The sequence below is a fragment of the Anastrepha obliqua genome, chromosome 6 (assembly GCF_027943255.1).
Source record: "Anastrepha obliqua isolate idAnaObli1 chromosome 6, idAnaObli1_1.0, whole genome shotgun sequence".
Lineage (NCBI taxonomy): Eukaryota > Metazoa > Arthropoda > Insecta > Diptera > Tephritidae > Anastrepha > Anastrepha obliqua.
Genome location: NC_072897.1, coordinates 71,798,624 through 71,863,340, shown reverse-complemented (window position 1 = coordinate 71,863,340; position 64,717 = coordinate 71,798,624). Strand labels below are relative to the sequence as shown.

At 35.3% G+C, this 64,717-nt stretch overlaps 2 protein-coding genes across 2 annotated transcripts; both read left to right on the top strand.

The window, feature by feature from the left end:
- The first annotated feature begins 31,172 nt into the window (after positions 1 to 31,172).
- On the top strand, positions 31,173 to 31,883 carry LOC129250704 (jerky protein homolog-like). The gene has a single exon (XM_054890307.1). It carries the CDS (start codon positions 31,173 to 31,175, stop codon positions 31,881 to 31,883), a length of 711 nt encoding a protein of 236 aa, XP_054746282.1.
- Positions 31,884 to 34,133: 2,250 nt separating this feature from the next.
- LOC129250703 (uncharacterized) lies at positions 34,134 to 63,949 on the top strand. The gene is made up of 2 exons (XM_054890306.1): positions 34,134 to 34,349; positions 61,979 to 63,949. The coding sequence occupies exons 1-2, from the start codon at positions 34,134 to 34,136 to the stop codon at positions 63,947 to 63,949; spliced, it is 2,187 nt and encodes a 728-aa protein (XP_054746281.1).
- Positions 63,950 to 64,717: the final 768 nt, after the last annotated feature.

Here is a 64,717-nt window from a genome sequence, read left to right as displayed (position 1 = left end):
CTTACATAGACTCCTTTCGTCAATGGATGGATCAAAATTTTCAAGATCTCTGCTCTGCTTGGTCTTCACTTATTTGCTGTGGTTTGGTTGATGTTTCCGGAGTGCTCACTGGTACTTGTTGAAATGGTTATTCTGCTGCTGTTATTTTGCTGCTGTTGTTTTGCTGCTGATGTTGCTGCTGTTGTTTTGCTGCTGATGTTGCTGCTGTTGTTTTGCTGCTGATGTTGCTGCTGTAGTTTTGCTGCTGATGTTGCCTTTGCGTTTGATAGCGATCAAGGAAACAAGCGACCTCTTCGATGACAGCGCGATTAGAGACTTTTGGATCGAGATATCTGTTGCTGCTGCTTCTTTCACTGCTATTTCATTTATAGTGCAGTTTTTAAATTTTTATGTGTAAATCCCTTCCTTCTTTAAAGATCCATTAATAAGCAACCACCGTAGCCGAATGGAGTGGTGCCATCCGTATCGCGACTGCGCCAGTTATGGTTTCTGCGCCAGTTACCGACTGCGCCAGTTATGGTTTCTGGCTATTTGAGAAACCTTGAGTTGCGGCCATAACCCCTTTTAAATCCTTCCTCTAATGAATAATTCTCTTGATGATGTTTAAAGAAACTTTTATTATAATTTTAGAGTACGGGAGTTCCTGCGACTTTTGCCAGTCGCCCTCGCGGTTCAGCCACAACTGGCTTTTCTTAAATCTTTAGGTCTTAAATATAGCCTCAGAATATACATATTTAGATTGTAAATATGTGTGTTTGTGATGCTACTCAGCACCATCCAAATAGTCTACATTTTGTTTAGACTTGCAGCATAGTTGCAATTGTTTTACTGTGTCCTCTTATTTCACTCAAGTATGTTTTGCATACTTGAGTGTTGACACCAGTATGTTTGTTATCTGCATACGTATGACTTCACGTCATTCGTATATGCAATGAACGGATTATACTTAAGCATATACATACATATGTATATTTATATTTCTAACTCTAAAGTGCTGAGTGGCATTCCTAAGGTTCATTTTACAATAATAAATTTCTATTGGAATATGATTGTTTTCTTTTTCATTAATACTCATTTTACAATCATAAATTTCTATTGGAATATGATTGTTTTCTTTTTTAGTAATACTCATTTTACAATCATAAATTCTATTAAAATATGGTTGTTTTCTTTTTTATAATTTTACTAGCGGACCCTCTGCCTGCTTCGCTAGGCATATCAAAATTATAAATGAATAATGAACACTCGATTTAGATTCACTCTATGTGTATTTATTCTTTTTTTACATAAAATTAATGTTAATTTTAAACTTAAACTAACGCAAACCCTTTTCGTAAACTACATTTTTTGTTTTGCCCTGAGTTGTGGTATAAATAAACAGAACTGATGGCTTTCCTACACGTGAACATGATACATATAATTGTCCGTGGGAGAAGCATGGATATTCTAAGCCAATTCCGTATAATTCCAGCGATTGTCCTTGTGCTTTGTATATTGTCATTGCAAATGCAAGACGTATTGGAAATTGCAATCTTTTGAAGTCAAAAGCTAAATCTGGTGGAATCGGCGGAATACGCGGAATCAATACGTCTTCACCTTTGAATTTTCCTTTTAAAATTGTTGCTTCAATAAGATTATTAATGACCTTTTTGCTTCTGCTAATCTGCTAAGTAAAATAATTGGTGCACCAACTTTAAATATGTAAGCGATGAGTCGGCAGTCCAGGTAAATCCAAGGAATTTACAAATTCTGTTGAATAATTTACAGCGTCATCTTGATTTATAACTGTATCAATTGATTTAAATGTTAGAATCTCACCAGGCATATCATTTAAAATATTCGCATTCAATTGACGAACATCCTTATTTTTCGCAGCCAGTATTGCTCTTTCAGCTAACCAATTGTGATTTTGATAATTTTGCGCAATATTTGGAAAAACACTTGAAACTAATTCTTGTTTCGTGTGTGCAAAATTACAAAAATTATCTGGCAAAGTGATTAAGCCAATAGCAGCATCAATAGGAATTTGTCCATTTCCTATCTTCAGAAGTTGTCTTGAAAATTCTTCAGCCGATGCATAATTTTGCAAATAAACTCGCAGATTTGTTTTCAAAGTCAAAGTTTTTACGTGCCTCCATAAATGGGATGTCTTTAAACATGCTTTTAATTCACCTGCTGGTGTTGAACGGGGAATTACTGGCAAAGTTTGACGAAAATCACCAGACAATAATATTAAAGCACCACCAAATATTTCTTGATTATTACGTAAATCTTTCAAAGTTCTATCCAATGCCTCCACTGATTTTTTATGTGCCATTGCACATTCATCCCACACATTTAATTTGCATTGTTGCAAAACTCTTCCCATTCCAGTAAGTAATATAATTTTCTTTTTTCTATTGTTCAAATTAAATTTCTAATTCTTTTGGCCGCATAAGTTGATTTCCAATAAGTTAAAACAAAATAATTGAAAAGTAATGAATTTAATCAAAAAAACATGAAAAACTTACAATGTGCATTACAATCGCTAACAACAACAACGAAACCACCGTTTTTTTATTTTCACTGATTATTAAAATTTTACGCACAATATATTTTATTTTTATAAATTTTTTCCCAAAAAAAAAAAAACAACAATGAAAAACACACTCATATTTGCTATTTTAGTTGTTAAATGAAAATGTGTTTCAGGTACTTTTTAATGTTGCAACTACTCTTTGACTTTGAAACTGCTTACACTCACAAAATAATCCAACTCTTTTAAACACACATACAAATATAATTATTTATTTTGGGTTTCCCACTCGTCAAAGCAGCACATAAGGTTGCATTATTTAATTATTACCTAATACAAACTTGTTCTCTTTTAACAATGATAATATTACTATGTGAAATCAAGTAAATATGCATTTTTGTATTATATCCTGAGCATTTGTCTTCAGCGCTATACCAATGCTCGAACACTTGGAGCATGAAATTTACAGAAGAATTGTAACAGAAATGCCTGAGAGCGCTATTTTAGTTATACCTGCTTTTAGGCATTTATCTCGTAAACGTACGTTTGCCCATATAAAATTGTCTACGTAAATGCATGAAAAAAGTGTTAGCATAACTTTTTCGAGTATATGTGTATACATGCAGGAGGATTTATTTTTTACATTTTGCTCGTCGGCTTTCGCGTTTTCTTTTCTTGGTTTTAGACTTTCATCACAGAAAAATTACGCAAACCCATGAACAAAGTTATACTAATAGAAACCTGATCTTAATACTCGAGCTACCATCAAATTAACACATTTTATTTTTGAAACAAAACATTTATGGCGACTGTCGATCCATATGATGGATTTCAAAAAATGTATGGATTCAACCGCTGAATAATTTCGTATATTTTAAATCCATCTAAACTTTTACATTTGAGCATTTATATACATATGTGTATTTAACATTTAATTTAAGTAAACGTTTCAATATTTGTCCAAAAACTTTGAGCTTCGAAAAATACAGGCTCATGGTTATTAATGGAATCAAATATATTTAACGAATTTTTATTTTATCTAAATCATAAAACGTTCAAATGAGGCTCAAAATATTTTTCCAGTTAAAAAAAAAGCAATGTGCTTTGATGCCGTGTCATGCATGCATAAAAAGGAAAGAAAAGAGAGGACAACTATTGCGTTACGAATAATACAGTCGCATACGGCACCCGACATCGAAACAATGTTATTCATGACTGTGTATATTCTATTCATTTGCGTGTATTCTCATTCCGTATACGTAATGTCCGCATAAGGGAAACACGCAAATATTGTATTTTTCACACTTACACAACGCACGCATACTTTTACCGATTTCTTTAAAACTTCACATAAACCATCTATGGACCAATACCAATGATCTGTGAAAATTTGATTGAAATCGGTGAATGCGTTTAGGCGTGAATCGGCGACTAACGAACACAAAAAAACGTCTCCATTTTTATATATAAGATGTGTGGGAGCGGGGCCATTCCACATAACTCGCGCATACATGCATATGTACATATATAAAAATATATAAATATATACAAACCTTCAACGAACGCAAAATGTATGCATATAAAAAACAACAACTGCGACCGTCTTCTTGTCCGTCAGTGAAAATATGGGATATGTAAGTTAACACAGTCAATATTCTCTGTTCATAAAAATGCAGAAACAGCAAAATCACATTTTGTGCGAACGAAAGTCATCGCGACAAAATGTGAAGAACCTTACTTATATTCTCTGTTCATAAAAATGCAGAAACAGCTAAATCACATTTTGTGCGAACGAAAGTGATCGTGAAGAACCTTACTTACCTGTGAAGAACCTTACTTACCTGTTCCATTTGCAATTTGATGATTAGCCAATATTTACTTACATGCAATATTTAGCGGAAGCAATCGCAACGGAATATTTTTTTTTTTTTTTTATTATTTGCCTTTTTAAATTACAATCTGTTAAATTTTAACAATAAGTAATTATTTTTAAAGTAGTATTGGAATTCTTTGTTCTCTAACCAATGCTAGATAAACATTCAATTTTGCTTCAGATTATGCTACATTATATTATTTTCTGTGTTATAATAATTATTATTATTATTATTTTTGTTTTTCTTTATTGTTTTGTTAAATTGTGAGTTCTGTTGGAGTTAATCGTTTTAATCTTCGTTTTCCCGCTTTCTCCGATTGTGGTAGTTTGCGCATTTGTTCATTTTGATGATTTGTTAGTCGTTTTATATGCTTGATGCTGTATTTTCTAATTGTGTCATCTATTGTGTCGATATTGAGGTCGTTGTGGATCACGTCGTTTGGTATATACCAGCCTGCTTTTGTTATTGTTCAAAGTATTTTAGCTTGCGTCCTTTGAATTATTTTGATATTGGTTTTTTTTGCTGTGCCCCAGATTTCAATGCCATATTTCCAAATGGGTGAGATTATAGATTTATATATCACTACTTTGTTGTTAAGGCTTAGTTTTGAATTTTTAGCCAACAGCCAATATAATTGTCTGAACTTGTTTTTGATTTCATTTCGTTTGTTTTGTATATGTCGTTTCCAATTTAGTTTTTCATCTATAGTTATGCCAAGGTACTTTGCACTAGGAAGGATTTTTATTTCATTGTTTTTTATTGTTAATTTATGTTTCTTAGGCTTTCTGTTTGTATATATTACTTGTACCGTTTTATCTTTGTTGACTTCTGTTCCCCAATTATCGAACCATGATACGGTGTTATTTATTGTTTGTTGAAGAATGTCAGTCGCGTTTTTTTCTATTTTATCCGATGCCATTAAAACCGTGTCATCCGCGAATGTGGCTATCATGCAATTTTTTGTGGTTGGAATCGGTATATCTGCTGTAAATATCAGGTACAATAGAGGCCCTAGGACACTACCTTGAGGTACACCTGCTGTCATTTGCATCATGCTTGAGCATTCGTCTTCGAACTTTATAAAAAAATGTCGGTTTTCCAGATAACTTTTGAGAATGGTGAAGTGATTCCGTGGTAATATTTGGCTGAGCTTATGTAGTAGTCCTTTATGCCAAACCCTGTCAAAAGCTTTTGCAATATCCAGGTAGACAGCTATGCAGAACCTTTTATTTTCCATATCATTTAATATTTTGTTTATAACTCTGTGGACTTGTTGCACAGTTGAATGCTGTCGTCTAAATCCAAATTGATGGCTTGGTATTATATTTTTTTCTATCAGAATTTTGTCTAATCTACCAAAGAGTATTTTTTCAAACACTTTTGAAAGAATGGGCAAGAGACTGATACCTGGTTTGGGGATTGCCGTTATTTGTGCAACTTTCCATAGGCGTGGGAAGCATTGTGTCCTTAATATGCTGTTGAATGTTTGTCGTATATATGTAATTGCTACATCAGGTAGTTCTTTTAGTATTTTACCATTTATTAGATCGAAGCCCGGTGCTTTTTTACTGTTCAGATTTTTCAAATGATATCTGATTTCTGCTGAGGTTGTCATTTTCATTCTCTTTTCTGGGTTACTCGTATTTACATTTTGTCCAATGTGCTGGTTGTCTTTTTCGTTTGAGAATATTGATTTAAAGTGTTCAGCTAGTGTGTTTGCCTTCTCTTTATTGGTCTTTGCCCAAGTTCCGTGATGTGTTTTGATGGGAGGTTTATGTGGAACTGCTTTGACTAAGTTTTTAGTTGCTTTCCATAGGGAATAATTGTTAACGGCCGTGGCCCCCAAGTTATGTATGTAATTCTCAAGCTTTTTATCCTGGTGTTGTTTTAATAATGTTTTTAATTCAGTTGTTGATTTGTTAAGTTTTGCCTTATCTTCGGGATGTTTAGTAATATAGTTTGCCACTTTTTACGGAGTTTCCTTTTTTGTTGAATTTTTTGTTTGATATATATTGGAATATACTCTTTTTGTTGAATTTTTATATTTGGTGTCGAAAGGGTGAGGGCTTTGATGATGGAATCGTTGAAAAAAGCTATTGCTGAGTCAATCTCGTTTTCCGTTTTTAATGAAATATTTATAGTCAATTGTGCTTCCACACTTTGTCGGAAATAATTCCAGTCTGTTTTATTATTATATAGTCCTCTAAAAGTTTGTTGGTGCAGAGATCCAAGAATTGTCATTAGAAGTGGGGAATGATCCGATGATAGCTCCAAACATGACTTAATGGTGATATGGGATTGTGGAATATTTTTAACAATACATAAGTCAATTAAATCTGGTTGTTTTCTGATATCTGTAGGCCATTTTTTTATTTTACTTAGTGCGACCATCTAGCTTCGATACCAGTATGGTTACAATGTTCATCATGGTGGCCATTTGTGTTATCAATTGTTTCATCATAGTTTTAAGTTCAGTTAAATCATCTATGGCGGCCGCCGTAGCCGAATGGGTTGGTGCGTGATCACCATTCGGAATTCACTGAGAGGTCGTTAGTTCGAATCTCGGTGAAAGCAAAATTAATAAAAACATTTTTCTAATAGCGGTCGCCCCTCGGCAGGCAATGGCAAACCTCCGAGTGTATTTCTGCCATGAAAAAGCTCCTCATAAAAATATCTGCCGTTCGGAGTCGGCTTGAAACTGTAGGTCCCTCCATTTGTGGAACAACACCAAGACGCACACCACAAATAGGAGGAGGAGCTCGGCCAAACACCTAACAGAAGTGTACGCGCCAATTATTATTATTATTAAATCATCTATACTTGATGTGGTACTATTAGGGTTGTTAAATTCGTTTGTTAATGTTTTCGTTGATGCTGCTTGTGCATAAGAAACGCCTGGTATAAGGGTTTGATTTGTATTAGTGCCGAGATTTTCCTGGTGATGTTCATTATTGCCTTGTTCTTGTGCGGCGTGAATTTCTTTTTTGCGTAGTGTCGGATATCTTTGTACTTGGAGTTTTTTGTAGATTTCGCAGCCTCTATAATTAGCAGTATGGTTTTCGCCACAATGAGCACATTTAATTTGGTCTGTTTCCGCGTTGTTCTTAATTTTACACATATTTGTCTTGTGTTTACCAGCACATTTAACGCAGACTGGATCTACCATGCAGTAGTTTTTTGTATGTCCGTATCTCTGACAGTTTGTACATTGAGGAATTGTTCTTTTTTGTCGTGGTAGCTCAAAACTAATTTTACAGTGGAGTAGATGAGTTATACTGTATATGTCTTTATTGTTTTCATTTAATTTTAGTTCAATTGAAAATAGTGACAGAGGTTGTTTTATTCCCGAAGCGTTTTTAATTTGTACGTTGTGAATATTTGTTGTTTCATGACCTAGTTCAAAAAGTTCATTTTTTATGTCTTCGATAGGAGTCGAGTGATGCATCTGTCGTAAAAATACTCTAAACCCTTGTTGCTCTTTTGGTCTAAATGTATAAAATTTTGTTTTTTTTTTTGTTTTAGTAAGTCTATTATTTTTATGTAATGTGTTGTTTCTTTCGGTTGGATTTTAATTTCGTTTCGGCTAAGAACTTTTATTTCAAATTTATTATTTGGCAGGGAATTCAATGCATTTGTTAGGGTACACACATTTTCTACATGTTGTACATATATTGGTGGCGGTTTTTGTGCACGCTGCGTACCTAGGTCTTTTTCTACTGGGTTGCTTTCTGGCTCATTGATATTTGGTCCGTTATCTACATCCAAGATATCGAACCTATTTGATGAAGCTGGGTTGCCTAACCAATACTCTTGTAGAGTTGTTTGTGTAGAGGTTTGCATTTTGTTCTTTTGTTTTTTGTTATTATTTGAAAGTTCGAGTTTGTTTGGTGATTGCTTATCTCGGTTTCTCTTTAACTGTGATTGCACAAAGTCTTTTTTTTTCATTTTGCATTTGCATTCTTGTATTGTGCGTTGTTGTTGATGACGATGCGATCAGTGTAGTTGGTGCGCTACATTCAGCACTGCGTGTTGCGGTTTGTAAGAGCGTTGATAGTGCGTGGGTTGGTTTAGCAGAAGTGGATGAAGTTGTTGTTGTTGTTGAGCTTAGAGCTGTTGCTGATGTAGTGATAATGGAGTAGTGAGTACCTGTTGCTGTCGTGCATGATTCTACTGCTATCTCTTGCGGATAGTTGTAGGGCGCCAAAGTAGTCTTTATTACCGGATTCTCCACGTGAGGGTGATTAGCCGTTAACGCTATTGGTGTTTTACATTGATCACTCCACGATAGCGGAATTGTTGATTCTCTTATTTTAGCCATAGTTTCTCTTGTTTCTATTTCTGTTTTATCAGAGTAAGTTGAGCACTGACTTGAATTTGTTGTTTGCGCGGTAGATAGCGGTATACTCCGTTCACGGGGTGGAGTGCGCTCTACTGGCATTCTAATTTTGTTTATATCGTTGTTTTTATTTTTTTTTTATATTGTTTATTTCACTTATGTTGTTGTGTTTTTGTTTTTAATAACAATACTAAGTTTTGTTTAGCACGTTAAAGCGTCTATTTCGCGAACTAAAGATTTTTTAAATTAAAGATTTACCACTTTAAGGAGGTTGCACTCGAGAGCGAGGTGTTAACACGTCCGAACATGATAAACATTTTTAATTTTTTTTTTTTTTAACGGAATATAAGCCGCCGCGACTTCTAACAACAACAATAATAATTATAAAATATTGAATTACACAAATAACAATTTAGCAAGTAAGCAATTTCATTGTAAATTGTAGCAAAATAAGAATTTAGTAAGTAAGCAAATTGTATTAGTAAGTAAGCAAATTGTATTAGCAAGTAAGCAATTTTATACTATATAAGACATTATCAAATAAAGCAAGCAGGTTCAGTTGAAACTTAAAATCATCTTTACGAGTCGTGGCCTGCAGTCGATAACTGGCGCCCAACATAAATTAAACCTTCAAAAAAGTGTGAAACGGATAAATCCTACAAGATTTTTATTTAAAAAACAAAAAAGGATACAACATTTTTTAGTTTATTGAGTGATTATTTAAGCTCTCAAAAAAAAGTGTGAAATAAAATCCTTAAACCACAAAAACTTTATTAAAAATCAGGATCAAATATCCTAGCTTTCAAAAAGTGTGAAACGGATAAATCCTACAAGATTTTTATTTAAAAAGGATACAAAATTTTCCTGGTTATTGAGTAATTAAGCTCTCAAAACAGCGTGAAATAAAATCCTTAAACCATAAAAACTTTATTAAAAATCAGGATCAAATACCGATGAGACCGCATTGAAGTACAACCGCCTGCAGCCGCCTACCACCTTGTAACGTGACACCACCTGTACCCAAGTAAGGAAATAAACCTCCAAAAAAGGAAAAATCAGGACGTCCAAGTGATGACCAAAGTAACACTGTTCCTCATATTATTGTAAGTTATTTATATATTAAGAAATTATCTTTATACAAAAAATCACAACTAAATTATTTTCAATTAAAAATAAAAAAAAATGGAAAGTATTGAAAATGCAATAACGCAGTTAACAGGCGCGCTCAATTTGCAAATCGAGCAGATGAGGGTTATGAGCAGTAGAATAGGTGAATTAGAAAATAGGATTAGTCCTCCTTCAACAAATAACCCCGTACCTATTGCGCCAGCAACAGAGGCGGAACTCAACGAAATGAGGAGGTTGCCAGACTGCGTGAAAGATTTGCAAATCTTTGACGGAAATCCGATTCAGTATATTTAATGGATCTCTAGTGTAGAATCTATTTTAAAAGATTACGAGGTAGTTAAAACCAGATCCATCTTTCGTGCTATAATGCAGCATATTAGGAATAAAATAAGAGGACCGGCGGATACGGCCCTAATCTCTTACAACATATTTAATGATGACTGGGAAAAAATTAAGACCTGCCTCTCCTTACACTACGCAGACAAGCGTGATCTCAGAACTCTAGAATACGAACTAACAACATTAAGCCAGAGAAATTCTAGTGTAGACCACTCTTACGCCAAGATTAACTACCAACTCTCACTTATAATAAATAAGATTAAGGCTCAGATACATTCAGAGGAAGCTATAAGCGCTCTGATAGATAGCTACAGGACTAGGGCACTCGATGTTTTCATTAGAGGAGTGCAAGGTGAGCTTTCGAGGATATTAATAATCCAAAAGCCGGAAACATTACCTGAAGCCTATGCTTCCTGCTTAGAAATTCAAAATATGAACTTAAGAAATCATTCGATTTACCCAAAAAGTTCCGGCAATGCGAACTACAAAAAAAAAAAACAATTATTCCGCAATACCAAATTCATCAAACGAATTGAACGTTCGAGAAAAGAATAAAATGTATAACTTTAAAAACCAAAATAACGCTAGGCAAACTCAACTACAAGGACCACCTCCACGGCCTACACAGCCAAAACCACCTGTCCCAATGGAGGTTGATCCATCATTGCATTATCAAAGGTAAATTATATAAACAGACCAAACAATGCACACGCTACGAGGTCACAGAATACCTCAAATATACCAAGGAAACAACCAAAACTGTATAATATTGAGTCAGAAAACGAAGAAATTGATGAACAAGAGAATGGCGAGGAAATAAATTATATGATAGGCGCCGATCAAGTCTTCCTTACATAAATTACCACATAAAAAAACAATGGAATTCTAAAATTCCTAATTGATACTGGAGCTAACAAAAATTTCATTTCCGATAAAATTACTGTAGGCTCCAAAAAGTTAGATAAGACCATTTACCTTGCAATCTGCAGCCGGACAGGTACTGATAACCCACAAAGTAAGTGGTCAATTTTTCAAAAATTTGGGCATTATGACTAAACTCGACTTTTTCGTATTGCCAAATTTAAAATCTTTCGATGGCATAATAGGGGACGACACCTTAAAAAATTTAGGAGCTATAATTGATAGGAAAAATAATACGCTACGATTAAATGATACCGAAATTAAATTACAAGAAAAAACGGGTAGGCAAGTAAATACCCTAACCACTGCTACTAATGATATAGAAACTATTAAACGAAAATACGCAGAAATTTTTGGTCCTGTTTCGGACAGCGGCACTATTGACACGAGTGTCCGCGCAGAAATTAAAACAACAACAGAGGAACCCGTTTACACAAAATCATACCCCTACCCAGCGAATCTTAGGGAAGAGGTGGATAAACAGATAAAAGAGTTGCTAAAGGACGGCATAATTAGGCCTTCAAAAAGTCCGTATAACTCTCCCTTGTGGGTAGTGCCGAAGAAGCCAGGGCCATCTGGGGGAAAAAGGTACAGGGTGGTTATAGATTTCAAACGCTTAAATGCAGTAACCATTCCTGACACATATCCCATACCGGATATAAATAACACATTAGCAAGTTTAGGCAAATCCAAGTACTTCACCACACTAGATTTAACATCTGGATTTCACCAGATCAAAATGAAGGAAAATGATATAAAGAAAACAGCGTTTTCAACGGCCAATGATAAATACGAGTTTACCAGGCTACCGTTTGGACTTAGAAACAAACAGAACATATAAAAAATTTAGAACTTTTGTTTGAATTACTTCAAAAATCAGGACTAAAAGTCAACTACGAAAAATCGAAATTCCTCAGGACACACGTAGAATTTTTAGGGCATGTTGTCACACAGGATGGAATCCTACCCGACCCTGAAAAAATTTCCTCCATAAAGAGGATATTGCCACCCAAAAACTTGAAGGAACTAAAAAGCTTCCTAGGTCTAGCTTCTTACTACAGAAGATTTATAAGGGATTTCGCGAAAGTTGCTAAACCCCTTACAAACCTAACAAGAGGTATTTACGCTCAAACAAAAGCAAATCAATCGAAAAGGGTTAGCATTTCACTAAACAAAGAAGCTATGAAATCTTTTAATGACTTAAAAGAGTTACTTGTGTCTTCGGAGATCCTTACATTTCCGGACTTCACCAAAGCCTTCATCCTAACAAAAGATGCTTCCAATGTAGCTATTGGAGCTGTCCTCTCTCAGGGCGAAATTGGCAAAGATAAGCCAATTACATACGTCTCCAGATCCCTTAATAAAACCGAGGAGAATTACTCAACGATTGAGAAGGAGATGTTCGCTATTATATGGGCACTCGACAAGCTTAGGACCTACCTTTACGGTGCTAAGGAAATAAAAATATTAACTGACCATCAACCCCTTACCTTCGCCTTAAGCAATAGCAATAACAATGCTAAACTAAAACGATGGAAGGCAAGAATAGAGGAATACAACTATAAATTATTATACAAACCTGGGAAAACTAACACGGTGGCCGATGCTCTATCGCGATTATCAACTGAAGTTAACGTTTTAACGTCTTCAGATAACAATTCCCAACATAGCGCAGAAGAGGACAATACAGATTTGATTCCTCATTGCGAGGCTCCTATTAATGTATTTAAGTCTCAGATAATCATTTCTGAAGGACAAGAACTAGAACATCATGAAGAGCCACACCTAAATTATCAAAGACACTACGTGTCAAAAAGAAGACTTAACAAGGAGGATATAAGAACAATATTAAAAAATAGCCTCAACCCAAATTTAGTCAATGGGGTCAAAATCCCAGAAAAACACATTCCTTTGTTGCAAGAAATCTTCAAGGAATACTTTTCAAAATTTAGAATTAGAATCACCCAGAGGATAGTGAGCGATGTCTCTAGTGATGAAGAGAAGTTCCGCATCATTAAAGAAGAACACAAAAGAGCTCATCGGAACGGGAGAGAAAATAAAGAACAAATACTGGAAAAATTTTATTTCCCTCAAATGGCCAAATTAATCAAAGATTACACAAAATCGTGTGAAATTTGCCATTGTAACAAATACGAACGCCGGCCTCCCAAACCCGAAATCCAAGCCACACCCATTCCACCATATCCCACTGAGATTCTCCATATAGATATTATTGAAATTGCAGGGGAAAAATATATAACCTGCTAAGATAAATTCTCCAAGTTTGTGAAATTTTTCCAAATAAAAAAAAATCTGTTCTACATATCCGAGACAAGTTGATAAAACTTCTTCACTTCTACTCTGTCCCGAAAACGTTGGTAATGGATAATGAGGGCAGTTTTATTAGCCCAATCACATTGAACTACTTGTAGGCCTTAGGAATAGAAATCTATTTGACCCCTCCTCAGAAAAACGAAGTAAATGGTGCGGTGGAACGCGTCCACTCTACCATAATCGAAATAGTTCGATGTCTTCAAGCCGAATACCCCGACTTTTCTGTTAATGAAATCATTAACATAGCTGTTGACAGATATAACAATACAATCCATTCGGCAACAAACAAGAAACCATCTGACGTCTTCCTTGGCAGGTTTAACAGAATAAATTATCAAGAACTGAAGGACTTCAAGGATATTTTTAATAACGACATCAAACACGAACTCGCCAGGAACCAAAAAAATATGCTAAATTGGCACAATAAAAAAAGAACTAAAATTAAAACATATGAACCAGGCGAAATCGTCCTCAAGAAAGATAAACAAATAAAAAAGAAAAACAAACCTATTTATAAAAAAGAAACCGTAGGGAAAGACAATAATATAACAATCACCACTACTAATAACAGAAAGATTCATAAATCTAATCTGAAAAATTGACAATTTTCGTTTACTAGGTTGAAACCATGGTTTACAAAAGCAATAGTGGACATATACGAATACAAAAGCCCATTGGTGACTATAAAACAGGACACAGGAAAAATATCAAACGGTTACTACAAAATCATACACGCCATCGACTTGGACGATTATGAATGTATTCTCAATGACATTAAACCCATTATACGCTAGCAGAACAAGTCCTCTAACTCCGCAACTCGACTACCAAATTTCACAAATCGATAACATTTTAGACCAGTTACGGACTAGAAACGTTAAAAAGAACAAACGATCAATCGACTGGGACGAAATCGTGGCTACAACGAATGACCTCACAGGAAATAGTAACAAGCAGTACACGATCAATTACTACTTAATTAAAACGACTAATAAAATACTGGATAATTACAATAGAATACTCGACGAAATCGACGCAAACGATACAGTTAGATTCGAACAATCCTTATATAATAAGCTAGGATTAATAAAATATGAAATCTCGCAAATAGTTTTAGCTACTCAACTTGCAAAAAAAGGTATAGGTTATTCTCATTTATTAAATAAAGCAGATATAGCCAATATAATTTCCCAAACCGAAACTCTACCTTTCAAAAATTAATTAGAAGCTCTCAGATACGCAGAACCGTCAATGATAGTCAAAGATTCGCTTCTCCAATCCGTCATATCCCTGCCACAAACCGAAGATATTTTGTATAACAAAATTCTTATCCGGTCGACAGTAAAAAATAACAAACAAATTTACCTTCAATTTAGTAATTTTTTTATTGCACAGGAAGGAAAATACGGCATTCGTGAAAAATGCATGATCATAGACGATATAACAATTTGCAACAGAAATCAATTAGAACCTTTGGATGAAAACCATTGTATTCCACAAATCCTTGCGGGAAAGCAACTTGCGACTATCAAGTTCGAAATGATCCTGTAATAGAATTAATCACAGATGGAACAGTCTCCATTTCTAACTTTATAGGAAATTTGACATACAATAATTTGACGCAGGTCTTAAACGGGACCTTTATCATAAATTTTTATAACTAAACTATTACTATAGGCGGTATAAATTATACAAATTGGCAAACCACGTCTCACCAAATCTTACCTCCTATACTCTTAAGCGACTAAAGCGATAAAAATAGATTTAGAATACCTTCACCAACTCCATCTGACGAATGTAAAAAAATTAGATTACATCTCATCCAAGTTTATTATGTCAATAAGTTACAGTTTTTTAGCAATATATCTTGGACTTGTATTATTTATAATACTCTATTTCCACACCAGATCAGCTTACCACAGGAAATTTGAATTCACTCCTCCAATAATAGATTTCAAACCAATCGCAATAAGTAAATGTTAGATTATATCATCTTTGTTTATTTTATCAGCGAGACGCTGATACTTAAAAAGGGGGGAGTTAACACAGTCAATATTCTCTGTTCATAAAAATGCAGAAACAGCAAAATCACATTTTGTGCGAACGAAAGTCATCGCGACAAAATGTGAAGAACCTTACTTATATTCTCTGTTCATAAAAATGCAGAAACAGCTAAATCACATTTTGTGCGAACGAAAGTGATCGTGAAGAACCTTACTTACCTGTGAAGAACCTTACTTACCTGTTCCTTTTGCAATTTGATGATTAGCCAATATTTACTTACATGCAATATTTAGCGGAAGCAATCGCAACGGAATATAAGCCGCCGCGACTTCCAACAACAACAATAATAATTATAAAATATTGAATTACACAAATAACAATTTAGCAAGTAAGCAATTTCATTGTAAATTGTAGCAAAATAAGAATTTAGTAAGTAAGCAAATTGTATTAGTAAGTAAGCAAATTGTATTAGCAAGTAAGCAATTTTATACTATATAAGACATTATCAAATAAAGCAAGCAGGTTCAGTTGAAACTTAAAATCATCTTTACGAGTCGTGGCCTGCAGTCGATAACTGGCGCCCAACATAAATTAAACCTTCAAAAAAGTGTGAAACGGATAAATCCTACAAGATTTTTATTTAAAAAACAAAAAAGGATACAACATTTTTTAGTTTATTGAGTGATTATTTAAGCTCTCAAAAAAAAGTGTGAAATAAAATCCTTAAACCACAAAAACTTTATTAAAAATCAGGATCAAATATCCTAGCTTTCAAAAAGTGTGAAACGGATAAATCCTACAAGATTTTTATTTAAAAAGGATACAAAATTTTCCTGGTTATTGAGTAATTAAGCTCTCAAAACAGCGTGAAATAAAATCCTTAAACCATAAAAACTTTATTAAAAATCAGGACCGCATTGAAGTACAACCGCCTGCAGCCGCCTACTACCTTGTAACGTGACACCACCTGTACCCAAGTAAGGAAATAAACCTCCAAAAAAGGAAAAATCAGGACGTCCAAGTGATGACCAAAGTAACACTGTTCCTCATATTATTGTAAGTTATTTATATATTAAGAAATTATCTTTATACAAAAAATCACAACTAAATTATTTTCAATTAAAAATAAAAAAAAATGGAAAGTATTGAAAATGCAATAACGCAGTTAACAGGCGCGCTCAATTTGCAAATCGAGCAGATGAGGGTTATGAGCAGTAGAATAGGTGAATTAGAAAATAGGATTAGTCCTCCTTCAACAAATAACCCCGTACCTATTGCGCCAGCAACAGAGGCGGAGCTCAACGAAATGAGGAGATTGCCAGACTGCGTGAAAGATTTGCAAATCTTTGACGGAAATCCGATTCAGTATATTTAATGGATCTCTAGTGTAGAATCTATTTTAAAAGATTACGAGGTAGTTAAAACCAGATCCATCTTTCGTGCTATAATGCAGCATATTAGGAATAAAATAAGAGGACCGGCGGATACGGCCCTAATCTCTTACAACATATTTAATGATGACTGGGAAAAAATTAAGACCTGCCTCTCCTTACACTACGCAGACAAGCGTGATCTCAGAACTCTAGAATACGAACTAACAACATTAAGCCAGAGAAATTCTAGTGTAGACCACTCTTACGCCAAGATTAACTACCAACTCTCACTTATAATAAATAAGATTAAGGCTCAGGTACATTCAGAGGAAGCTATAAGCGCTCTGATAGATAGCTACAGGACTAGGGCACTCGATGTTTTCATTAGAGGAGTGCAAGGTGAGCTTTCGAGGATATTAATAATCCAAAAGCCGGAAACATTACCTGAAGCCTATGCTTCCTGCTTAGAAATTCAAAATATGAACTTAAGAAATCATTCGATTTACCCAAAAAGTTCCGGCAATGCGAACTACAAAAAAAAAAACAATTATTCCGCAATACCAAATTCATCAAACGAATTGAACGTTCGAGAAAAGAATAAAATGTATAACTTTAAAAACCAAAATAACGCTAGGCAAACTCAACTACAAGGACCACCTCCACGGCCTACACAGCCAAAACCACCTGTCCCAATGGAGGTTGATCCATCATTGCATTCTCAAAGGTAAATTATATAAACACCACCAAACAATGCACACGCTACGAGGTCACAGAATACCTCAAATATACCAAGGAAACAACCAAAACTGTATAATATTGAGTCAGAAAACGAAGAAATTGATGAACAAGAGAATGGCGAGGAAATAAATTTTATGATAGGCGCCGATCAAGTCTTCCTTACATAAATTACCACATAAAAAAACAATGGAATTCTAAAATTCCTAATTGATACTGGAGCTAACAAAAATTTCATTTCCGATAAAATTACTGTAGGCTCCAAAAAGTTAGATAAGACCATTTACCTTGCAATCTGCAGCCGGACAGGTACTGATAACCCACAAAGTAAGTGGTCAATTTTTCAAAAATTTGGGCATTATGACTAAACTCGACTTTTTCGTATTGCCAAATTTAAAATCTTTCGATGGCATAATAGGGGACGACACCTTAAAAAATTTAGGAGCTATAATTGATAGGAAAAATAATACGCTACGATTAAATGATACCGAAATTAAATTACAAGAAAAAACGGGTAGGCAAGTAAATACCCTAACCACTGCTACTAATGATATAGAAACTATTAAACGAAAATACGCAGAAATTTTTGGTCCTGTTTCGGACAGCGGCACTATTGACACGAGTGTCCGCGCAGAAATTAAAACAACAACAGAGGAACCCGTTTACACAAAATCATACCCCTACCCAGCGAATCTTAGGGAAGAGGTGGATAAACAGATAAAAGAGTTGCTAAAGGACGGCATAATTAGGCCTTCAAAAAGTCCGTATAACTCTCCCTTGTGGGTAGTGCCGAAGAAGCCAGGGCCATCTGGGGGAAAAAGGTACAGGGTGGTTATAGATTTCAAACGCTTAAATGCAGTAACCATTCCTGACACATATCCCATACCGGATATAAATAACACATTAGCAAGTTTAGGCAAATCCAAGTACTTCACCACACTAGATTTAACATCTGGATTTCACCAGATCAAAATGAAGGAAAATGATATAAAGAAAACAGCGTTTTCAACGGCCAATGATTAATACGAGTTTACCAGGCTACCGTTTGGACTTAGAAACAAACAGAACATATAAAAAATTTAGAACTTGTGTTTGAATTACTTCAAAAATCAGGACTAAAAGTCAACTACGAAAAATCGAAATTCCTCAGGACACACGTAGAATTTTTAGGGCATGTTGTCACACAGGATGGAATCCTACCCGACCCTGAAAAAATTTCCTCCATAAAGAGGATATTGCCACCCAAAAATTTGAAGGAACTAAAAAGCTTCCTAGGTCTAGCTTCTTACTACAGAAGATTTATAAGGGATTTCGCGAAAGTTGCTAAACCCCTTACAAAACTAACAAGAGGTATTTACGCTCAAACAAAAGCAAATCAATCGAAAAGGGTTAGCATTTCACTAAACAAAGAAGCTATGAAATCTTTTAATGACTTAAAAGAGTTACTTGTGTCTTCGGAGATCCTTACATTTCCGGACTTCACCAAAGCCTTCATCCTAACAAAAGATGCTTCCAATGTAGCTATTGGAGCTGTCCTCTCTCAGGGCGAAATTGGCAAAGATAAGCCAATTACATACGTCTCCAGATCCCTTAATAAAACCGAGGAGAATTACTCAACGATTGAGAAGGAGATGTTCGCTATTATATGGGCACTCGACAAGCTTAGGACCTACCTTTACGGTGCTAAGGAAATAAAAATATTAACTGACCATCAACCCCTTACCTTCGCCTTAAGCAATAGCAATAACAATGCTAAACTAAAACGATGGAAGGCAAGAATAGAGGAATACAACTATAAATTATTATACAAACCTGGGAAAACTAACACGGTGGCCGATGCTCTATCGCGATTATCAACTGAAGTTAACGTTTTAACGTCTTCAGATAATAATTCCCAACATAGCGCAGAAGAGGACAATACAGATTTGATTCCTCATTGCGGGGCTCCTATTAATGTATTTAAGTCTCAGATAATCATTTCTGAAGGACAAGAACTAGAACATCATGAAGAGCCACACCTAAATTATCAAAGACACTACGTGTCAAAAAGAAGACTTAACAAGGAGGATATAAGAACAATATTAAAAAATAGCCTCAACCCAAATTTAGTCAACGGGGTCAAAATCCCAGAAAAACACATTCCCTTGTTGCAAGAAATCTTCAAGGAATACTTTTCAAAATTTAGAATTAGAATCACCCAGAGGATAGTGAGCGATGTCTCTAGCGATGAAGAGAAAGTCCGCATCATTAAAGAAGAACACAAAAGAGCTCATCGGAACGGGAGAGAAAATAAAGAACAAATACTGGAAAAATTTTATTTCCCTCAAATGGCCAAATTAATCAAAGATTACACAAAATCGTGTGAAATTTGCCATTGTAACAAATACGAACGCCGACCTCCCAAACCCGAAATCCAAGCCACACCCATTCCATCATATCCCACTGAGATTCTCCATATAGATATTATTGAAATTGCAGGGGAAGAATATATAACCTGCTTAGATAAATTCTCCAAGTTTGTGAAATTTTTCCGAATAAAAAATAAATCTGTTCTACATATCCGAGACAAGTTGATAAAACTTCTTCATTTCTACTCTGTCCCGAAAACGTTGGTAATGGATAATGAGGGCAGTTTTATTAGCCCAATCACATTGAACTACTTGGAGGTCTTAGGAATAGAAATCTATTTGACCCCTCCTCAGAAAAACGAAGTAAATGGTGCGGTGGAACGCGTCCACTCTACCATAATCGAAATAGTTCGATGTCTTCAAGCCGAATACCCCGACTTTTCTGTTAATGAAATCATTAACATAGCTGTTAACAGATATAACAATACAATCCATTCGGAAACAAACAAGAAACCATCTGACGTCTTCCTTGGCAGGATTAACAGAATAAATTATCAAGAACTGAAGGACTTCAAGGATATTTTTAATAACGACATCAAACACGAACTCGCCAGGAACCAAAAAAATATGCTAAATTGGCACAATAAAAAAAGAACTAAAATTAAAACATATGAACCAGGCGAAATCGTCCTCAAGAAAGATAAACAAATAAAAAACATATAAAAAAGAAACCGTAGGGAAAGACAATAATATAACAATCACCACTACTAATAACAGAAAGATTCATAAATCTAATCTGAAAAATTGACAATTTTCGTTTACTATATTAGGTTGAAACCATGGTTTACAAAAGCAATAGTGGACATATACGAATACAAAAGCCCATTGGTGACTATAAAACAGGACACAGGAAAAATATCAAACGGTTACTACAAAATCATACACGCCATCGACTTGGACGATTATGAATGTATTCTCAATGACATTAAACCCATTATGCTAGCGAACAAGTCCTCTAACTCCGCAACTCGACTACCAAATTTCACAAATCGATAACCTTTTAGACCAGTTACTGACTAGAAAAGTTAAAAAGAACAAACGATCAATCAATTGGATTTGCTCAGCCTGGAAATGGCTCGCGGGTAATCCAGACGCAACCGACTGGGACGAAATCGTGGCTACAACGAATGACCTCACAGGAAATAGTAACAAGCAGTACACGATCAATAACTACTTAATTAAAACGACTAATAAAATACTGGATAATTACAATAGAATACTCGACGAAATCGACGCAAACGATACAGTTAGATTCGAACAATCCTTATATAATAAGCTAGGATTAATAAAATATGAAATCTCGCAAATAGTTTTAGCTACTCAACTTGCAAAAAAAGGTATAGGTTATTCTCATTTATTAAATAAAGCAGATATAGCCAATATAATTTCCCAAACCGAAACTCTACCTTTCAAAAATTAATTAGAAGCTCTCAGATACGCAGAACCGTCAATGATAGTCAAAGATTCGCTTCTCCTATACGTCATATCCCTGCCACAAACCGAAGATATTTTGTATAACAAAATTCTTATCCGGTCGACAGTAAAAAATAACAAACAAATTTACCTTCAATTTAGTAATTTTTTTATTGCACAGGAAGGAAAATACGGCATTCGTGAAAAATGACATGATCATAGACGATATAACAATTTGCAACAGAAATCAATTAGAACCTTTGGATGAAAACCATTGTATTCCACAAATCCTTGCGGGAAAGCAACTTGCGACTATCAAGTTCGAAATGATCCTGTAATAGAATTAATCACAGATGGAACAGTCTCCATTTCTAACTTTATAGGAAATTTGACATACAATAATTTGACGCAGGTCTTAAACGGGACCTTTATCATAAATTTTTATAACGAAACTATTACTATAGGCGGTATAAATTATACAAATTGGCAAACCACGTCTCACCAAATCTTACCTCCTATACTCTTAAGCGACTTAACTGAAAAAGAGATAAAAATAGATTTAGAATACCTTCACCAACTCCATCTGACGAATGTAAAAAAATTAGATTACATCTCATCCAAGTTTATTATGTCAATAAGTTACAGTTTTTTAGCAATATATCTTGGACTTGTATTATTTATAATACTCTATTTCCACACCAGATCAGCTTACCACAGGAAATTTGAATTCACTCCTCCAATAATAGATTTCAAACCAATCGCAATAAGTAAATGTTAGATTATATCATCTTTGTTTATTTTATCAGCGAGACGCTGATACTTAAAAAGGGGGGAGTTAACACAGTCAATATTCTCTGTTCATAAAAATGCAGAAACAGCAAAATCACATTTTGTGCGAACGAAAGTCATCGCGACAAAATGTGAAGAATCTTACTTATATTCTCTGTTCATAAAAATGCAGAAACAGCTAAATCACATTTTGTGCGAACGAAAGTGATCGTGAAGAACCTTACTTACCTGTGAAGAACCTTACTTACCTGTTCCTTTTGCAATTTGATGATTAGCCAATATTTACTTACATGCAATATTTAGCGGAAGCAATCGCAACGGAATATAAGCCGCCGCGACTTCCAACAACAACAATAATAATTATAAAATATTGAATTACACAAATAACAATTTAGCAAGTAAGCAATTTCATTGTAAATTGTAGCAAAATAAGAATTTAGTAAGTAAGCAAATTGTATTAGTAAGTAAGCAAATTGTATTAGCAAGTAAGCAATTTTATACTATATAAGACATTATCAAATAAAGCAAGCAGGTTCAGTTGAAACTTAAAATCATTTTTACGAGTCGTGGCCTGCAGTCGATAACTGGCGCCCAACATAAATTAAACCTTCAAAAAAGTGTGAAACGGATAAATCCTACAAGATTTTTATTTAAAAAACAAAAAAGGATACAACATTTTTTAGTTTATTGAATGATTATTTAAGCTCTCAAAAAAAAGTGTGAAATAAAATCCTTAAACCACAAAAACTTTATTAAAAATCAGGATCAAATATCCTAGCTTTCAAAAAGTGTGAAACGGATAAATCCTACAAGATTTTTATTTAAAAAGGATACAAAATTTTCCTGGTTATTGAGTAATTAAGCTCTCAAAACAGCGTGAAATAAAATCCTTAAACCATAAAAACTTTATTAAAAATCAGGACCGCATTGAAGTACAACCGCCTGCAGCCGCCTACTACCTTGTAACGTGACACCACCTGTACCCAAGTAAGGAAATAAACCTCCAAAAAAGGAAAAATCAGGACGTCCAAGTGATGACCAAAGTAACGCTGTTCCTCATATTATTGTAAGTTATTTATATATTAAGAAATTATCTTTATACAAAAAATCACAACTAAATTATTTTCAATTAAAAATAAAAAAAAAATGGAAAGTATTGAAAATGCAATAACGCAGTTAACAGACGCGCTCAATTTGCAAATCGAGCAGATGAGGGTTATGAGCAGTAGAATAGGTGAATTAGAAAATAGGATTAGTCCTCCTTCAACAAATAACCCCGTACCTATTGCGCCAGCAACAGAGGCGGAGCTCAACGAAATGAGGAGATTGCCAGACTGCGTGAAAGATTTGCAAATCTTTGACGGAAATCCGATTCAGTATATTTAATGGATCTCTAGTGTAGAATCTATTTTAAAAGATTACGAGGTAGTTAAAACCAGATCCATCTTTCGTGCTATAATGCAGCATATTAGGAATAAAATAAGAGGACCGGCGGATACGGCCCTAATCTCTTACAACATATTTAATGATGACTGGGAAAAAATTAAGACCTGCCTCTCCTTACACTACGCAGACAAGCGTGATCTCAGAACTCTAGAATACGAACTAACAACATTAAGCCAGAGAAATTCTAGTGTAGACCACTCTTACGCCAAGATTAACTACCAACTCTCACTTATAATAAATAAGATTAAGGCTCAGGTACATTCAGAGGAAGCTATAAGCGCTCTGATAGATAGCTACAGGACTAGGGCACTCGATGTTTTCATTAGAGGAGTGCAAGGTGAGCTTTCGAGGATATTAATAATCCAAAAGCCGGAAACATTACCTGAAGCCTATGCTTCCTGCTTAGAAATTCAAAATATGAACTTAAGAAATCATTCGATTTACCCAAAAAGTTCCGGCAATGCGAACTACAAAAAAAAAAAACAATTATTCCGCAATACCAAATTCATCAAACGAATTGAACGTTCGAGAAAAGAATAAAATGTATAACTTTAAAAACCAAAATAACGCTAGGCAAACTCAACTACAAGGACCACCTCCACGGCCTACACAGCCAAAACCACCTGTCCCAATGGAGGTTGATCCATCATTGCATTCTCAAAGGTAAATTATATAAACACCACCAAACAATGCACACGCTACGAGGTCACAGAATACCTCAAATATACCAAGGAAACAACCAAAACTGTATAATATTGAGTCAGAAAACGAAGAAATTGATGAACAAGAGAATGGCGAGGAAATAAATTTTATGATAGGCGCCGATCAAGTCTTCCTTACATAAATTACCACATAAAAAAACAATGGAATTCTAAAATTCCTAATTGATACTGGAGCTAACAAAAATTTCATTTCCGATAAAATTACTGTAGGCTCCAAAAAGTTAGATAAGACCATTTACCTTGCAATCTGCAGCCGGACAGGTACTGATAACCCACAAAGTAAGTGGTCAATTTTTCAAAAATTTGGGCATTATGACTAAACTCGACTTTTTCGTATTGCCAAATTTAAAATCTTTCGATGGCATAATAGGGGACGACACCTTAAAAAATTTAGGAGCTATAATTGATAGGAAAAATAATACGCTACGATTAAATGATACCGAAATTAAATTACAAAAAAAAACGGGTAGGCAAGTAAATACCCTAACCACTGCTACTAATGATATAGAAACTATTAAACGAAAATACGCAGAAATTTTTGGTCCTGTTTCGGACAGCGGCACTATTGACACGAGTGTCCGCGCAGAAATTAAAACAACAACAGAGGAACCCGTTTACACAAAATCATACCCCTACCCAGCGAATCTTAGGGAAGAGGTGGATAAACAGATAAAAGAGTTGCTAAAGGACGGCATAATTAGGCCTTCAAAAAGTCCGTATAACTCTCCCTTGTGGGTAGTGCCGAAGAAGCCAGGGCCATCTGGGGGAAAAAGGTACAGGGTGGTTATAGATTTCAAACGCTTAAATGCAGTAACCATTCCTGACACATATCCCATACCGGATATAAATAACACATTAGCAAGTTTAGGCAAATCCAAGTACTTCACCACACTAGATTTAACATCTGGATTTCACCAGATCAAAATGAAGGAAAATGATATAAAGAAAACAGCGTTTTCAACGGCCAATGATTAATACGAGTTTACCAGGCTACCGTTTGGACTTAGAAACAAACAGAACATATAAAAAATTTAGAACTTGTGTTTGAATTACTTCAAAAATCAGGACTAAAAGGCAACTACGAAAAATCGAAATTCCTCAGGACACACGTAGAATTTTTAGGGCATGTTGTCACACAGGATGGAATCCTACCCGACCCTGAAAAAATTTCCTCCATAAAGAGGATATTGCCACCCAAAAATTTGAAGGAACTAAAAAGCTTCCTAGGTCTAGCTTCTTACTACAGAAGATTTATAAGGGATTTCGCGAAAGTTGCTAAACCCCTTACAAAACTAACAAGAGGTATTTACGCTCAAACAAAAGCAAATCAATCGAAAAGGGTTAGCATTTCACTAAACAAAGAAGCTATGAAATCTTTTAATGACTTAAAAGAGTTACTTGTGTCTTCGGAGATCCTTACATTTCCGGACTTCACCAAAGCCTTCATCCTAACAAAAGATGCTTCCAATGTAGCTATTGGAGCTGTCCTCTCTCAGGGCGAAATTGGCAAAGATAAGCCAATTACATACGTCTCCAGATCCCTTAATAAAACCGAGGAGAATTACTCAACGATTGAGAAGGAGATGTTCGCTATTATATGGGCACTCGACAAGCTTAGGACCTACCTTTACGGTGCTAAGGAAATAAAAATATTAACTGACCATCAACCCCTTACCTTCGCCTTAAGCAATAGCAATAACAATGCTAAACTAAAACGATGGAAGGCAAGAATAGAGGAATACAACTATAAATTATTATACAAACCTGGGAAAACTAACACGGTGGCCGATGTTCTATCGCAACTACCAACTGAAGTTAACGTTTTAACGTCTTCAGATAATAATTCCCAACATAGCGCAGAAGAGGACAATACAGATTTGATTCCTCATTGCGGGGCTCCTATTAATGTATTTAAGTCTCAGATAATCATTTCTGAAGGACAAGAACTAGAACATCATGAAGAGCCACACCTAAATTATCAAAGACACTACGTGTCAAAAAGAAGACTTAACAAGGAGGATATAAGAACAATATTAAAAAATAGCCTCAACCCAAATTTAGTCAACGGGGTCAAAATCCCAGAAAAACACATTCCCTTGTTGCAAGAAATCTTCAGGGAATACTTTTCAAAATTTAGAATTAGAATCACCCAGAGGATAGTGAGCGATGTCTCTAGCGATGAAGAGAAAGTCCGCATCATTAAAGAAGAACACAAAAGAGCTCATCGGAACGGGAGAGAAAATAAAGAACAAATACTGGAAAAATTTTATTTCCCTCAAATGGCCAAATTAATCAAAGATTACACAAAATCGTGTGAAATTTGCCATTGTAACAAATACGAACGCCGACCTCCCAAACCCGAAATCCAAGCCACACCCATTCCATCATATCCCACTGAGATTCTCCATATAGATATTATTGAAATTGCAGGGGAAGAATATATAACCTGCTTAGATAAATTCTCCAAGTTTGTGAAATTTTTCCGAATAAAAAATAAATCTGTTCTACATATCCGAGACAAGTTGATAAAACTTCTTCATTTCTACTCTGTCCCGAAAACGTTGGTAATGGATAATGAGGGCAGTTTTATTAGCCCAATCACATTGAACTACTTGGAGGCCTTAGGAATAGAAATCTATTTGACCCCTCCTCAGAAAAACGAAGTAAATGGTGCGGTGGAACGCGTCCACTCTACCATAATCGAAATAGTTCGATGTCTTCAAGCCGAATACCCCGACTTTTCTGTTAATGAAATCATTAACATAGCTGTTGACAGATATAACAATACAATCCATTCGGAAACAAACAAGAAACCATCTGACGTCTTCCTTGGCAGGATTAACAGAATAAATTATCAAGAACTGAAGGACTTCAAGGATATTTTTAATAACGACATCAAACACGAACTCGCCAGGAACCAAAAAAATATGCTAAATTGGCACAATAAAAAAAGAACTAAAATTAAAACATATGAACCAGGCGAAATCGTCCTCAAGAAAGATAAACAAATAAAAAACATATAAAAAAGAAACCGTAGGGAAAGACAATAATATAACAATCACCACTACTAATAACAGAAAGATTCATAAATCTAATCTGAAAAATTGACAATTTTCGTTTACTATATTAGGTTGAAACCATGGTTTACAAAAGCAATAGTGGACATATACGAATACAAAAGCCCATTGGTGACTATAAAACAGGACACAGGAAAAATATCAAACGGTTACTACAAAATCATACACGCCATCGACTTGGACGATTATGAATGTATTCTCAATGACATTAAACCCATTATACGCTAGCAGAACAAGTCCTCTAACTCCGCAACTCGACTACCAAATTTCACAAATCGATAACCTTTTAGACCAGTTACGGACTAGAAACGTTAAAAAGAACAAACGATCAATCGACTGGGACGAAATCGTGGCTACAACGAATGACCTCACAGGAAATAGTAACAAGCAGTACACGATCAATAACTACTTAATTAAAACGACTAATAAAATACTGGATAATTACAATAGAATACTCGACGAAATCGACGCAAACGATACAGTTAGATTCGAACAATCCTTATATAATAAGCTAGGATTAATAAAATATGAAATCTCGCAAATAGTTTTAGCTACTCAACTTGCAAAAAAAGGTATAGTTCATTCTCATTTATTAAATAAAGCAGATATAGCCAATATAATTTCCCAAACCGAAACTCTACCTTTCAAAAATGAATTAGAAGCTCTCAGATACGCAGAACCGTCAATGATAGTCAAAGATTCGCTTCTCCAATCCGTCATATCCCTGCCACAAACCGAAGATATTTTGTATAACAAAATTCTTATCCGGTCGACAGTAAAAAATAACAAACAAATTTACCTTCAATTTAGTAATTTTTTTATTGCACAGGAAGGAAAATACGGCATTCGTGAAAAATGCATGATCATAGACGATATAACAATTTGCAACAGAAATCAATTAGAACCTTTGGATGAAAACCATTGTATTCCACAAATCCTTGCGGGAAAGCAACTTGCGACTATCAAGTTCGAAATGATCCTGTAATAGAATTAATCACAGATGGAACAGTCTCCATTTCTAACTTTATAGGAAATTTGACGTACAATAATTTGACGCAGGTCTTAAACGGGACCTTTATCATAAATTTTTATAACGAAACTATTACTATAAATTATACAAATTGGCAAACCACGTCTCACCAAATCTTACCTCCTATACTCTCAAGCGACTTAACTGAAAAAGAGATAAAAATAGATTTAGAATACCTTCACCAACTCCATCTGACGAATGTAAAAAAATTAGATTACATCTCATCCAAGTTTATTATGTCAATAAGTTACAGTTTTTTAGCAATATATCTTGGACTTGTATTATTTATAATACTCTATTTCCACACCAGATCAGCTTACCACAGGAAATTTGAATTCACTCCTCCAATAATAGATTTCAAACCAATCGCAATAAGTAAATGTTAGATTATATCATCTTTGTTTATTTTATCAGCGAGACGCTGATACTTAAAAAGGGGGGAGTTAACACAGTCAATATTCTCTGTTCATAAAAATGCAGAAACAGCAAAATCACATTTTGTGCGAACGAAAGTCATCGCGACAAAATGTGAAGAACCTTACTTATATTCTCTGTTCATAAAAATGCAGAAACAGCTAAATCACATTTTGTGCGAACGAAAGTGATCGTGAAGAACCTTACTTACCTGTGAAGAACCTTACTTACCTGTTCCATTTGCAATTTGGTGATTAGCCAATATTTACTTACATGCAATATTTAGCGGAAGCAATCGCAACGGAATATAAGCCGCCGCGACTTCCAACAACAACAATAATAATTATAAAATATTGAATTACACAAATAACAATTTAGCAAGTAAGAAATTTCATTGTAAATTGTAGCAAAATAAGAATTTAGTAAGTAAGCAAATTGTATTAGTAAGTAAGCAAATTGTATAAGCAAGTAAGCAATTTTGTACTATATAAGACATTATCAAATAAAGCAAGCAGGTTCAGTTGAAACTTAAAATCATTTTTACGAGTCGTGGCCTGCAGTCGATAACTTGTATACCCTATGAGCAAAAAGAACCGGGAAGGTGATATTGACTGTTTTCTTCGATTGCCAAGGCATAGTCCACCATGAGCACCTTCCATCGGGCCAGGCAGTCAATAAAGAATATTATTTATCTGTTTTGAAGCCTTTGAGAGATGCTGTATATTGCAAACGGCCGGAAATGTGAGCAAACAATTCTTGGATTTTGCGTGATGATAACGCGCCATCGCACCGATCAAAGAGATCAAAGAGAATACTACGAAGGAGCTGAAGGCCATGTCGGCCTACCGGGGCTGTTTGGAGGACTGGGTTAAACCTTGGCACATGTGTGTTGCTTCAGACGGGTCATATTTTGAAGGAGATAATATAAATTTGCCTGAAATTTAACTCTGTTATGTTTTATTTAAACATTCCCGGTACTTTTTGATCATAGGGTACATATATGCGGCTTTGCGGACAGAAATATGTGATTCGCTGGAATTGTTCAAGGAATCTCAGTCGCATTAACTCGCGACTGTCGAACAGTTAGAAGACATATTTACATACATATAAGGGTGCATACATACATACATACGGAGCCGCGGCCACTCGATATGACAAAAATTCAAGATTTATCAAATATTGGCAAATAATTCCACGCGAAATATTCCAATATTGACTATTTTCGAATGGTCGCGAAAATTGGCATATGGGCGGCTGGGTTTATGAATGAAATTGAAATATGAGCTCTAACTTATGAATGAACTTTTTGTTTTTGTTCTAAATTGTTCAGCGCCGTCGCTGATAGAATCATGGCCGCTGCGACTGCGCCTACGAGTGTATTTTGTTTTTGTAGTCGCTAGGCTGCGCATGTGAGGTATGTGTTTTTGTTGTGTTCTAGAACATTTTGGAATGTGTGGTGGCAAAGCGGTCATCGCGTTGCGCTTGCTGTTGCTTTTGCGTCTATCAAAGTATTGTGTTTTTGTATATTAAGTACAATATTAGTAATATCGACTGGTGAAAAACAAAAGTACACGGAAGCAAGAAGGGAGCGCTGTGCTCGCGCATATATGTATGCATGAATGTATGAACGTGCATGGATGTAGTAACATATGAATACAATTATTTTGTAGGAAGTTTAATATAGAAGGAAAGTAGGTATATATGTATGTATATATGCTAGGACATAAAGTGCATAGAGCAGAATTGTTTTTGCACTTGTTAGGAAGAAACTCGTTCACTCAGTGAAAAGAATGTGATGTGCTGTGACATGTGTAGGGGAAAATTGGGAGTTGTGAGACATTGTTACCTTTCGGCATTATTCATTTGTTTATATTCGGTTTTAAGTGTCAACAAGTGTTCTCGATGCGATCTCACTTTTCAGCTAGCATTGGTCATATTTACACGCATTCGACGCGTCTCTCCAGTTACTGTGTTTTGGAATTTCTCGGTAAGTTTTTTTCATCATTTGTTTTGCGATACATTCGATCAGTTGTTGAAGCAAATTGCAAATGTTAATACAGTATAATTCCTCTTAACCGGCTTCGCATTAACCGGTCGACGGATTAACCGGCCTGTTTACAACAGCCGAGCGCAATGCAATATTTTCCAAGAAATTCACCGGCGAGGCGATGCGGCTGGGATTCCCCCGATATTACGGAGAGATCCCGGCGAAGTAAACTATAAACGATGTTAGATAGGATTTTGTCGTTTTGATCAATTTGGTTTATTTTTGCTTGGGTTTGGGTACGGACATAACATAGTTCTTTCCTTAACAATGAGTGCAAAGCGCAAACGAATTGTGGTTTCGATGGATACACGTTTAAAAGTGCTAAAGCGGATTGATAATGGTGAATCCGTAGCGAAAATATGTTCAGAATTTAATGTTGGAAGAAGCACTGTAAATGACTGGCGAAGAGATAGGCGTTCCATTGAGGAGTTTTGCTCGAAAATGGAATCTGATAGAAATCTGGGTTGCCGTTGTACGAGAAAAAAACCGATTTGGGAGGTCGTCGATGAAGCTTTGTTTCTTCAGGAACGTCGAAGAGGTACACCGATTGGCGGCCCAATTTTGAAAGAAAAAGCTTTGGCTATCCACCAAAAGATTAATATTGGAGGTGACTTTGTGGCAAGTGATGGTTGGCTTAATCGATGGAAGAAGCGACACGGAATTCATTTCGCACATGTAAGTGGAGAAAAAATGTCTGCTGATACTTCTGGTGCGAGAGAATTCAAGACTAAATTTGGTGAAATGGTTAAAACAGAGGAATTATCTCCAGAACAAGTCTATAATATGGACGAGACCGGGCTAAACATTAAAATGTTACCAGAAACAACTTTTCTAGGCAGTCATGAACAGTCTGCCCCTGGCTTCAAAAAGAACAAAGAACGTATTACAGTGGCCGTTTGTTCGAATGCAGCAGGGACTCATAAAATTCCTCTTTTCGTTATTGGCAAGCTGCTAAACCACGGGCATTCAAAAACTTGAATCCATCTTCCCTTCCGGTTTATTATAAGTCACAAAAATCAGCATGGATGAATTCAGACTTGTTTAAAGAGTGGTTTAATTAGGAGTTTGCTCCAAAAGTTAAAAAACATTTAAAAAAGTGTAAACTTGCCTATTAAAGCAATTCTTGTGTTAGATAATGCTCCAACCCATCCTCATGACTGCGCTGTAGATGGCATACAATTAGTTTATCTTCCTTCCAATATGACAAGCTTAGTGCAACAAATGGACCAAGGAGTGATCGAAAGCTTAAAAAGACGATACAGGCGTAAACTTGTTTCTGAAATTCTGCAACATTCGGAGAGTGAAGACAAAGGTCTTTTAGAAGTCATCAAAAAGATCAATATCAAGGACGTTATCTATATGTTAGCTACAGCATTTCAAGAAATGCCCTCTTCAACGTTTGTTAAGTCTTGGAGAAAACTTTGGCCAGATGTTGAGAATCTAATTGTGATCTCGAATATTGCAGGGACTGAAGAAGAAGAAAACAAATCTACTTTACAAGACTTCAAAAGTTATCGGGTAACGAATCATTACAGGCAGAAGATGTGGAAAATTCGATGATAAACTGTGACGAACACCTTGAAAATGAATTTTTGAATGATGACGAAATCATAGATTTAGCAAACAAAGAACAAGAGGAAGATGAAAAGAGTAGTGACGTTGAAGAGAAGAAAACAGTTTCTCATGAAGAAGCCAAAAATGTGATGGAAATTGCATTGAAATACATTGAGCAGCAACATGAGTCAACAGCATTAGACGTTTTGGTGATTAGAAAATGGAGGGATGTCGCATTCAAAAATTCACTGAAGGTTAAAAAACAGAAGAAAATCACAGACTTTCAAAAAATAATTATTACGTTTATATTTTATTGATGTAACACATTAACATATGTAAATATGAAATACATAAATATGTAAAACATGATTCTCCATTTTTTTATATGTATGTATACAATATATTATACAAGTACACTTCGGATTAACCGGCCAAAACGGCAACCGGACAGGTATGCAGTCCCGAGGTGACCGGTTAAGAGGAATTGTACTGTATATCCAAATTATTAATTGTCCTATTAGCTTTGAATTTACACATTCACTTGGGCATGAACGTTCGATGAGTTTATGACTACGCGGCCATTTATAAAAAAAGCGATTTGGGGAGTTATAAGACAACAAATGTGGGGAGTTGTGAGACACCGTTTTTTTCGACGTTTTAACGCATCTTTCATAAGTACCTCGCAATATTCATGCATTGTTTATATGTATACATATCATGAAATTTTTGGTTAAATCTGAGTTTTTATTGTTTTAAGTTAAGCAGAAACAACTCCATTCATTGCAATGTATGCGATCGAGCTGTGCACCTAAAGTGTGCCAATTTACGAACTGGTTATTATACATGTTCTCACTGCGAATCATCAGATTGATGGCATTGCATTTTTATACACTTTTTTATAACAATTGTCTTTTCTTTTTTTATTTTTCATTCTAATAAAGAACTAACAACTAAAATAAGTAATTTTTATTGATTTAAACCATGGTGTCTCACAACTCCCCACATTTTTGTATTTTGTATTATATTTTATATTATTATATACAATTTTAATTTTAAGGAAAATTGTAGTTTTGTTAAATAGGCCATACCAATAGCTTCCAGTATTCATTGACTAAAGATTCCATCGTTGACATATGCAGAATATTAAGATTTTGAGTAATACGGGTGAAAAAACATTACCCGTCTCACAACTCCCCATTCTCCCTTACATATATACATAAGTCAAGGTTATTGGGCATACATGCATATGTATATATGTATGAAAGGAAGATGAGGTTCTTGCGCTTGTGCATTATTGTTTTTCATATACATACATACATATGTACATATGTAAATGCTGTCGAATACATAAACTATAAATTGACATACAATATAAAATAAGTGTTGATTTATCTAACACTCATAACGAAACATCGGTCAAAATGACCGATAGTGAATTTCGTGCTGGAATAGTGGCTAAACTGCTTGACCTTGATAGCTGCCCCTCCTCCTACCTTCCTCCCTCCCCCTACCATCGCCACTGAACAGGTTTTCATTTAGTTGGCGTGACGCTATTGTCTTGTGCACATCCCAAGTTCGATTTCGGTCTTTCAGATTTACCGTGTGTTTCGCTTACCCGCTGGTGACTATACTTTTTTAATTATAAACTGTAACATTTCACACTTTTATCATAAAATGGCTAGTCGTGATTTCAGTAGAAGTGTACGGCCTACTGACCCGGACTTTGGTGATCGGATTCAAAGGTTGATGGCTAATGCAGACAGTGATAACGATAGTGATTTCAGCGTGATCGACGATTCAGATGCCGATCCGGACTTTGTCATCTCAGACCACGAGGACCAAGTCATACCAGGAACACCTAGTTCTTCAGAAAGTGAAGAAGATGATATTGTGAATCTACATAATAATGTGGACAACATAATAAATGCAGTTGCTGAAGGAATTGATCTTCTTCCTGAGTACTTTTTGGAGCGAATGAAAAAAAATGAAACCGGGCCTCCAAATGCATGGAAAAGTGACCCACCTCCAAGAAATGTACGAACTCCAGCCAGAAATATTATTTTGACTAGACTACCAGCAATGAGACCAACTGCAAGATCTTTAGGCAACAAAAATCATAAAAAGTAACGATTTCGGTCAAAATTACCTTATGTTTCGCTTAGTGTCACAAAAATCATGTTTCGTTATAAGTGTTAAACCGTTCTTTTTTTCTGAATGCAAATACCTCCTATTGACATGTACATACATATTATGTATATTGTCATATACCATCATTTATGTACATATAGAGTATACGTTCATTTATGTATGTATGTATATTATGTAATGAAAAACTTTATGAATTACTTTCAGAACTTTATTAAAATTTATTCGCGTCGCGCGCATACATACATATTTACGTAGACATCACAAACCTTTTGTTCACCAGGCGCAGAAATAAACGCTCTGCGTATTTATCCTCCCCACGTGACTCGACATCAATTCTCGGCGCAAATTATATATTTATGTATCCGCTTCTCATTTCAAAAGTAACAAAATTGTTAAAAAAATAAGCAGTCGAAGAAATAAACGCACCGCCTCTTTTTCCTCGCCACATGTTAGACTCGATTTTAATTCCCGCCGCAAACTTTTTTTATTATTTTTTTTTTTAAATTCGTGTTTTTTTTTTAATGTAATTGTAAAAAAAAGTATGTAATAAATTTTACGTATTCGCTTATTATTTCAAAAATACGAAAATAGTAAAAATTTAATTGGTTTAATGTCGAGGTGAGAAATGTGTTGTGTGTTGAGGTGAAAGATGTGTGGTGTTTCTAATTTTTGTGTGGGGAAAAGTCAGTGAGGTGTCTATAAACTCAGTGTGCTAAATTTCCTTACTTCAAATCTTTCAAATCTCAATTGCACTAAAAAAAGCTCACACTAACATTTGCACCTTCTCATTGCATTAACATTCTCTGGTACAGTAACATCTAAATAAGTTGCACCGGTTAGTCCGGTTTCAGTATAGGTTTGTAACTTTGCGGCTACATACATATGTTTTTGTGCGCTTTTTATCAATTGGAGAACTAACGGGTGATTTTTTAGCTATTATCTTTTTAAACAGTTGGTTTAAACAGCTGACGCACGTTTCGAGTTTTGTTTCACTGTCAAACATCTGCAGTTTGGTCTATAATTTAACCATAAATCGTCCTACAAACACTCAACGCTTGCAAATCATTGAATTTTATTTTAAAAATGCGTGTTCTGTTAAGAAAGTTTATCGCACGCTTCTTCCATTTTATGGTCAGTTTAATCGACCCACTGAAGCGGCCATTCGAGCTATTGTGACTGTAGGTATAGTAAAACTAAGACAAATAGTATAGGAGAATTTTGCAATACACCTCCAAAATCTCATTTTATGGCCATAAAACCGTTTTTCAGTAGGTTGATGTGAAGAATAACTCCTAACTTCGCCAATTTCCATCCGATTTCGAATTTGCTTTTTTAGTTCGAAAGAACGAAAACAAGCCTTTTTGACAGTGTGTTGACATTTTTTCTGAAATGACAACTGACGAGACTGTAGAGGGAAGTATTTGGAATTTTTTTATATTTTCTCTATTTTTTCAAATTTGACATAATTTTTACGATATTATCCGATATTGAGGATTTTTTTTAGTACCCTACTGTTATAGTAAATTTAATTTTACGTCAAATGAGCTATATTTGACTGTAATTGAATTAAAATTAATAGAGTTGTGTGAGTTTTAAGATTTTATTTTTTTTTTTTACTAATTTGGTATGTAGGTATAACTTTACGCTAAATGGGAATAAGGGCGTGTTTTGATGCGTTATTATAGGTACGTAATATTTATTGGAGTATATATGTATACATAAGAGTACACTGTACTGCATACAACAGAACTGGTTAGAACTTACGAAAATATCTGACATATTATAGCACTTTTTTTCAATAGAAATATGAAAAAGCTCCAAAGTGTACCAAAGTTCACACTGTACATTGATTAACAAAAGAAGTTTGTTATTATAATTTAACCTTATTAAAACGTCAAAGTTTTATTGTTTGTTTCATTGAAATTCAAGAGATATAAATCAAAACGTTGCCAGAAAAGTCCAATTTCTTTATATTCTCCGATGATGAAGCATCATGATTGATATTTTTGTAAAATGGACGTAAACGGTCATCATTATAAAACTCGAAAGCACATAAAGTATGCTGATGTTGCAACTGTTAAGAACCCCGTAGTCTTGGACGATATGATTGACTCAACTGCAGAAACTGAAGGAAGGAACTCATTGCTGATGATGATCAAACTGATAACAATAAACCTGATGATTAAGAGTACTTTCCGTCTGGTTCTAAGTCTTCAGAACGACACATTGTATCAAATTCAGATTTTCAGGATCTTTCTCGTGATTTACTTCTATCGGGAAGACAATCTGAAACGCTCGCTTCTCGATTTAAACAATGGAATTTAGTTGATGACGACTTCATATGAATGATGATGATCGAATTTCTTACAGAGAAGTATTCAAAACTGATGAAGAGAATGACAAATGTGCCGAACCATACTAAATTCCAAAGGGCCGTTTCCAATGCATTTTTAAGTTTGGAACCAGTTCCGTTGTGTACTGCACCGTACTGCACCGTACCATACCGTACAGTGCTGCACTCCACAATACTCCAATAAATATTATATGTTTATAATGACACTTGTTATCATTTTCATGCTTCGAAACGCATACCAAATCTCGTAGTAAAAAAAAAGAAAAATCTTAAAAACCACACAACTCTATTAATTTTAATTCAATTACAGTCAAATATAGCTCATTCGACGCAAAATTAAATTTACTATAACAGTAGGGTACTAAAAAAAATCCTTAATATCGGATAATATCGTAAAAATTATGTCAAAGTTGAAAAAATAGAGAAAAAATAAAAAAATTCCAAATACTTCCCTCTACAGTCTCGTCAGTTGTCATTTCAGAAAAAATGTCAACACGCTGTCAAAAAGGCTTGTTTTTGTTCTTTCGAACTAAAAAAGCAAATTCGAAATCGGATGGAAATTGGCGAAGTTAGGAGTTATTCTTCACATCAACCTACTGAAAAACGTTTTTATGGCCATAAAATGAAATTTTGAGGGTGTATTGGAAATTTCTCCTTTACCATTTTTTTTAGTTTTTCTATAGCCACAAGTTGTGCTAGGTCTCTATAAAAGTATATTTAATTTTTGTTTTTTGTCACACAGTGTTATTGGACATCAAACCACCAACACGCTTACCTAGAGTGCGAACAGAAGAAAATATCGCAGCTGTATCGGCCAAAGTTATTGATGACCATCAATTAACGATTCGTCGCCGTTCGCAGCAATTGGGCCTCTGTTACTCAACAACGTGGAACATTTTGCGAAAGGATTTAGGTGTGAAGCCTTTCAAAATACAGCTGGTGCAAGAATTGAAGCCGAACGACCTACCGCAACGCAGAATTTTTGGTGAATGGGCTCTTGGAAAGTTGGCCGAAGATCCACTTTTTTATCGAAAAATTGTGTTCAGCGACGAAGCTCATTTTTGGATCAATGGGTACGCAAATAAGCAGAATTGTCGATTTTGGAGTGAAGATCAGCCAGAAGAATTGCAAGAGCTACCAATGTATCCAGAAAAGGTCACAGTTTGGTGCGGTTTATGGGCTGGAGGTATCATTGGACCGTGCTTCTTCAAAGATGCTGCGAATCGTAACGTAACTGTGAATGGTGAGCGCTACCGTGAAATGATATCCAACTTGACTTGCATGACATGTGGTATCAGCAAGACGGTGCCACATGCCACACAGCACGCGTAACAATGGACTTGTTGAGAGGCGAGTTCGGTGAACATTTTATTTCACGTTCGGGACCTGTCAATTGGTCACCCCGATCGTGCGATATAACGCCCTTAGATTATTTTTTGTGGGGCTATGTTAAAGCTCATGTCTATTCAGACAAGCCTCCTTCAGTTAACGCATTGGAAGACAACATTAAAGTATTTATATGTGAGATACCGGCCGAAACATTGGAAAGAGTATTCCAAAATTGGACTAAGCGGATGGACTATTTGAAGCGCAGTCGCGGTCAACATTTACATGGAATAATCTTCAAACATTAAATTATATGGACTGTACTATCGGCTTAAATAAAAATTTCACGCATTTTTCTGAATTTTACGTGTGTTTTTTTTTTGAAAAACTTTCCTATAGCTCCTAAAAAATCACCCTGCCGCTACCAGTCCTAAATATGTGAAATTTATAACATAAAGTAACATACCAATTAATTATCGACCTACTTTCAGAGAACAAAAAAGAAATTGTTTTGAATTTTTCTCTATGTACTATCGAAACGTTCCGGACAGTATTTTTTAATAAGTACTTGTTGCTGTTTTCTGCACCTTACTGTACGCTCATTCGCGCACTTGACGCACAGCTGCTGCGTGGAGACGTTTTTAGATACATACATATATGGGTGCAAATACATATACGAAGCCGCGACCATTCGATATGACAAAAATTCACGATTTACCAAATATTGGCAAATATTTCTGTAAGAAATATTCCAGTTTTGACTATATTGATTTGACCGCTACGACTAGTGTCTAAAACTAAGGAAATTAGTGTTGGCGTGAGAAAAATTCTCCTGAAACTTAGAAATGAAGGAAAATCTTTCCGCGATATTGGGCAAATCATAGAACGAAGTAACGCTTCTGTGCAGTATGTCGTGCAAACATGCAATACTGGTTCAAAGCCACGTTCTGGTCGAAGTAGCAAGCTGATCGTACGTAAAAAACGAACCATATTGCGATCAGTGAAAACAGAGAATGTTAATGCAATGAGAAGGTGCAAATGTTACTGTGAGCTTTTTTTAGTACAATTGAGATTTGAAAGATTTGAAGTATGGGAATTTAGCACACTGAGTTTATAGACACCTCACTGACTTTTGCCCACACAAAAGATGAAAACACCACACATCTTTCACCTCAACACACAACACATTTCTCACCTAGTGATTATACCAATTAAATTTTTACTATTTTCGTATTTTTGAATAATAAGCGAGTACGTAAAATTTATTACACAAAATTTTTTATCAATTACATTAAAAAAAACACTAATATAAAAAAAAAAACAATTATAAAAAAAAGGTGGCGCCGGGAATTGATATCGAGTCTAACATGTGGCGAGGAAAAATAGGCGGTGCGTTTATTTCTTCGACTGCTTATTTTTTTACCATTTTGTTACTTTTGAAATGAGAAGCGGATACATAAAATTTATTACAAATTTTTTTACGATTACATTAAAAAAAAAAATTTAAAAAAGAAAAAAAAAAAATTGGCGCCGAGAATTATGCCGAGTCACATGGGGAAGATAAATACGCAGTGCGTTTATTTCTGCGCCTGCGTTGTGAACCAAGGTTTTGTGCATGTGCGCGACGCGAATAAATTTTAATAAAGTTCTGAAAGTAATTCATGAAGTTTTTCATTACATACATACATAAATGAACGTATACTCTATATGTACATAAATGATGGTATATGACAATATACATAATATGTATGTACATGTCAATAGGAGGTATTTGCATTCAGAAAAAAAGAACGGTTTAAGATAAATCAACACTTATTTTATATTGTATATCAATTTATAGTTTTTGTATTCGACAGCATTTACATATGTACATATGTATGTATGTACATTTGTATATGAAAAACAATAATAACACAACATATATACATATGCATGTATGCCCAATAACCTTGACTTATGTATATATGTAAGGGAGAATGGGGAGTTGTGAGACGGGTTTTGTTTTTGGACCCGTATTACTCAAAATCTTAATATTCTGCATATGTCAACGATGGAATCTTTAGTCAATGAATACTGGAAGCTATTGGTATGGCCTATTTAACAAAACTACAATTTTCCTTAAAATTAAAATTGTATATAATAATATAAAATATAATACAAAATACAAAAATGTGGGGAGTTGTGAGACACCATGGTTTAAATCAATAAAAATGACTTATTTTAGTTGTTAGTTCTTTATTAAGATGAAAAATAAAAAAGAAAAGACAATTGTTATAAAAAAGTGTATAAAAAATGCAATGCCATCAATCTGATGATTCGCAGTGAGAACATGTACATATAATAACCAGTTCGTAAATTGGCACACTTTAGGTGCACAGCTCGATCGCATACATTGCAATGAATGGAGTTGTTTCTGCTTAACTTAAAACAATAAAAACTCAAATTTAACCAAAAATTGCATGATATATATATAAACAATGCATGAATATTGCGAGGTACTTATGAAAGATGCGTTAAAACGTCGAAAAAAACGGTGTCTCACAACTCCCCACATTTGTTGTCTTACAACTCCCCAAATCGCTTTTTTTATAAATGGCCACGTAGTCATAAACACATCGAACGTTCATGCCCAAGTGAATGTGTAAATTCAAAGCTAATAGGACAATTAATAATTTGTATATATTAACATTTGCAATTTGCTTCAACAACTAATCGAATGTATCGCAAAACAAATGATGAAAAAAACTTACCGAGAAATTCCAAAACACAGTAACTGGAGAGACGCGTCAAATGCGTGTAAATATGACCAATGCTAGCTGAAAAGTGAGATCGCATCGAGAACACTTGTTGACACTTAAAATCGAATATAAACAAATGAATAATGCCGAAAGGTAACAATGTCTCACAACTCCCCATTTTCCCCTACACATGTCACAGCACATCACATTCTTTTCACTGAGTGAACGAGTTTCTTCCTAACAAGTGCAAAAACAATTCTGCTCTATGTATGTATATATACCCACTTTATGTCCTAGCATATATACATACATATATACCTACTTGCCTTCTAAACTTCCTACAAAATGATTCTATTCATATGTTACTACATCCATGCACGTTCATACATTCATGCATACATATATGCGCGAGCACAGCGCTCCCTTCTTGCTTCCGTGTACTTTTGTTTTTCACCAGTCGATATCCCTAATATTGTACTTACAAAAACACAATACTTTGATAGACGCAAAAGCAACAGCAAGCGTAACGCGATGACCGCTTTGCCACCACACATTCCAAAATGTTCTAGAACACAACAAAAACACATACCCCACATGCGCAGCCTAGCGACTCCAAAAACAAAATACATTCGTAGGCGCAGTCGCAGCGGCCATGATTCTATCAGCGACGGCGCTGAACAATTTAGAACAAAAACAAAAAGTTCATTCATAAGTTAGAGCTCATATTTCAATTTCATTCATAAACCGAGCCGCCCATATGCCAATTTTCGCGACCATTCGAAAATAGTCAATATTGGAATATTTCGCGTGGAATTATTTGCCAATATTTGATAAATCTTAAATTTTTGTCATGTCGAGTGGCCGCGGCTCCGTATGTATGTATGCACCCTTATATGTATGTAAATATGTCTTCTAACTGTTCGACAGTCGCAAGTTAATGCGACTGAGATTCCTTGAACAATTCCAGCGAATCACATATTTCTGTCCGCAAAGCCGCATATATGTACCCTATGATCAAAAAGTACCGGGAATGTTTAAATAAAACATAACAGAGTTAAATTTCAGGCAAATTTATATTATCTCCTTCAAAATATGACCCGTCTGAAGCAACACACATGTGCCAACGTTTAACCCAGTCCTCCAAACAGCCCCGGTAGGTCGACATGGCCTTCAGCTCCTTCGTAGTATTCTCTTTGATCTCTTTGATCGGTGCGATGGCGCGTTATCATCACGCAAAATCCAAGAATTGTTTGCTCACATTTCCGGCCGTTTGCAATATACAGCATCTCTCAAAGGCTTCAAAACGGATAAATAATATTCTTTATTGACTGCCTGGCCCGATGGAAGATGCTCATGGTGGACTATGCCTTGGCAATCGAAGAATACAGTCAACATTACCTTCCCGGTTCTTTTTGCTCATAGGGTATACATATCCCATCTTTTCACTGACGGACAAGAAGACGGTCGCAGTTGTTGTTTTTTATATGCATACATTTTGCGTTCGTTCAAGGTTTGTATATATTTATATACATATGCATGTATGGGCATTTGGCTTTCTGGATGCATCCATGGATATTAGAATATTTTCTCATCAATATGTGTATGTAGGTATGTATTTCAGATTTGACTGAAGAGATTAAATACAGGAATGCATATTCATATGATTGCCTTTGTGGCTGTTTTACATATAAATCAATTCAAAAGAAGTATGAATAATGTTATATAGAAAATAAATTTCTAAATAACAGGTATTAGAAAAACCTGAATACACTATTTTAAATCAATTCTAATTAAACCAAATAAAAAATGAAATAAAAATATCGAACAAAAAACTGTGTACAGGACTTGAACCTGAGTCAAATATGGGACGATGTACTCCATACAAGACACGTCTTTCACGATTGCGCCAAACTATAATTACTAATGAAATTTTCTAAATCACTCATTTATTCGATTCGCAGTTTTATATGCACATATTCTGCGTTAGTTGAAAGTTTGTATGCGTAATTATATGCATATGTATCTGTGTATGCGCGTTTGGCTTTCTGGACGGATATTAGAATGATATTTTCTCATCAATATAATTTGGATTTGATGAAGGAGATTAAAGACATACATATGTACATATTTTCTGTTTTGATTGATTTATATAAAAATCAGGTCATATCCAGTATGAACTATTTTATACCGAAAAGAAATTTCCATTTATGAAATACAAAAAAAACAGTAATTTAAAGAAATTTTAAGAATGTTAATGCAATGAGAAGGAGCAAATGTTAAATGAGCTTTTTTCGAGTTCTAATTTGTAGATTCATAATAAGGTAATTTCAAATTCAACTTTCCTCACGAGTGGGGAATTGCAGATATTTACCACGCGAGTGACGCGAGTGGAGGGTTTCTATATTTACTTACCGCGCTAAGACAGGAATTCAGATATTTTCTGCGTTTACCAAACTACTGAGGAAGTTCATAAGATTTTTCGGCACACTACTAAGGAAATCGACTTATTTCATGCCCACAGCCACGCGGCAGTTAATTTGTGGTGCAGAAACTAAAGTCGGCGGAATTATTCGTTTTGTTTTTTGGCACGTATTTAATTCAGGTTCAAGTCCTGAAGTCATATATTTTTTTCTTGCACATTTTTTTTTTACAATTCAAACCAGGAAAGTTTGGTAAAATTTTTGAGTTTATTTTAATCAAAAATTTCTTTAAAATACTGTTTTTTTTTTTGTATTTCATAAATGGAAATTTCTTTTCGGTATAAAATAGTTCATACTGGATATGACCTGATTTTTATATAAATCAATCAAAACAGAAAATATGTACATATGTCTTTAATCTCTTTCACCAAATCCAAATTATATTGATGAGAAAATATCATTCTAATATCCGTCCAGAAAGCCAAACGCGCATACACACATACGTACATATGCATATAATTACGCATACAAACTTTCAACTAACGCAGAATATGTGCATATAAAACTGCGAATCGAATAAATGAGTGATTTAGAAAATTTCATTAGTAATTATAGTTTAGCGCAATCGTGAAAGACGTTTCGTGTATACAGTACATCGTCCTATATTTAACTCAGGTTCAAGTCCTGTACACAGTTTTTTCTTCGATATTTTTATTTCATTTTTTATATTTGGTTTAATTAGAATTGATTTAAAATAGTGTATTTAGGTTTTTCTAATACCTGTTATTTAGAAATTTATTTTCTATATAACATTATTCATACTTCTTTTGAATTAATTTATATGTAAAACAGCCATAAAGGCAATTATATGAATATGCATTCCTATATTTAATCTCTTCAGTCAAATCTGAACTAGTTACATACACATATTGATGAGAAAATATTCTAATATCCATGGATGCATCCAGAAAGCCAAACGCGCATACACGCATATGTATACAAATATATACAAACATATATACAAACATTCAACGAACGCAAAATGTATGCATATAAAAAACAACAACTGCGACCGTCTTCTTGTCCGTCAGTGAAAAGATGGGATATGTATACCCTATGAGCAAAAAGAACCGGGAAGGTGGTGTTGACTGTTTCCTTCGATTGCCAAGGCATAGTCCACCATGAGTACCTTCCATCGGGCCAGACAGTCAATAGAGAATATTATTTATCCCTTTTGAAACCTTATAGAGATGCTGTGTGTTGCAAACCGCCGGAAATGTGAGCAAACAATTCTCAGATTTTGCATGATGATAACGCGCTATCGCACTGATCAAAGAGAATGCAAATCGGCCTGCCGGGGGTGTTTGGAGGACTGGGTTAAACGTTGGCACAAGTGTGTTGCTTCAGACGGGTTATATTTTGAAGGAGATAATATAAATTTGCCTTAAATTTAACTCTGTTATGTTTAATTTAAACATTCCCGGTACTTTCTGATCATAAGGTACATATATGCGGCTTTGCGGACAGCAATGTGTGATTCGCTGGAAGTCGCATTAACTCGCGACTGTCGCACAGTTAGAAGACATATTTACATACATATAAGGGTACATACATACATACATACGGAGCCGCGGCCACTCGACATGACAAAAATTTAAGATTTATCAAATATTGGCAAATAATTCTACGCGAAATATATTTTACCAATATTGACTATTTTCGAATGGTCGCGAAAATTGGCATATGGGCGGCTCGTTTTATGAATGAAATTGAAATATGAGCTCTAACTTATGAATGAACTTTTTGTTTTTGTTCTAAATTGTTCAGCGCCGTCGCTGTTAGAATCATGACCGCTGCGACGAATGTATTTTCTTTTTGTAGTCGCTAGGCTGCGCATGTGAGGTATGTGTTTTTGTTGTGTTCTAGAACATTTTGGAATGTGTGGTGGCAAAGCGGTCATCGCGTTGCGCTTGCTGTTGCTTTTGCGTCTATCAAAGTATTGTGTTTTTGTAAGTATAATATTAGGAATATCGACTGTTGAAAGACAAAAGTACACGGAATCAAGAAGGGAGCGCTGTGCTCGCGCATATATGCATGAATGTATGAACGTGCATGGATGTAGTAACATATGAATACAATTATTTTGTAGGAAGTTTAGAAGGCAAGTAGGTATACTCGTATATGTATGTATATATGCTAGGACATAAAGTGGGTATATATACATACATAGAGCAGGATTGTTTTTGCACTTGTTAGTAAGAAACTCGTTCACAAGTGCGTATGTGTATTTGATTTCTTGTAAGAATGTGATGTGCTGTGACATGTGTACATACATAAGTCAATGTTATTTGGCCATACTTGCATATGTGATATGATGTTCTTGCGCTTGTGCATTATTGTTTTTCATATAAAAATGTACATACATACATATGTATGTAAATGCTGTCGAATACATAAACTATAAATTGACATACAATATAAAATAAGTGTTGATTTATCTTAAACCGTTCTTTTTTTCTGAATGCAAATACCTCCTATTGACATGTACATACATATTATGTACTTATGTATATTATCATATACCATCATTTATTTACATATAAAGTATACGTTCAGTTATGTACATACACATGGTAGAAAAAGTCTGCGTTCACCCACTGTTATAAAGTATTAAAACAATTTAAAGTGTTTATCTTAAAACTCTCAGTTATTTCTTTTCACTTATTTCAAAGAAAATTATTCGTAGAGGGTATGAACAAAATTTTTTGAAGTTTGAGCTGCGTCGTGTTCAGATAACGGGATTTTAGTACAGTTACTTAAATAGACTGAGCAGAAAAAGTGTGCGTTCATTTCGAATAGTGACGATTATTTGCATTGGAATTACGTTAAATTTAATTTTAAATCATTCATGTAGTTGACGCGGTTAAGAACAAATCTAAAGAGGGAGAAATTGATATTAGAAGTACATTTTGTGTTACTATGAACCAAAGGCGAAAAGAAATAGATATTGGTGAAAGGAAAATCATTGTAAGTTTGTGGCAAAATAGTAAGAGCTATAGGGAAATCGCGAAAATTGTTGGGAGGCAATACTCCTCGGTCCAAAGAGTGATAACCAACTTCAAGCAAACGAATTGTTTGGAGTCTAAGGCTAGTTCTGGGCGCCCAAAAAAACTGACGGAAAGAGAAGAACGCAACATAACTATTCTTGTGAAGTCTAATCCACGACTAACAGCAAGCCAAATTTCAAAAGACATAGAAGTAAAATACCGAAAGAAAGTACATCCAGATACAGTAAGAAAAATTCTAAAAAGAATCGGATTTCACGGCAGAGTGGCCCGAAAAAAACCCTTCATATCGCGAGTAAATCGACTTAAGCGGATGGCTTTCGCCAAGGAATACGTAAACAAGCCACCTGAGTTTTGGAATAGTGTGATTTTTTCAGATGAGAGCAAGTTTTGCATTTTCGGGATAAAAGGTCGTAAAATTATTTGGAGGAAAAACGGAACGGCACTTGGAAAGCAAAATCTGGTACCTACGGTAAAGCATGGGGGAGGAGGTGCCATGATATGGGGGTGTATGGCTAGTTCGGGCGTTGGAAATACACAGTTTATTGAGTCGATAATGAACAGACATGATTATCTCGATATTTTAAAAACGAATTTGAGAGAAAGTGCTATCAAACTGGAACTCGGTGAAAGATTTGTTTTCCAACAGGACAACGACCCGAAACGCACAGCAAAGATTGTTAGGTTGTGGTTGTTGTATAATGTTCCAAAACAACTTCACACACCCCACAATCACCTGACCTTAACCCCATTGAGCACTTATGGGACGTTCTAGAAAAAAAATACGAGAGCGAACAATAACTAGCAAGGAAATGCTTAAGAACGCGCTTAAAGAGGAATGGGAAGCCATAAGTCCAGAAATAACAGCCAAACTAGTTGGATCAATGAAAAGACGCCTTTTAGAAGTCATAAAAAGGCGTGGATATCCAACTAGCTATTAATTTTAAAACATTTCTATGATCCTAAACCTTTTATTTTATTATTATTGAAGTGAACGTCAACTTTTTCCGTGTAGTTTGAATGTCCTTTTTAATTTTATCTGATCTCATTTTAAATTTGATTTTGTTATTGGTAGCGAAATATGTGTGATAGTTACGTTTAAGTGAACTAAATACAACTCATTAAAAAAAATTTCTGAAATATTTATTGTTTTGAACTTTTTCTAATGCAAAGAATATTTGCATAGGTGAACGCAGACTTTTTCTACTATGTGTATGTGTGTAATGAAAAACTTCATGAATTACTTTCATAACTTTATTAAAATTTATTCCCGTCGCGCGCATGCGAAAAACCTTTTGTTCACAACGCAGGCGGAGAAATAAACGCTCTGCGTATTTATCCTCCCCACGTGACTCGCCATCAATTCTCGGTGGACATTTTTTTTTTTTCGTTTTTAAATTTTTTTTTTTTAATGTAATCGAAAAAAAATTTGTAATAAATTTTATGTATCCGCTTATCATTTCAAAAGTAACAAAATGGTAAAAAAATAAGCAGTCGAAGAAATAAACGCACCGCCTATTTTTCCTCGCCACATGTTAGACTCGAGTTCAATTCCCGGCGCAAACTTTTTTTTATAAATTTTTTTTTTAAATCGTTTTTTTTTTAATGTAATTGAAAAAAAAATTATACGTATTCGCTTATTATTTCAAAAATACGAAAATAGTAAAAATTTAATTGGTTTAATGTCGAGGTGAGAAATGTGTTGTGTGTTGAGGTGAAAGATGTGTGGTGTTTCTAATTTTTGTGTGGGCAAAAGTCAGTGAGGTGTCTATAAACTCGGTGTGCTAAATTCCCTTACTTCAAATCTCAATTGTACTAAAAAAAGCTCACACTAACATTAAAAAAATTTTTTTTACGATTACATAAAAAAAAAGTTTAAAAACGAAAAAAAAAAATTGCGCCGAGAATTGATGCCGAGTCACGTGGGGAGGATAAATACGCAGAGCGTTTATTTCTGCGCCTGCGTTGTGAACAAAAGGTTTGTGATGTCTACGTAGATATGTATGCGCGCGACGCGAATAAGTTTTAATAAATTCAGAAAGTAATTCATGAAGTTTTTCATTACATATGTACATTCATACTCTATATGTACATAAATGATGGTATATGACAATATACATAATATGTATGTATGTACATGTCAATAGGAGGTATTTGCATTCAGAAAATAAAACGGTTTAAGATAAATCAACACTTATTTTATATTGTATGTCACTTTATAGTTAATGTATTCGACAGCATTTACATACATATGTATGTATTTATGTACATTTGTATATGAAAAACAATAGTGCACAAGCGTAAGAACATCATCTTCCTTTCATACCTACATGTGTACATATGCATGTATGCCCAATAACCTTGACTTATGTACATATGTATACATGTCACAGCACATCACATTCTTACAAGAAATCAAATACACATATGCACTAGTGAACGAGTTTCTTCCTAACAAGTGCAAAAACAATCTTGCTCTATGTATGTATATATACCCACTTTATGTCCTAGCATATATACATACATATACGAGTATACTACTTGCCTTCTAAACTTCCTACAAAATAATTCTATTCATATGTTACTACATCCATGCACGTTCATACATTCATGCATACACATATGCGCGAGCACAGCGCTCCCTTCTTGCTTCCGTGTACTTTTGTTTTTCATCAGTCGATATTCCTAATATTATACTTACAAAAACACAATACTTTGATAGACGCAAAAGCAACAGCAAGCGTAACGCGATGGCCGCTTTGCCACCACACACTCTAAAATGTTCTAGAACACAACACATACCTCACATGCGCATGTCGTCCAAAGCTAAAATCTAAGCCTATCGACTACCAAAACAAAATACATTTGTAGACGCAGTCGCAGCGGCCATGATTCTATCAGCGACGGCGCTGAACAATTTAGAACAAAAACAAAAAGTTCATTCATAAGTTCGAGCTCATATTTCAATTTCATTCATAAAACGAGCCGCCCATATGCCAATTTTCGCGACCATTCGAAAATAGTCAATATTGGAATATTTCGCGTGGAATTATTTGCCAATATTTGATAAATCTTAAATTTTTGTCATGTCGAGTGGCCGCGGCTCCGTATGTATGTATGCACCCTTATATGTATGTAAATATGTCTTCTAACTGTGCGACAGTCGCGAGTTAATGCGACTTCCAGCGAATCACACATTGCTGTCCGCAAAGCCGCATATATGTACCTTATGATCAGAAAGTACCGGGAATGTTTAAATTAAACATAACAGAGTTAAATTTAAGGCAAATTTATATTATCTCCTTCAAAATATAACCCGTCTGAAGCAACACACATGTGCCAACGTTTAACCCAGTCCTCCAAACACCCCCGGCAGGCCGATTTGTATTCTCTTTGATCAGTGCGATGGCGCGTTATCATCATCAAAATCTGAGAATTGTTTGCTCACATTTCCGGCGGTTTGCAACACACAGCATCTCTATAAGGTTTCAAAAGGGATAAATAATATTCTCTATTGACTGCCTGGCCCGATGGAAGGTACTCATGGTGGACTATGCCTTGGCAATCGAAGGAAACAGTCAACATCACCTTCCCGATTCTTTTTGCTCATAGGGTATACATATCCCATCTTTTCACTGACGGACAAGAAGACGGCCGCAGTTGTTGTTTTTTATATGCATACATTTTACGTTCGTTGAAGGTTTGTATATATTTGTATACATATGCGTGTATGCGCGTTTGGCTTTCTGGATGCATCCATGGATATTAGAATATTTTCTCATCAATATGTGTATGTAAGTAGTTCAGATTTAACTGAAGAGATTAAATATAGGAATGCATATTCATATGATTGCCTTTATGGCTGTTTTACATATAAATTAATTCAAGAGAAGTATGAATAATGTTATATAGAAAATAAATTTCTAAATAACAGGTATTAGAAAAACCTGAATACACTATTTTAAATCAATTCTAATTAAACCAAATATAAAAAAAATTAAATAAAAATATCGAACAAAGAAAAGTGTGTACAGGACTTGAACCTGAGTTAAATATGAGACGATGTATTCCATACAAGACACGCCTTTCACGATTGCGCTAAACTATAATTACTAATGAAATTTTCTTAATCAGTCATTTATTCGATTCGCAGTTTTATATGCACATATTCTGCGTTAGTTGAAAGTTTGTATGCGTAATTATATGCATATGTATGTGTGTATGCGCGTTTGGCTTTCTGGACGGATATTAGAATGATATTTTCTCATCAATATAATTTGGATTTGATAAAAGAGATTAAAGACATATGTACATATTTTCTGTTTTGATTGATTTATATAAAAATCAGGTCATATCCAGTATGAACTATTTTATACCAAAAGAAATTTCCATTAATGAAATACAAAAAAAAACAGTATTTTAAAGAAATTTTTGATTAAAATAAACTCAAAAATTTTACCAAACTTTCCTGGTTTGAATTGTAAAAAAAAAATGTGCAAGAAAAAAAAAATATGACTTCAGGACTTAAACCTGAATTAAATACGTGCCAAAAAACAAAACGAATAATTCCGCCGACTTTAGTTTCTGCACCACAAATTAACTGCCGCGTGCCCTTCTTAATCGCAAATTTATTCGCGTCGCTGTGGGCATGAAATAAGTCGATTTCCTTAGTAGTGTGCCGAAAAATCTTATGAACTTCCTCAGTAGTTTGGTAAACGCAGAAAATATCTGAATTCCTGTCCTAGCGTGGTAAGTAAATATAGAAACCCTCCACTCGCGTCACTCGCGTGGTAAATATCTGCAATTCCCCACTCGTGAGGAAAGTTGAATTTGAAATTACCTTAGTTTGAATCTTCAAATTAGTACTCGAAAAAAGCTCATTTAACATTTGCTCCTTCTCATTGCATTAATATCCTCTGGTGTTTGCGCTTCAAGCAGTAAGAAGGCGTTGTTCCTAAGCAACAACAGGTGGGCATTCCCACTACTTAGGACTGGTAGCGGCAGGATAATCACAAGCAAATATATTAGATTAACAAAACCAACGCAAGACTGAGTCTTGTCGAGTCCCTATGCTCCCAAGTGCAGTGAACAAGGAAAAAAAATCGTCTTGCCCATGCTTGCCAAAAAAAATTGAAATGTTTTTACATATTTAACAAGCCGTAATTCGAGGACTATTTTTCACCAGAGAATGTTAATGCAATGAGAAGGAGCAAATGTTAAATGAGCTTTTTTCGAGTTCTAATTTGTAGATTCATAATAAGGTAATTTCAAATTCAACTTTCCTCACGAGTGGGGAATTGCAGATATTTACCACGCGAGTGACGCGAGTGGAGGGTTTCTATATTTACTTACCACGCTAGGACAGGAATTCAGATTTTTTCTGCGTTTACCAAACTACTGAGGAAGTTCATAAGATTTTTCGGCACACTACTAAGGAAATCGACTTATTTCATGCCCACAGCCACGCAGCAGTTAATTTGTGGTGCAGAAGCTAAAGTGGGCGGAATTATTCGTTTTGTTTTTTGGCACTTATTTAATTCATGTACAAGTCCTGAAGTCATTGTTTTTTCTTGCACATTATTTTTTTACAATTCAAACCAGGAAAGTTTGGTAAAATTTTTGAGTTTATTTTAATCAAAAATTTCTTTAAAATACTTTTTTTTTTTGTATTTCATAAATGGAAATTTCTTTTCGGTATAAAATAGTTCATACTGGATATGACCTGATTTTTATATAAATCAATCTAAACAGAAAATATCGTCCCCTTAGTATAACAATAGCCTATGTGCTCATAGGCTATTATTCTTTTATTGAATTTTTGGATTCTCCATCGTCGATTTTATATGTGGTCAAAATTTTGTCAAATTCTAGTTCCACAAAGTGGGTCAAAACGTCAGTCAAAAATAATAAATATTTACAGACATAACGAGATTTGAGTGAGAGCTACTTTCGACAAAAAGTTTGAAATTCATTTTCTCAAAACATCAAAAAATTTATAGGCTATTTTAATACTAAGGGGACGATATGTACATATGTCTTTAATCTCTTTCACCAAATCCAAATTATATTGATGAAAAAATATCATTCTAATATCCGTCCAGAAAGCCAAACGCGCATACACACATACGTACATATGCATATAATTACGCATACAAACTTTCAACTAACGCAGAATATGTGCATATAAAACTGCGAATCGAATAAATGAGTGATTTAGAAAATTTCATTAGTAATTATAGTTTAGCGAAATCGTGAAAGACGTTTCGTGTATACAGTACATCGTCCTATATTTAACTCAGGTTCAAGTCCTGTACACAGTTTTTTCTTCGATATTTTTATTTCATTTTTTATATTTGGTTTAATTAGAATTGATTTAAAATAGTGTATTTAGGTTTTTCTAATACCTGTTATTTAGAAATTTATTTTCTATATAACATTATTCATACTTCTTTTGAATTAATTTATATGTAAAACAGCCATAAAGGCAATCATATGAATATGCATTCCTATATTTAATCTCTTCAGTCAAATCTGAACTACTTACATACCCATATTGATGAGAAAATATTCTAATATACATGGATGCATCCAGAAAGCCAAACGCGCATACACGCATATGTATACAAATATATACAAACATATATACAAACATTCAACGAACGCAAAATGTATGCATATAAAAAACAACAACTGCGAACGCCTTCTTTTCGTCAGTGAAAAGATGGGATATGTATACCCTATGAGCAAAAAGGACCGGGAAGGTGATGTGGACTGTTTTCTTCGATTGCCAAGGCATAGTCCACCATGAGTACCTTCCATCGGGCCAGACAGTCAATAAAGAATATTATTTATCCGTTTTGAAGCCTTTGAGTGATGCTGTATGTTGCAAACGGCCGGAAATGTGAGCAAACAATTCTTGGATTTTCCGTGATGATAACGCGTCATCGCACCGATCAAAGAGAATACGACGAAGGAGCTGACATGGCCGCCTACCGGGGGTGTTTGGAGGACTGGGTTAAACCTTGGCACATGTGTGTTGCTTCAGACGGGTCATATTTTGAAGGAGATAATATAAATTTGCCTGAAATTTAACTCTGTTATGTTTTATTTAAACATTCCCGGTACTTTTTGATCATAGGGTACATATATGCGGCTTTGCGGACAGAAATATGTGATTCGCTGGAATTGTTCAAGGAATCTCAGTCGCATTAACTCGCGACTGTCGAACAGTTAGAAGACATATTTACATACATATAAGGGGGCATACATACATACATACGGAGCCGCGGCCACTCGACATGACAAAAATTTAAGATTTATCAAATATTGGCAAATAATTCTACGCGAAATATATTTTACCAATATTGACTATTGAATGAAATTGAAATATGAGCTCTAACTTATGAATGAACTTTTTGTTTTTGTTCTAAATTGTTCAGCGCCGTCGCTGATAGAATCATGGCCGCTGCGACTGCGTCTACGAATGTATTTTGTTTTTGCAGTCGCTAGGCTTAGATTTTAGCTTTGGGCGACATGCGCATGTGAGGTATGTGTTTTTGTTGTGTTCTAGAACATTTTAGAATGTGTGGTGGCAAAGCGGTCATCGCGTTGCGCTTGCTGTTGCTTTTGCGTCTATCAAAGTATTGTGTTTTTGTAAGTACAATATTAGGAATATCGACTGGTGAAAGACAAAAGTACACGGAAGCAAGAAGGGAGCGCTGTGCTCGCGCATATGTGTATGCATGAATGTATGAACGTGCATGGATGTAGTAACATATGAATAGAATTATTTTGTAGGAAGTTTAGAAGGCAAGAAGGTATATATGTATGTATATATGCTAGGACATAAAGTGGGTATATATACATACATAGAGCAGAATTGTTTTTGCACTTGTTAGGAAGAAACTCGTTCACTCAGTGAAAAGAATGTGATGTGCTGTGACATGTGTAGGGGAAAATGGGGAGTTGTGAAACATTGTTACCTTTCGGCATTATTCATTTGTTTACATTCGATTTTAAGTGTCAACAAGTGTTCTCGATGCGATCTCACTTTTCAGCTAGCATTGGTCATATTTACACGCATTCGACGCGTCTCTCCAGTTACTGTGTTTTGGAATTTCTCGGTAAGTTTTTTTCATCATTTGTTTTGCGATACATTCGATTAGTTGTTGAAGCAAATTGCAAATGTTAATATATACAAATTATTAATTGTCCTATTAGCTTTGAATTTACACATTCACTTGGGCATGAACGTTCGATGTGTTTATGACTACGCGGCCATTTATAAAAAAAGCGATTTGGGGAGTTGTAAGACAACAAATGTGGGGAGTTGTGAGACACCGTTTTTTTCGACGTTTTAACGCATCTTTCATAAGTACCTCGCAATATTCATGCATTGTTTATATATATATCATGCAATTTTTGGTTAAATTTGAGTTTTTATTGTTTTAAGTTAAGCAGAAACAACTCCATTCATTGCAATGTATGCGATCGAGCTGTGCACCTAAAGTGTGCCAATTTACGAACTGGTTATTATACATGTTCTCACTGCGAATCATCAGATTGATGGCATTGCATTTTTTATACACTTTTTTATAACAATTGTCTTTTCTTTTTTATTTTTCATCTTAATAAAGAACTAACAACTAAAAAAAGTCATTTTTATTGATTTAAACCATGGTGTCTCACAACTCCCCACATTTTTGTATTTTGTATTATATTTTATATTATTATATACAATTTTAATTTTAAGGAAAATTGTAGTTTTGTTAAATAGGAAATACCAATAGCTTCCAGTATTCATTGACTAAAGATTCCATTGTTGACATATGCAGAATATTAAGATTTTGAGTAATACGGGTCCAAAAACAAAACCCGTCTCACATCACCCCATTCTCCCTTACATATATACATAAGTCAAGGTTATTGGGCATACTTGCATATGTGATATGATGTTCTTGCGCTTGTGCATTATTGTTTTTCATATACAAATGTACATACATACATATGTACATATGTAAATGCTGTCGAATACATAAACTATAAATTGACATACAATATAAAATAAGTGTTGATTTATCTTAAACCGTTCTTTTTTTCTGAATGCAAATACCTCCTATTGACATGTACATACATATTATGTATATTATCATATACCATCATTTATTTACATATAGAGTATACGTTCATTTATGTACATATGTGTGTAATGAAAAACTTCATGAATTACTTTCAGAACTTTATTAAAATTTATTCGCGTCGCGCGCATGCGCAAAACCTTTTGTTTACAACGCAGGCGCAGAAATAAACGCTCTGCGTATTTATCCTCCCCACGTGACTGGCCATCAATTCTCGGTGCAAATTTTTTTTTTTTTCTTTTTAAAATTTTTTTTTTTAATGTAATCGTAAAAAAATTTGTAATAAATTTTATGTATCCGCTTATCATTTCAAAAGTAACAAAATGGTAAAAAAATAAGCAGTCGAAGAAATAAACGCACCGCCTATTTTTCCTCGCCACATGTTAGACTCGAGTTCAATTCCCGGCGCAAACTTTGTTTTTTTTTTTTAAATCGTTTTTTTTTTAATGTAATTAAAAAAAAATTATGCAATAAATTTTACGTATTCGCTTATTATTTCAAAAATACGAAAATAGCAAAAATTTAATTGGTTTAATGTCGAGGTGAGAAATGTGTTGTGTGTTGAGGTGAAAGATGTGTGGTGTTTCTAATTTTTGTGTGGGCAAAAGTCAGTGAGGTGTCTATAAACTCGGTGTGCTAAATTCCCTTACTTCAAATCTTTCAAATCTCAATTGTACTAAAAAAAGCTCACAGTAACATTTGCACCTTCTCATTGCATTAACATTCTCTGTTTTCACTGATCGCAATATGGTTCGTTTTTTACGTACGATCAGCTTGCTACGTCGACCAGAACGTGGCTTTGAACCAGTATTGCATGTTTGCACGACATACTGCACAGAAGCGTTACTTCGTTCTATGATTTGCCCAATATCGCGGAAAGATTTTCCTTCATTTCTAAGTTTCAGGAGAATTTTTCTCACGCCAACACTAATTTCCTTAGTTTTAGACACTAGTCGTAGCGGTCAAATCAATATGATCAAAACTGGAATATTTCTTACAGAAATATTTGCCAATATTTGGTAAATCGTGAATTTTTGTCACATCGAATGGTCGCGGCTCTTTGCACCCATATATGTATGTATCTAAAAACGTCCCCACCCAGCAGCTGTGCGTCAAGTGCGCGAATGAGCGTACAGTAAGGTGCAGAAAACAGCAACAAGTACTTATTAAAAAGTACTGTCCGGAACGTTTCGATAGCACATAGAGAAAAATTCAAAACAATTTCTTTTTTGTTCTCTGAAAGTAGGTCAATAACACAGGCCTGCGAAATTTAACTTTTTTCAGTTTTTAGAATGGCTGTACTTGTTTCTTGTAGTTTTTTATGCGCTGAAAACGAATCTGACCTTCAAAATGCTCCATCACGTCATTATTTTTGGTAAATGAAGCCTAAAAGGTAAAAAAATGGCCATTTTAGCCATTTTTGATAATTTTTTTTGGGATAGAAAATTTTTTTTTCAATTTTCGACGAAAAGGTCGCATAGTACAGCTCTTTAGCTTTAAAACCCATTTTTTTTAATTATTGTACGATTTTTTAAAAAAAAGTTATGACATTTTGAAATTAACAGTTTCAGTTACGCCAATAGACGTTATACCCAACGTAGCCATTTTTGATAATTTTTTTTGAGATAGAAATTTTTTTTTTCAATTTTCGACGAAAACGTCGCATAGTACAGCTCTTTAGCTTTAAAACCCATTTTTTTTAATTATTGTACGATTTTTTAAAAAAAAGTTATGACATTTTGAAATTAACAGTTTCAGTTACGCCAATAGACGTTATACCCAACGTATACGTAACTGAAACTGTTAATTTCAAAATGTCATAACTTTTTTTTAAAAAATCGTACAATAATTTAAAAAAATGGGTTTTAAAGCTAAAGAGTTGTACTATGCGACGTTTTCGTCGAAAATTGAAAAAAAAAATTTCTATCTCAAAAAAATTATCAAAAATGGCTAAAATGGCCATTTGTTGACCTTTTAGGCTTCATTTACCAAAAATCCTGACGTAATGGAGCATTTTGAAGGTCAGATTCGTTTTCAGCGCATAAAAAACTACAAGAAACAAGTACAGCCATTCTAGAAACTCACCCTCGCAGGACTGTGTAATTAATTGGTATGTTACTTTATGTTATAAATTTCACATACTTAGAACTGGTAGCGGCAGGGTGATTTTTTAAGAGCTATAGGAAAGTTTTTCAAAAAAAACACACGTAAAATTCAGAAAAATGCGTGAAATTTTTATTTAAGTCGATAGTACAGTCCACATAATTTAATGTTTGAAGATTATTCCATGTAAATGTTGACCGCGACTGCGCTTCAAATAGTCCATCCGCTTAGTCCAATTTTGGCATACTCTTTCCAATGTTTCGGCCGGTATCTCACATATAAATACTTTAATGTTGTCTTCCAATGCGTTAATTGAAGGAGGCTTGTCTGAATAGACATGAGCTTTAACATAGCCCCACAAAAAATAATCTAAGGGCGTTATATCGCACGATCGGGGTGACCAATTGACAGGTCCCGAACGTGAAATAAAATGTTCACCGAACTCGCCTCTCAACAAGTCCATTGTTACGCGTGCTGTGTGGCATGTGGCACCGTCTTGCTGATACCACATGTCATGCAAGTCAAGTTGGATATCATTTCACGGTAGCGCTCACCATTCACAGTTACGTTACGATTCGCAGCATCTTTGAAGAAGCACGGTCCAATGATACCTCCAGCCCATAAACCGCACCAAACTGTGACCTTTTCTGGATACATTGGTAGCTCTTGCAATTCTTCTAGCTGATCTTCACTCCAAAATCGACAATTCTGCTTATTTGCGTACCCATTGATCCAAAAATGAGCTTCGTCGCTGAACACAATTTTTCGATAAAAAAGTGGATCTTCGGCCAACTTTCCAAGAGCCCATTCACCAAAAATTCTGCGTTGCGGTAGGTCGTTCGGCTTCAATTCTTGCACCAGCTGTATTTTGAAAGGCTTCACACCTAAATCCTTTCGCAAAATGTTCCACGTTGTTGAGTAACAGAGGCCCAATTGCTGCGAACGACGACGAATCGTTAATTGATGGTCATCATTAACTTTGGCCGATACAGCTGCGATATTTTCTTCAGTTCGCACTCTAGGTAAGCGTGTTGGTGGTTTGATGTCCAATAATGTAAATTTGGTTCTAAATTTAGTCACAATAGCTCGAATGGCCGCTTAGTGGGTCGATTAAACTGACCATAAAATGGAAGAAGCGTGCGATAAACTTTCTTAACAGAACACGCATTTTTAAAATAAAATTCAATGATTTGCAAGCGTTGAGCGTTTGTAGGACGATTCATGGTTAAATTATAGACCAAACTGAAGATGTTTGACAGTGAAACAAAACTCGAAACGTGCGTCAGCTGTTTAAACCAACTGTTTAAAAAGATAATAGCTAAAAAATCACCCGTTAGTTCTCCAATTGATAAAATGCGCACAAAAACATATGTATGTAGCCGCAAAGTTACAAACCTATACTGAAACCGGACTAACCGGTGCAACTTATTTATATGTTACTGTACCAGAGAATGTTAATGCAATGAGAAGGTGCAAATGTTAGTGTGAGCTTTTTTTAGTACAATTGAGATTTGAAAGATTTGAAATAAGGAAATTCAGCACACTGAGTTTATAGACACTTCACTGACTTTTCCCCACACAAAAATTAGAAACACCACACATCTTTCACCTCAACACACAACACATTTCTCACCTCGACATTAAACCAATTAAATTTTTACTATTTCGTATTTTTGAAATAATAAGCGAATACGTAAAATTTATTACATAATTTTTTTTTTCAATTACATTAAAAAAAAAACGAATTAAAAAAAAAAAAAAATTAATAAAAAAAAGTTTGCGCCGGGAATTGATATCGAGTCTAACATGTGGCGAGGAAAAATAGGCGGTGCGTTTATTTCTTCGACTGCTTACTTTTTTACCATTTTGTTACTTTTGAAATGACAAGCGGATACATAAAATTTATTACAAATTTTTTTTACGATTACATAAAAAAAAAAAGTTTAAAAACGAAAAAAAAAATTTGCGCCGAGAATTGATGCCGAGTCACGTGGGGAGGATAAATACGCAGAGCGTTTATTTCTGCGCCTGCGTTGTGAACAAAAGGTTTGTGATGTCTACGTAGATATGTATGCGCGCGACGCGAATAAGTTTTAATAAATTCAGAAAGTAATTCATGAAGTTTTTCATTACATATGTACATTCATACTCTATATATACATAAATGATGGTATATGACAATATACATAATATGTATGTATGTACATGTCAATAGGAGGTATTTGCATTCAGAAAATAAAACGGTTTAAGATAAATCAACACTTATTTAATATTGTATGTCAATTTATAGTTAATGTATTCGACAGCATTTACATACACATGTATGTATGTATGTACATTTGTATATGAAAAACAATAGTGCACAAGCGTAAGAACATCATCTTCCTTTCTTACCTACATATGTACATATGCATGTATGCCTAATAACCTTGACTTATGTACATATGTACACATGTCACAGCACATCACATTCTTACAAGAAATCAAATACACATATGCACTAGTGAACGAGTTTCTTCCTAACAAGTGCAAAAACAATTCTGCTCTATGTATGTATATATACCCACTTTATGTCCTAGCATATATACTTGCCTTCTAAACTTCCTACAAAATAATTGTATTCATATGTTACTACATCCATGCACGTTCATACATTCAAGCATACATATATGAGCACAGCGCTCCCTTCTTGATTCCGTGTACTTTTGTCTTTCACCAGTCGATATTCCTAATATTGTACTTACAAAAACACAATACTTTGATAGACGTAAATGCAACAGCAAGCGCAACGCGATGACCGCTTTGCCACCACACATTCTAAAATGTTCAAGAACACAACAAAAACACATACATACCTCACATGCGCATGTCGCCCAAATCTAAAATCTAAGCCTAGCGACTACAAAAACAAAATACATTCGTAGACGCAGTCGCAGCGGCCATGATTCTATCAGCGACGGCGCTGAACAATTTAGAACAAAAACAAAAAGTTCATTCATAAGTTCGAGCTCATATTTCAATTTCATTCATAAAACGAGCCGCCCATATGCCAATTTTCGCGACCATTCGAAAATAGTCAATATTGGAATATTTCGCGTAGAATTATTTGCCAATATTTGATAAATCTTAAATTTTTGTCATGTCGAGTGGCCGCGGCTCCGTATGTATGTATGCACCCTTAAATGTATGTAAATATGTCTTCTAACTGTTCGACAGTCGCGAGTTAATGCGACTTAGATTCCTTGAATAAATCCAGCGAATCACACATTTCTGTTCGCAAAGCCGCATATATGTACCCTATGATCAAAAAGTACCGGGAATGTTTAAATAGAACATAACAGAGTTAAATTTCAGGCAAATTTATATTATCTCCTGTTCGGAGCCGCGGATGGTCTGCCCTAATGCACCTGCAAATGAACATTAGCATACAAGCACATATGTACGTACATACATATTTGTTCGGAGTCGCGGATGACCTACCCTAATGCACCTGCAAATAAGCATTAGCATACACGCACATCTGTACGTACATACAGATGTGTGCACATAAATATTTTTCTTATGTATCACTATGTTGTGCCGGTACATAGAAATTTATGTAATTATCATGTTTTTTATTTCTGTTATTCCTTGGAATCCGTTCTTCGTTGTTATGCATAAATATGTCACACAGCAAGTAAGTTAGGCAGTCTTGTACAAACATTTGAGAATAAATAGTCAAATAAAAAAGGCAAAGGAATCGTTTTTTTCTTTTAACATAACGCTACTAAAAAGGCTTAGCTAGCTCTAACATTGGTGACCCCGACGTGATAATATAACGCGATTTTTCGGTATTTTAAATCCGTTATTAAAAACGTACAGTTGTGCCTGCCGCGCACTGATATAATTTCGACTCTCGTTTGCCAACGTCTAAACCTTCGCCATGCAAGGGGAAGATATAGATCGAGCAGCCTTTCTAAGACTGAAAACCAAGGCTATTTTCAACAGATTGGAGCGCTTAATCAAAGAGTTGGACTCAGACAAGCTGCACAGTATGGACGAGTACAGTATTTCGGCAAGGCTAGAATCTCTGGTTGAATTGAAATCCAACTTTTCTGTCGCGCATACAAGCTTAGAGGAATTAGATTTTGACTCCATAGCCAGCGATTTGCCAAGCCACTTCGATGCTGCTCTAATCAACCTTAGCTTGCAACGCGAGATAGGTAAACGTAGTACCTCTCAACGTTCAGGATGAACTCCAAGCCCAATCAATCGTCGTGAACGCCAATAGTTCACGTCTACCATTACTAACGCTGCCTAAATTTTGTGGGGCCTACACTGAGTCGACAAATTTCTATTCGATGTTCACGTCAATTATCGACAAGGACCTCACAAACATCGACAAACTACAACATTTGTGTTCCTGTTTGAGTGGCGCTGCCCTCGACACCGTGCGCTCACTGGAAATAAGCAATGATAACTATAAAACTGCTTTAGAACTTTTGCAGAAGCGTTTCGATAACAAACGTCTTATATTTCAGGCACACGTCAGGGAGATATTTGGGCTGAGCAAGGTGGGTTCAAACGTAGGCATGCTCCGAAAGCTGACAGACAAGGTCACTTCACACATTCGTGCATTACAGTCGCTCGCATCTAACGAGAAAATTGCAGACTGCATCATTGTACAAATGATTCTCCAGAAACTTGACAAAACGACGCAGGCCAAATGGGAGGAAACCCCTTCGATCAGCGAGCTGCCATCCTGGGATCAATTGACTGCATTCTTGGAAAGGCGCTGTCGAATGCTTGAGAATGTTGAGCATGCTGGTCAGGCGTTAAGGCATAGCAAAAACGACAGTATTAGTCAAAGGAAAACGTTTGTCGCCTCCAAAGGCTCAACACGTGTTTGTGTATTTTGTGGATCACCCGAGCATGCAATTTATAGTTGTAAACTTTTCACAAATTTAGATCCGAACTCGCGCCTGGGGGAAGTTAAGAAGCTTGCACTTTGTCTTACCTGCCTCAAGGCTAGCCATCAAATGCGGGACTGCAAATCCGGATCGTGCCGCACCTGCCAGTCGAAACACCACACGCTCCTGCATTTTAACCGCTCAACTGCTTCGTTAACCGATAGTCAAGCCGATGCTTCATCGGTGGCCACGATTCGATCCAGTGCTATGACTGCATCGATATCTGCTTCGCTTAATGCCCCCGTGTCTCCTTCTGATGCTGTGCTCCTAGCTACTGCCGTCATTCTTGTAAAAAATCGTGCTGGAATCTTCGTGTTCTGCCGCGCTCTTTTGGATTCTGGTTCCCAGTTGCATTTTGTCACAACTCGCTTCGCAAATCAACTTCAGCTATCCAAAACAAAAGCTTCTGCTACAGTCTCTGGAATTGGAGATGCCAACTTCCCAACGGAAGGTTACTCACTCGATCTTGTACTTAAGTCGCGGATTTCAGATTTTTCAACAAGCATCACTGCCCTTGTTGTGAAAACCATCACCGACAATCAACCTGGCTGCTCCGTGAGCACCAACGAGTGGAATGTTCCGTCGAATATACCACTAGCCGATCCTGGGTTCAACTTACCACAGCGTATTGATCTGATCATCGGAGCAGGACTGTTCTTCGATCTACTTTGTATGGGTCAGATACGCTTAGGATCTGGTTTACCATTACTTCAGAAAACTCGTCTCGGATGGGTGCTATCTGGAGGTAGACAACAAACTCCAAACCTGTCATCATTCGTCGTGAGGCAGAAATCCTCCAGTGGTCTCATTCCCAGCACTCGGCTGGACTATTTAGTACGTCGGTTTTGGGAGATCGAGCACATTTTCGAACCGATCTCTAAGGCCTCCCAAGAAGATCTTGACTGCGAAGCCCACTTCCAGGGAAATTATTTTCGATTGCCATCAGGTGAATACTCTATTCGTCTGCCCATAAAACGCAGCATGGATGCCCTAGGAGACTCCTATTTACAAGCTCGTCAACGCTTTCAAGGTCTGGAACGAAAATTCGCCCGTAACCCTGATCTAAAGGCAGAATACAGTAAGTTTATTAAGGAATATCTGGACCTCAACCACATGTCGCAGGTTTCCAACGAGGTTGTACAACAATGCAAGTACTTCCTGCCACATCATTGCGTTATCAAGGATGACAGTAGTACAACAAAATTGAGGGTGGTTTTTGATGGATCTGCAACCACTACCTCAGGTTTTTAGTTAAATGACCTACTCATGGCAGGCCCAACTATTCAACCGAAGCTTTTTCATATTCTCATTAGATTTCGTACTTTTCCTATAGCACTTACTGCAGACATCTGTAAGATGTATAGGTGTGTTCGCGTCACTCCACCGGACAACATGCTCCAATGTATTTTGTGGCGAGAATCTCCACAAGAAGACTTTCGCATCTATAAGCTCGACACGGTAACGTATGGAACTAAGCCTGCAGCGTTTCTAGCCATCCGAGCCATGCACCAACTCGCAGCAGACGAATCCGCGACTTATCCCATTGGAGCAGAAGCAGTACTTCGGGACTTCTATGTAGATGACCTGATAACTGGGGGCGATTCAATGGCAGAAGTACTCAACATTAAACTGCAAACAACTAGCCTTCTTACCCGAGGAAGCTTCAAGTTACGCAAATGGTGCTCTAATAGTCCTGAGATCCTTCATGATATTCCTGACGTAGACAAGGAAAAGTTCCTTAAGTTTGACGATGGCAGTGACATCACCAAAGCACTGGGGCTTGTCTGGAACCGCACAAGGACAAATTGCTATTTTCATTTGTACCACAAAGAGAATTCGGAAAAAACTCCAAACGCTCTGCTTTGTCTACACTAGCTCGATGTTACGATCCCCTTGGACTAATGGGGCCCACGCTGACCAAGGCGAAGATTCTTCTGCAACGAATGTGGAGAGATAAGCTCGAGTGGGATGAGAGTCTGCCACAATCGTTAGACACTGCTTGGTCTGCTTTTTGCACTG

Bases quoted from the DNA above. Each gene is read 5' to 3' on its own strand.
- LOC129250704 (XM_054890307.1), top strand. From the start codon at position 31,173: ATGAGTGCAAAGCGCAAACGAATTGTGGTTTCGATGGATACACGTTTA.
- LOC129250703 (XM_054890306.1), top strand. From the start codon at position 34,134: ATGGCTAGTCGTGATTTCAGTAGAAGTGTACGGCCTACTGACCCGGAC. The intron at 34,350-61,978 runs GTGAATCTACAT...CTCAACGTTCAG, and splicing joins AAAGTGAAGAAGATGATATT to GATGAACTCCAAGCCCAATC.